Source organism: Scyliorhinus torazame, chromosome 2, assembly GCF_047496885.1.
Source record: "Scyliorhinus torazame isolate Kashiwa2021f chromosome 2, sScyTor2.1, whole genome shotgun sequence".
NCBI lineage: Eukaryota > Metazoa > Chordata > Chondrichthyes > Carcharhiniformes > Scyliorhinidae > Scyliorhinus > Scyliorhinus torazame.
Genome location: NC_092708.1, coordinates 264,138,522 through 264,210,610, shown reverse-complemented (window position 1 = coordinate 264,210,610; position 72,089 = coordinate 264,138,522). Strand labels below are relative to the sequence as shown.

The window sequence follows — 72,089 nt, the reverse complement described above, 5'->3', positions numbered from 1 at the left end:
ACCAGGGGAAAGACGGCACCTCTCTCCTCACAACCTGCAGATACCTAAACCCATTCCCCGTAGGTGGATTTTCTATTCCTGAGACTAAGTGTTGATGCTGGGGCAGGATTCATGGACTTCTCGACAGCAAAACTGGCACTGCACCTGGACAGATTCAATGACAATTAAGGGGCTAGCAGCAGCGCCATGTGGAACGCAATTGATTCCCATGGGAAATGGTGTGGGATTAGCCAGATTTCATGATTAACACACAGGAGGCATATAGGGTGGCACGGCAGCACAGTGGTTATCACTGTTGCTTCACAGTGCCAGGGTCCCAGTTTCGATTCGCGGCTTGGGTCACTGTATGTGCGGAGTATGCACGTTCTTCTCGTGTCTGTGTGGGTTTCCTCCGGGTGCTCCGGTTTCCTCCCACAAGTCCCGAAAGATGTACTTGTTTGATGAATTGGACATTCTAAGTTCTCCCTCAGTGTACCCGAACAGGCGCTGGAGTGTGGCAACTTGGGGATTTTCACATCATTGCAGCGTTAAAATAAGCCTACTTGTGACATGAATACAGATTACTATTAGATTATTATTAGAAGGTAAAATAAGAATACCCACAGTGGGGACGGGGATGTGGGCTGAGGCATTGCGGGGGTGAATGTGTCCTCATCACGTGCGAGGTTAAGCCTCATCCAGTTTAAAGTGATGTGTAGGGCCCAGGTGATAGGGTGAAGATGAGTAGTTTTTTTGAGGGGGTGGAGGATAGATGTGGACAGTGCTCGGGGCCCCCACAAATCAAGTGCACATGTCCAAGATTGGGCATGTCCAAGATTGGGGGGGGGGTTCTGGTAGTGGTTCATCACATTGAGGGAAGAGATGAGCCCGAAAACGAGGCAAAACAGTTACGCATAAAAAACATTTGCACATAGTTTGTGATATCATTGTCTCTGTCTGCGGTCTGTCCTCCACTCTCTGTTTCTTTCTTTTTTCCGCCCCTGCAGCTTTCGTCGTTGCCGCGATTGCTCGTCCTTCAAGTTCATTTTGACAAACTCATCAGCCTCCGCCGGGGTGTTAAAGTACAGTTCTGTGCCCTTGAATGTCACCCAGAGTGTGGCTGGGAATAGCATTCCAAATCATGTTTTGGGTCTGCCCCAAACGTGTTAGATTCTGGACAGCTTTCTCCGAGGCAATGTCCAAGGTTGTGGGGGTGAGGGTGAAGCCATGCCCAAATGTGGCAATCTTTAGGGTATCGGAGCAGCCAGAGCTACACATGGGGAAGGGGGTAAACGCCCTTGCTTTTGCTTCCCTAATCGCATGCTGGAGAATCCTGCTCGGCTGGCGATCAGCAGCACCACCCACAGCTGCAGACTGGCTCGCTGACCTTTCGGAATTTCTCCACCTGGAGAAGATTAAGTATGCTATCCGAGGGTCGGAGGAAGGCTTCCTGGATACTTGGGGGCAGTTTGTCGGCCTGTTCCAAAACCTGGTCAGGGCGAGCAACGAGGAGTAAGATAATACAACGGGAAAGAGAGGAAGAAACAGAGGGAAGATAGGGAAAAAAACAAGCTAGATGGGGAATCAAAGGAATGCGCAACCCGGGGGGATGGAGGGAGGGGGCGAGGAGAAGAAACAGGAAAGGTGGGAACGCCACAAAACAGAAGTCAACGGGGGGCGGGGGGAGAGAAAAGGAAGGGGACAGGGATAGGGGGAGGACGCAAGGGAGGGGGCGGAAGCGGGGGGGATGGAATGGGCCATAGGCCGAGCCAGAGGGTGGCGAAATGTGCATAAAGTTAATTAAAGGAAGGACAGGGTAAACCTTTCTGTACAATAAAGTAAATTAACGCGATTAAGAAAAATGTATATAATTGTTTATAAATATGGAAAATGCCAATAAAAATATTTTTTAAAAATAGGCTGAAATGAAGAATAATGGAAGACTAAACCAGGATCTTGATTAGTGCAGTCACAGATACTGAATCAACTTCAAAATCTGTCCACAAACCTTATCGATTCCAGTTGGTAATTGAGCACCGGCGGCTGGGTAGAGCTATGGATCCAATTATAATCTATTAATGTGCCTTAATCCAGAACGCCAATCTTCCCCTCACAACCCACACTCCCATACAGGGGAAGTTAGGCTTTAACTACAGTCTCACAAATATCCATTTTATTTTGCAATCGGTGGATAAAAATGAGTGAATTCCATCTTCTCCTTTATCTCGCATATGTTAAGATTACATTTTTTTCATTAGAAATCAGATTTGATAATTGATACACCGCAGTGAATGATATGTATATTGTTTGATGGAAGGCGATTCTCAGTGATGATAATAATAGAAATTCTAATAAGAATAAAAATATTTTCTAATTTTTACACCACAAATAATATATCATGATACGAACAAGAATTTTACACTCATTTCTATCGTAATATTTTATATGCACGGGACAACATAAAACAATAAACAGCATTTTACTTCCGTTTTCTACACTGCAAAAAAATATTCAATTCTGTTGCTGTGCTACAAATAATTCTATTTGGGAATGTGTTATTCCACCGAGTTTCGGTACTCGCGGGTATCCAGATCCCACTTACACAGTAATCACGGCACAAAAGCGACGCCGAATGAGCATCGGGGACTAGATCAGCGTAAGAGAGAAAAGCGAAACAGCGGATCATTCTAAATTAAACATTCATAAAGAAGACGGAGAACTCACTTCAAGGTGTCTCACTGTTCCCTCAGTGATCTCTAACTCTTTGCTTCCAGCCGCATACCTCTGAGCAGAAATGTTCCGTAACAGTAAACATGCGCCCCAGTTTTAACATGTCAAAATCTCGCCAGAACTATAGGCGACCAGCTTGGTATCGCAAGGGGACAACTGGTGACCAATGAGAGTAAAAAAGTGAACTGGAATTGCTGACAGAACAGTAATTATTTTGGGGAAGGACGTGGTGATGGACTCAATTTAATTTTCTCAACTCAATACCTGGAAATGAGACCAGAACAGTAAATCCGGTCAAGCCTCTCCCAGTGAGAAATTGAGTTATTCTGATTCCTAACTTTCTTTCCACTATTTGAAAAATATCCCAAGTTCCCGTGGTCATTATAGGGAATTCTATCTGATTTTCACCAGTCTGTAATAACGTCAAAATATTTTAATTGCAAAAACTGGCCTAGTATTTTTCTCGCCCTGATCGCTTTCATATTGAAATAATTCCTGATGTCATCAGTCCCCTGATTAGATAATGGAATAATGTACAAGGAAACAGAAATATCTCCTCAAGTTTTAAAATCGGCTTAGTTCAGTTCGTGTAATATACAGTTATCTCATGATGTGGAGATGCAGGCGTTGGACTGGGGTGGGGCAGTAAGAAGTCTTACAACACCAGGTTAAAGTCCAACAGGTTTTGTTTCGAATCACAAGCTTTCGGAGCACAGCTCCTTCCTCGGGTGAATGAAGAGGTGGGTTCCAGAGACACGTTTCTAGACAAAGTCAATGATGCAAGATGATACTTTGAATGCGCATGTGTTTCTGGAACCTACCTCTTCATTCACCTGAGGAAGGAGCTGTGCTCCGAAATCTAGTGATTCGAAACAAACTTGTTGGACTTTAACCTGGTGTTGTAAGACTTCTTACAGTTATCTCAAGTCTGGGGTTTTGATGGAGATAATTTTCAGACACAATCATTTACCTGGTTCCTGTAAGTGGTCTAAGCAGCTTGCGAATTAATATCTAGCTAGTTCTATGTATTTCAATACACACACCCTTGAGATGCTGATTACACATAATTACATATTATATTTCCAATATACATTTACATTTCTTGTCAAATAATCTCTGGAGCATACACCCCGCACAGATGTTTTTTTCTTCAAAATACACATTGTTCTGAATAGTTTGCAAAGGTATATTACAACGTAGTTCACATTTGACATTATATAAAGCTCAGTGCAGTTCAATTTCCTTCACTACAGTACGTGGTGCTCCGATATGCCTCACTACTCATGATTGTAGGGAGTACTTGCAACACAGACAGGCCTACGTATATAACATACATGTTCCAGTGCGTAAGACTGGGTTGTGGAAGCACTTTTCAATGGAAGACCATCAGGTTTCTGGCAGACCAAAGAGTGTCTTTAAACGAGCTGATGGACCTCAGCAGCAATTGAAGCCTGTCTCGGTGGGCCCCCTTCGGGACAGCCGGTAAAGCACATAATGCGGAACTGCTCAGGGTGAACCACGAGAAAAAAAAGGCATTGCACCTCTTTCCAGACATTATTTGCAGAGATACATTCCAGAAGGGGATGGAGGAAGGTATTTTCCCAGCTGGGCAATCTGACCTGGCTGTTACACTCTTTCACACCCAGGCTTCTTCAGCTATGGGCCAAATTCGCTTGTTCAGGCCAGCGGTGCAAATCCTGCCACTTCTTTCATTCACCCTGAGTGAAGACAAGTTAAAATTAGCTTTGTTTGTCAGCTCAAACTATCATTGTATGTCATTTTCTATCGAAAATCAAAATAACTTCTTTATTAAAATAAATTTAGATTACCCAATTCATTTTTTTCCAATTTAAGGGACAATTTAGCCTGGCCAATCCACCCAACCTGCACATCTTCTAGTTGTGAGGGCGAAACCCACGCAAACACGGGGAGAATGTGCAAACTCCAGATGGACAGTGACCCAGAGCCGGGATCAAACCTGGGACCTCGGCGCCGTGAGGCAGCAGTGCTAACCACTGTGCCACCGTGCTGCCCCTTCAAAATAACTTCTAACTACTCTCTGAACTACAAATTACCCTGCAGTTCTTGCTTGACTTGCGCTGAAGGTCAACGCCCACTGTAGCTCCTACGGGGGCACCGGAAGGGGTCCGTGGAGTATGCCGCTGGCATGGGCAGTGGCAGCTGATGGTATCCCTGGCAGCAGGGACCTGCACCAGGGCCAGATGCTCACACAATGCCGGGCTACAACGGGGCCAGGGGTGCAGAAATGGGGGGGGGGGGGGGGGAAATGCAGGGGCAGAGTCCGCAGTGCAAACTGGGGGCACCATGTAGCCTGTTCGATCTGGTTGGGTCGGGGTTAGGCACCATTCTAAATGGCGGCCTTTCACACCATGTGGACAATGAATATTGGAATTGAACCAGCAATGGTGGCCTTCCTGCTAGTCTCCATTTCCCTGGGAAAGGCCCTGAGGCTGGAGCAGCTCGAGGAGTAGGAAGCTGCAGCAGCGGAGTGTGCCGCATCGGAGCGTGCCTCAGAGGGACAGGATGCTGCTGCCCAGGATGGAGAGCCGGCCTCCCAAAAGCCTGAGGTGCAAAGGTGGCGCTGCATGAGGCCTCATGAGTATTGGCAGAATCTGTCATTTAAGGATCTCACTGGGCAGAATCTCAGCTACATTCTGTGAGGTAAGAGTTGTTTTTTTATATTGGCAGAATCACCAATTTTAGAGGGTTGACTTGAGAGAGTAGGAGCAGAATATATTTTTTCAAGGGCCTAACGGGTGTTTAATCTTTAATTTTTGTTTTCTTTTAAATCTCTTTGGGAATTCAGTTCAGAGGGGATGGAAGCTAGAGCAGATGCATGCTCCTCCTGGAGGATGTGGGTGGGAAGAATTACCACTGGTGTCCCCACTGACTACACCTGCGGGAAGTGCACCCAACTCCAGCTCCTCGGACACCGCATTAGGGAGCTGGAGCTGGATGAACTTTGGATCATCTGGGAGGCAGAGGGGTGATAGTGAGAAGTTATAGTGAGGTAGCCACACCCAAGGTGCAGGACAAGAGTAACTGGGTTACAGTCAATGGAAGGAAAGGGAAACAGCAGACAGTGCAGGGATCCCCGGTGGCTGTTTCCCTTTAAAACAAGTAAACCATTTTGGATACTGTTAGGGAGGACGACCTACCAGGGGCAGGCCATAGCTGCTAGGTCTCTGGCACTGAGCCTCGCTCTGTGGCTCAGAAGGGAAGGGGGGAGAATCGAAAAGCAATAGTGACAGGATACTTAATGGTTAGGGGAACGGATAGGAGATTCTGTGGTCGCGAACCAGACTCCCGGAAGGTATGTTGCCTCCCGGGTGCCAGGGTCAGGGATGTCTCGGATTGAGTCTACAGGATTCTTAAGGGGGGGGCGGGGGGGGGGGGGGGGGAGAGCAACCAGATGTGATGGTACACATAGGCACCAACGACATAGCTAAGAAAAGGGGTGAGGATCTAAAAAGTGATTTTTGGGAGTTTGGTTGGAAGCTATTGGGCAGGACAAGCAGAGTAGTGATCTCAGGATTGCTACCGGTGCCATGTGCTAGAGAGGCAAGGAATAGAGAGCGATTGGAGTTGAACACATGGCTACAGAGCTGGTGCAGGAGGGAAGGCTTTAAAAAAGTAGATCATTGGGATACTTTCTGGGGAAGGTGGGACCTGGACATGAAGGACGTGTTGCACCTAAACTGGAGGGTCACCAACATCCTGGGCGGGAGGTTTGCTAGAGCTCTTCGAGAGGGTTAAATTAGTTTGGCAGGGAGATTGGAACCATGGCTACGGGTCAGAGGATAAGGTAGCTGTTGAACAGGCAGAAATAGTACGCAGCTAGTCTGTGAGGAAGGTTAGACAGTTGATAGGGCACTCAGTGGAATGGGTTAAAGTGTGTCTGTTTCAATGCAAGGAGTGTCAGTAATAAGGGAGATGAACTTAGAGCATAGATCAGTACTTGGAACTACGATGTTGTGGCCATTGCGAGAGGCAGCCATATCCTAGCCCTCAGCCACCACCTGCACAGATTGCCCCAGGCCTTGGACATGCTGATCCATAGCTAAAGTCCACATCCCCAAGGCCAACAACCTCCACCATGGATGTCACCCATGTGTTGTTGGCCTGGGTAGCACATGCATGGTCGGCATCACCTCCTGCTCTGGCATATGCTTGGACCCCTCCACCTGCGCCTGTAGGTGCTAGATGCTTGCCAACATCTAACTGCGACTGCATCTCCACTATAGATGTGAGTGTCCACTCCAGAAGCCCAAAACCCATCTAGAAGGCAGTTAGTCCCTGGGGACGGCCCGTCCTCCAACTGTCCGCCCCGGCCACCACCTGAAGTAGCAGAGTATGTGTGTGGTGTGCACTAGAGGGTGCCCCCGGAGCCTCTTCAGTATAGTGGCCAAACGAGGTTAATGTCTCTGGAATGGTGAAGGACGTTGGAGATAGCTGTGATGGGAAATTGGCATCAATACCAGAAATGAGCTCCAGGCTGTCCCGGGTTTTAGACACATTTGCCAATTCCATGTCGTTATCGTCATCACTGTTTGGCACACGGGAGGGTTCTGGTTGTGGCTGGGGTTGGGGACACCAGATGGACCCGCCCCAACACCAGCAGCTCTGCAAGACACGAGGCAAGGTGCATGATTAGATCGTGGGCCAGGGCGGATTGGTGCTGGTGGGGGTGAGAGTGGTGTAGGGGTGAGGCTGGTGTGGGGGTAAGGGTGGTGTGAGGGTGGTGTGCAGGTGGTATGAGGGTGGTGTGAGGATGGTGTAAGGGTGGTTGAGAGGGTGGTGTGGGGGCAGTAGGGATGGTGTTGGGGAGGGTTGCCACGCGTGACATGGGGAACCAAACTAAGCAGGGTCTCACTTCTTCACCTGCGGCCGATCTCTACCCTGGCAACATCCCTTTCCTCACGCCCACAAACCACATCCAGGGGGGAACAGAAAACACACTGCGTTAGATGGCTGATGGATGCAGCCCAGGGAATGGGTGGCTGGTGGCTTCAGTGGTCAGGGCACCCGGCTATATTGATCAATATGGATGCCAGCATGTGGTGCAGGTTGGGGATTCAGCCACCTTCCGGGTGGGTGGTGGTGGTGGTGGAAGAGGTTTAACGAGTGTGTGGTACAGGTGTTGGTAGCGGGGCAGAGTGCTGCCTACTCACTGTGACCGCCCTCAGGAGATTGTGCAGTTTCTTCCTGTACTGCAGGCCAGTCAGGATGGTGTTGCTCATGGTTCTCACTGTCCACCTGCACAGGCAGGGCAAACTGTGGCAGCCTCCTACCTGGGCCGGGGTAGAGGGTGGCCTGCCTCTCCTTCACGACAGCCAGGAGGGTCTCAAGCTTGGCATCTTGCTGCCGTTTTGTTGACTGGGACAGTGTGTGTGGGGAGTGCTATGTGTATATGTGGCTGCAGCTTGTCAGCCTCCTGAGTGTCAACCGCGAACCTCGTGAATACTGCACCATTTCTCATTGGAGTCAATTGTGTTCCATGTAGCGCCAGTGCTAGCTACTTAACAATCGCTGAATCGGTCCAGGTGCAGCGCCAACTCCATGACTCCTTCCCCGGCATCAGCACTTAGTTTCAGGAACGGAGAAATTGTCTGAGGAATGAATAAACCCACCCACAGACTCTAGATAACTGGGAAAGGGACCAGGATAGAAATGAGGCAATCTGGAATGCTGTGCTTGAAGCAAATTCAATCGTAACTTTCAATGGAAACTCGAGACATATTTTGAAAGAAAATGAGTGAAGGGCAGCGATGAAAGAGCAGGGGGTGGGACCCAGAGATCGCTCTTTCAAAGAGCTAGCATAAACATGATGGGCCGAATGATCGCCCTCGCTACATAATTATTTGATTTCTACCCGACAGAGGTAGTAAGTAGGCATAACACAATCAATGCTCCCCACCAAGATTTTCGGAAGGTCTTTAACACCGTCCCTCATCAAGGGGTATGGAGAGAAGGTGGGAGTACAATACTGAATTTGCATGATCAGCCATGATCATATTAAATGGTGGTGCAGGCTCGAACGGCCGAATGGCCTACTCCTGCACCTATTTTCTATGTTTCTCATAATAGGTCAATGGAATTATCAATTAATTGCTATGGATTACAATGCATTAATATTGATTTTAACTGTTTGTAGCTAGTGGCATGTCAGTGTTGGTCCTGCTGTAGGTTATGACTTTTTATAAATTATTAAATTAGTAATTGTGTCCAAATATCTCTAAATTGAGAGAGAATACTAGACTGGGAGCAACAGCAAATGTGGCCTTTCAATGTAAATATATTAAGCATGAATTTTCACAAACTCGAACAATGGGGTGAGAAATGGCATCTCCAATTGGATACTTGTGTACGTGAGATTATAAGATTTGGCATACGGAGAGTAAATGGTAATGCATTTCTGATATTGGAGTAGGTGTAAACCATGCTTTGATTTTGTAGTGTCTGTTACCACATGACTTTTGTTGTAACTTGTGCAGATCCAATTCGATACTGACAAGTGGTTACACCACGGATTTATTTTAATATAGTGAAAGTTCCTTTGTATAAAAAACCCCCCAAAGCAATTAAAAAACAATTATATAATACAATAAACAGGCAACAATATAATAAAGTCACCAACATTCTAGCTCTACAAAAGAGACGCACCAAATCACAGAACAATGTCATGAAACAAAAAACCAAGCAACAGTGCAATGACAGTACCAGCATGCAAGTCGACCCGCTGCTCCCTCCTTCCCTAGCAGCTTCCGACAGCAGACTCGCATCAGTGGAAAACCACTGGGTCGCTTTGTTAATGCACCGGAAAGTCACACTGGTGAGGAGAACAGCGGAAGAGCGAGGGATTGCCCCCCTCTGAGGGCGAAGACGCAGATAAAGGGGCTGCAGCTGATAAGCACATAACCTACAAATAGCAACACTTGACAATTAACAAGATAATGAGGATTCCTGCATTTAAATCAACCCGCCATCAGATGCAAGAGATCAGCAGCAGACAAGCCCACAGCTTCTGGGCAGTAAACAAAAGCAGTGCAATAACAAACACACAACTTCCAAGCACGAAATATAAACAGGCCTGATGCGGAGGTGCAGCCGTCGGACTGGGGTGGGCACAGTAAGAAGTCTTACAACACCAGGTTGAAGTCCAACAGGTTTTTTTTGGAATCACGAGCTTTCAGAGTGTAGCTCCTTCGTCAGGCGAGTCATCTGATGACGGAGCTACGCTTTGAAAGCTCGTGGTTCCAAATAAACCTGTTGGACTTTAACCTGGAGTTGTAAGACTTCTTACTATAAACAGGCAACAATACAAAAAGCACCAGCATTTTACACAGCTTCCAAATCAGGAGCAGTAAGTAATCAGCACAATAGAGTCCCCTTTAGCCCACAAGGTATCTCGACACAGCCTTCAATTTGTTCAGTGGAATCGAACCTCCACCCCACCTCTCCTGGAGTACCAGCGTCTGATCACGTGAAACCACCCAGTCCAATATGAAATATGAAACAGTCAAAAGTCAATAAACAGTCAATGTTGCAGCAAAAGTACCAGCAAACTGCAGAAGTGGATCCTCCCCCGTGTTCAGCCCGGTACCAGGCCGGCCTTCCTTTTGTTTCACTCCAGGTCAAAGAAGCAAAAGGGGCAGCAAGAAGCAAACACATGGTCCCAGTTAGTTGCAGTCACACTCCCCCTATCTCGACCCCTCTGGCAGTTCCAGGAGCAGACTCTCAAGGCAGAAACAATCATTACCTGAAGCCACACAAACACAGAGCATAGCAGAAGGGGCGAGGGAGACGTTCTCCACCAGCTTCAGTTCCGGAACAGGCAAGCCGAAACCTCCCTTTGCCTCAATCCAGGTCAAAGCAGCAGTAGGGGCAACAGCAAGCAGACCCACAGCTTCCAGGATGCTGCAGTATTATTCGAGACACGACTCCTCTCTTTCTTCTTCTGGCACCGTAAAAGCACCCTTCTCCAGCCAATACCTCCCCATTGCCCAGCCTCACTCCAGATCAAAGAAGCAGAAGGGGCAGCGAACAGAAAAAAAGAAACTAAGTCTGTAAGACGTTTGCTGCTAAAAGCAGGAGCACACAGAAAACACAGTCACCTGGACAATGGGGAAAGTGAGCTTCCCCACCCCTGCCCCCGCGCCATTAGAGGGCGGGATAATCGTTACCTTTTCTGTTGTGCAAACAGAGCCGGCCAGTTTGGTACGGGCCAGACAAAAGACCAATAGCGAACGACTGGTGCTGCGTAAATTAGTTTCGTTTGATTAACGCTCTTGTTGGACTCTTCGTGGCCCTCACAAAAAACGTGACTTCCTTTGCTGAATGAAAACAGAAATGCAATGTATACCCGGTGTAGGAACCCCAAGCTACATACCGTTTACACCTTCTGGCTGTTGCCTTAGAATTCAAATTCTGTCGTCCAGAACAGGCAGCACACCGGAGCATTTTCACCTCCACACTCCCAACACAGCGAATTTGTTCTGCTTTCAGCTGCAATCGACAGCAGTGCATTTCCAAAACATCCTCGCTGAGGATTTCGCAGGATTGCCACAAGATCGGCATAAAATCCGGACGCACATGTGATCGATTTCCCCCCAATCTTCTGCCACAGTTGCGGAGCCAATTGGGAGAACCTCTGGAAGAATATGACATCAGCATTTTTTGTTTCCCACTTGGATTATTTGCGAGATTGTATTTTTAACCATAACGCGCCTGGCAGAAAATTAACAGGATTGCAGCGGGCCTCCATTTGACACCATCCCCCTTTATCCAAACCACTGAAGTAAACCATCCTGTAAGCTTCTTGCTGGGTGGCGTCGGTTATTATCACCTCAGTGAAAATTTAGCCTGAAAGCAAAACGCTGTGGGTGCAGGATTTCTGGAATAGAAACAGTGAATCATCATAGAATCACTACAATGCAGAAGGCGGGCATTCAGCCCATGAAATCTGCACTGACTCTCCGAAATGCGGGAAAAACTCAGCAAGTCCAGCACCTGTGGAGGGAGAAACTGAGTCCAATGTGATTCTTCTTCGGACCAATTTGAACCCACCCATCAGTTTGGGTCCGGTGCTCATTTTACTCCCTGGCTGATTTTACATTCCATTGAAGTCAGTGGGCACGAATTCAATAATTTGTATAATTAAAATTTTATCTTCAACCTCCCTATTCCCGCTGGGGTCGAAATCCAGGCATCCAAAGGGAAATTTGAGTTTACTGACAAGGGAAATAGAGGAGACCGCAAAGAATGAGTGCTCAACCTTCCATTTTGCTTCCCTGTTGTTGTTGGATTAATCCCCCATCTGCTGCCTCACTGGTCAACAAATACTGTGTCAGGCGAAAGCCGCCAACTTTGCAATTGATTGGACATGCTCGCACTTGAAAAGGAGAAGATTGAAGAAGGATAGGATTGTCATTTTAATGAGTCTAAATGGTCAAGATCATTCTCACTTTGTGCAGAAGGATAGAATCAGAGGATATGGCCTGCGCTTAAAGAGAGCGGGAAGTTCAAAACTAATGTGTGGAAACAATGGCCCAAGTATTAATCCAGAAATGGAAATGGAGTGTGCTAGATCAGTAATGGCCGACATGTGGAATAATTTAACAATAATAATTTTGTTTTATTGTCACAAGTAGGCTTACAATAACATTGCAATGAAGTTACTGTGGCCCCTAGTCCCACATTCCGGCGCCTGTTCGGGCACACAGAGGGAGAATTCAGAATGTCCAATTCACCTAACAGTACGTCTTCTTGAACTTATGGGAGGAAACCGGAGCACCCGGAGGAAACCCACACAGACACAGGGAGAACATGCAGACTCCACACAGACAGTGATCCAAGCCTGGAATCGAACATGGGACCCTGGCGCTGTGACGCAACAGTGCTAAACTCTGTGCTACCATGCCGCCTAATGCTTCTAAGCTTTGATCCAGACTCAGCCTCCACTGCTGGAGAAAAGGGAATTCAAAAGACCTAAGATTCTCTGAGAGAACAAATCCCTCCTCATCTCCGTCTTGATAAGCGAGGCATTGTTTTGAAACTGTTTGAAAAACAATTAACCAACAATTCCTATAAAGTTTTTGAGATCCTTGGCCCTGGACTGCTCCAATTACTGACAGCCACCAGTTTTGCAAGTAAACCCCAAAAAACTGTATTTATAACAAGAAAAGTGATAAACATGGAGGCTAATTGAACAACGGTCTGATAATGTAATTGGCCCCCTACACCTTCCCACCCTCTATCCACAGACACACAAGAATGAAACCGACAGGTTGGATTCGATCTTCACGTATGTGCCTTCAATCAGAACTCACAGGCTGTGGAGAGTCACTGACACTTTTAGTAATCCGGGCCTTTACACTGACGATTCCCCTTTAGGTCTGTTTAATCCTGACTGGCCCCCATCATATTGACTCTCAGTCTCAAGAGGTAACATTCGAATTCTCTCCTGAGAATTTAAAAGAAGGTATTCCGACCACGCCGCTTATACACCACTGACCTGGATCTTTCAAGTAAAAAATGTTTTCAAAGAATCCATACTGTTTGCAGCCTTTTGATCAGAAGTCAAACTCTCACAGTCTGGCTATAGAGAGAGGCCTAATCATGAGCCATTAGATGAGAGAGAGAGATCACACCTAACTCCCCAACCTTCCTATTAGAAGTGAGCCTAAAACTGTGTGGAATGGAGCTTGCGTGTGTCTCCCCAGAACATTCAGGAACCAGTGGCCATTCAGGATCGAGAGCCAGTCAAGTCCCGAGAAATGAGAGTAGCCGATTGGCAGCCAGCCAAACCATCAAAATGCATCATCAGTGGACCAAACCAAATAGCACATTCTACTGGAGCTGTTCTTGATCAAAACATAAAGGTTGATGAGCCATTTTAGAAGCCAGGGTAACAGAAAATAAAGGAATTGCACAGAGAGAGCAAGGTTTACATTTGAGATTCCTTGCAATGGATTAAGGACTGGTTAAAGGGGAATAAAGTAGAATTTAATGGGGCAGTTGATTGCAGGCTGCAACGAACAGTGTATCAAACGTTTCAGCGATTGGGCGTCAGCTTTCTGACGCCCGCTGGCTTTGTTGAAAGACCTGAGTGCAATGTGTCTAAATTTGCGAGGCATGCAAAGTTAACTGGAAAAGTAAGGTGTGAGGCGGATACAAAGGCCGCAAAAGAATAGAAACAGCTTATGCGAACGGATAAGATTATGAAAAATGGCATAAAATATGAGCAAATGCGGAGCTCTCCATCTCGGTAGGAAGAATAGAATCGCAACACATTTAAACACTAAGACACTGGGAAACTTTGGAACTTAGAAGGACCTGATGTTCTTATGTTCAAGTGTGCGGGACAAAGTCTGCTTAATGATATCATCAGGAAATGGTTGTGCCCTCAGAGCAGTCCGTTGTGACATCACAGTGATCTGTTGTGACATTTGTCCCATTCTTTTCTCCTTTAAAGTGTTTGTTCTCTGTTTCCTACACGGAACATGGCAAACAGGAGCAGGAGTAGGCCATTCAGCCCCTCGAGCCTACTCAACTAGATCCTAGCTGATCATCTGCCTCAATCCATTTTCCTGCATTATTCCCATATCTTTGATATTTTTAATATCTAGAAATCCATCAATCTCAGTGATGAGCCATCACGGCCATCAGTGAAAAAGAAAGATTCACTGCCGTCTAAGTGAAGAAATTCCACCTCATCGCCTCATTAAACCACCCCAGGTTTCTCATCCAAACGTTTTCAGGTTTCTTCATTTATTCTCTCACACTCGGTCATTTCAATTCCCATCACAATTCCTCTTATTCTTTCTCATCTGAGTTTTCTGTACTACTGTTGCCCCTCGAACACTCTTACCCTTCAAGGTCACCCCTCTACTTTGCATTCTCTCCTACAATCGCTATTTCTCAAATCTCAAACGGTGAGAATTCCAACTTGGAGCAATTCTGTGCATCACCCGTAGCCCTTCAACACTTTCTCAGTAATTGTCATCTGCATTCACCCCTACAAGAAACTCTCTATTACAGACTGTAATGCCACCACCTGCCAGTGGCCTTCCAAGCTACACCATCCTGACTTGGCATTATATCGCTATTTGTTCACTATTGCTGGGTCAAAATTCTGGAACTGCCTTCCAAACAACACTGTGGGGGATATGCACACAATATGGACGACAGTGGGTATAGTTGGCTGCTCGTCACCACCTTCTCAAGGGCAATTGGAGATGGGCAACAAATGCTGTCCTAGCTAGCGACACCACGTCCCATGAAAGAATTAAAACAAAATACGTGGAGTAGAAGGAGGCCATTTGACACCTCCAGTTTGCTTCGCCACTTTGTTAGATCGTGACTGATTTATACCTCAGCTCCATTTAGCCACCTATTCTCCATATGCCTTCATACCCTCCATCAGCAACGCACATCCACTAACTCAGCCTTGACTTCTCCAATTTTCCTAAATTCCTGATATTTTATGATTGAGAGTCCACATTGGTGGCAGTCTTCCTTTCGTGCCTCACCAATCTGGAATTATGGTCTGGGTTGAGATGTTACCCAGCATTTGCTCACCACGACCTTTCAGCCCCTCTGGAAAACTGGCACCGTTTTGTGTGTGAATTGTGTTTTTAAAAAAAATATGTTTATGGGATGTGGATGTCGCTGCCTGGGCCAACATTTATTGTCCATCCCTGAGGGCATTCAAAAGGCAACCATGGTGCTGTGGGTCTGGAGTCACACGCCGGCCAATCAGTGTAGGGGCACCAAATGTCCTTCCTGAAAGGGCATTAATAAACGAGATGGGTTTTTACAACATTCAACAATGGTGTCATGGTCATCATTAGACTTGCATTTCCAGATTTTATTGAAAAAAACTTTCACCATCTGCCATCGTGGGATTCGAACCAACGTCCCCAGAGCATTACCCTGGGTATCAGCATGACTAGTCCAACGACAATACCACTCCGCCACTCCCTCCGCTGTTTTGAGCTAGATCATGAGGCAGAAAGCGAAAGAAATAACTACCCCCCCCCTCCCCCCCCGCCCACCGCCAGCATGCGCGATCTCACACTGATCCTAAATAATAGTCGTCCTCAAGTTATTTAATGTTGTCAGTTTTATCAACAAATGAAGGACTTATCTGGAAACGAGACGGAGCCGCGTATTGCATATTGACACATTGATGACTTATTTGTATCATTGTCATTTTGTGAATGACGCAGAGACATTGAGCAAAGATTCACATTGAGGTCACTGAGGACTGTTCTCTGGGTAGATGTGGTGTTCTTTCAGCACTTATTGTTCCAGCTTCTAAAGTTTCCAAAATGAATGGGTTCAATTTGTTTTTGGACAGTGAAGTTGTAGCTATTGACTTACCAACTCTTGAGCAACACTTACGCCCCCCTCTCCCAAAAGTAAGGCAACATCTGCAATTACTTTGCTCGTTGCAACCGCATATGCCAGTCAACAAGAATGGCTGCGATGTCCATTACATTATTCTGAAATGTTCTTCTCTGACCACATCTTTTGTCACCTTAACAATTGGAATGAAGTTATCGATAATAAGCGGCTAAACAGAAATGTTCATCCAGAGGGAGGTTTGTGAATATTAGTCCATAGAAAATACAGCACAGAACAGGCCCTTCGGCCCATGATGTTGTGCCGAACCTTTGTCCTAGATTAAGAACAAATCAATCTACACCCCAGCATTCATGCCAGAAGTTAATTCATTGTAGCGTGTCTGGAATTGATGCTGGACAGTTTTGTTCACGCTGGCAATCCATGAAGAAAATTAAAAAATAATTTGGTTGCGTCCAATGTAATTTGGTCGTCAATTTGATGCCATACTTTTGCCCAGGTTGCACCAGGATTCTTGTCTGCTTGTGCTTAGGGCCTTGGAATTAGTTAGAATCCTTCCTTAGCCAATTTAATTGGATAGTCAGAGGCTTTTCCCCAGGGTAGAGGGGTCAATTACTAGGGGGCATAGGTTTAAGATGAGAGGGGCAAGGTTTAGAGTAGATGTACGAGGCAAGTTTTTTACGCAGAGGGTAGTGGGTACCTGGAACTCGCTACCGGAGGAGGTAGTGGAAGCAGGGACGATAGGGACATTTAAGGGGCATCTTGACAAATATATGAATAGGATGGGAATAGAAGGATACGGACCCAGGAAGTGTAGAAGATTGTAGTTTAGTCGGGCAGTATGGTCGGCACGGGCTTGGAGGGCCGAAGGGCCTGTTCCTGTGCTGTACATTTCTTTGTTCTTTGTTCTCTTTGTTAACTCATTTATTGTTTTTAACGGTCGTTAAAAAATATTACAAACGGGAAATGAACTTGAGTGTTCTCAACCAGAAGCGCCAAACAAAGCAGCGTTGGAACTCCCCCAGGTCAGGCAGACACAGCATTTACTTTAGGCCTTCGTGTAATGTACGTCGGACAATAGTGCATGGACTTTGTTCTAAACGCGTCACAGAGTTTCCGCAGAACAGACGGGAACACCGCATTCCCAAACTTTGAGCGAACACAATTCCTGAAAGCTCCCTCACACCCACACCTTTTCTCGATCAGGCATTATTGCCTTTGAAGAGATGCTCAATTCATTAAATTCAAAAAGATTGAAGGCCTTCCACTATTGCTGCTCTGATGCTTGTGGCCATCTCTCACAGCCTACGTTTCCGCGACGATTCATTAGAAAATTTAGGGAAATTCACTTCCTATTGTTCATCGAACCAGTCGCTTTCTGATGTTCAATGCCCCTCCAAATGACTCAACGTAAGATCTGTCTGTCCTCATGTGGTGTGTGTGTGTGGGGGGGGGGGGGGGGGGGTGGCTGTAACAGTTCTTGCAGTGATTCCTGCCAGAAATAAGTGTAAATTATATATTTTTTCAATGACAGAGAGACAGAATAGAACTGAGGCAGAATGAATGCGGCATCAGGAGTTCCTGACTACAAACGCCACGGGCAGAAAGAGGGATGTAGCCCTGCAGTCAGAATTTAGGGAACGAAGAAATAAATTATCAAGCCGGATCTCAAAGGTAACAATTTCCTGATTATAGAAATAGAATGAATCCCGAGACATTGGGACTGACACTGGGGTGATAGGACCTGCAGGGCCAGACGGGTTTCACCTAAATAGAGCAGGCACCGTGTTCCTATCAATCTGCTTCTGCGGTTTGAGTCGCATTAAATTAACATGGCAGGGGTTGGGAACCTGGAGGTACCGGCAGCAAGGTACGCAGAATACTGGGAATGTTAGATAGCTCCAGAGGTGGAAACAGTAATTTGTCAGGTACGTTCCGAGTAAGGGAAAAAGATGATGAAATCTAAATACAGGGTTACTGCGGTGTGTCACGATTGGTGAGCTAAAGACATGCAATAATAATAATAGAATATCGGCAGCTAATATATTACTCCCCTCTTTTTTATTACCATCCCACCCTCTACAAGACAGGCACCTTCAGATGTTTCGTCATTTGGAACTTATAAGTCGGTAACTGAAATCCATAATATTCGCAAAAGACTTACTTACAATGAATGAAAGCTAAAAATGTCAGAATAACCACTTTATCATCGCCTAATTTTGCAACAGCTTCTGCCCTGCGCATTTCTTCACCAGGAAACGTTCGTTCTGGATTACACATAGTTGCGTTTTGGATCAAACCTGGAGATGGAGATGGTGGTATAAAACAGGGAAGGCATATTTGGCGCGTCCAGATTGGGATTTCATTCAGAGAAAAGCAAAATTCTGTGGATGCTGGAAATCTGAGTTTAAAGGAGAAAATGATCAGAAATGCTCAGATGTCTGGCACATCGGTAGAGAAACAAAATTAATGCTTAATTAAATTAACTTTCATCAGCACCCTTCCTTTGTTGTTTCACTGATAAACATTGTGTCGAATAGATTAATTGAAAATTTGTCACGAAGTACACAGATGGTATCTGCGAGGGTATCCCAACGTGAAACACTGGTTCGTGGGGGTGCCTAGTGCTCTTTTGTTTTGGAATTGTGTGAGGTGTCAAGTGAAGCACCAGTGGGAAACCCCGCCCAATTGTCTTGTAACAATTAATAAAGACTATCTATTAAATTAAAGAAAAGACAACTAGACATGACCAGGACTACTCTAAGACAATTAAGAAAATTAATCACTAACACACACACGGTTGATGTAGAACGTACGCTTGTCCAAAATCTATCTATGATCCATGAACTCCTCAAGACTTCCGGTTTCCCAAACAGCATCTAAATTTAAGTAAATCTCTAAGTCAAATCCAGTTAATAATTACCACAAAATACAGCATGGATATCAAGTTTGGGAAACGTCTTTTCCTGGTTTCGCAAATATATTTAAACTGTATTTCTAAAGGTTTTTGCACGACCTTAGCTCTAAGACTTAGATGCTAGTCTAGGCTCCTGGCTGTTAGATTTCAAACTCGTCTCTCTGGCTGTTAGGAACAAACTGCCTCTTTGCTTCTGAGGGTGCTGGCAACTACATATCATTTGTGCAGACAGCTGGATCTGCTTACTTTTAATATTGCATCTCATTATGCCGTTTGAATGTTAGCTACTGCTGTTGCTAGGGAGATTTCTATCTATTGCTGGGCAAACCCATGAAAGTATCTTTTTAAAATTCATTTACAGGATGTGGGCGTCGCTGGATAGGCCATTCTTCGGAAGGTGGTGATGAGTTGCCTTCTTGAACCACTGCAGTCCGTGAGGTGTAGGTTCGCCCAGTGTGTTGTTAGCGAGGGTGCTCCAGGACTTTTACCCAGTGACAGTGAAGAAACGACGATAAGTTTCCAAATCGGGGTGCTGAATGACTTGGAGGGGAATCTCCAGGTTATGATTCCCAGGTATCTGCTGTTCTAACCTTTATAGATGGCAGTGGTCGTGGGTTTGGAAGCTACTGGCTAAGAGGCCGTGGTGAGTTCTTGAAGTACATCTTGTAGACAATAGATACGGCTGCCACTGTTCATCAGTGGTGTAGAGATTGAATATTTGTAGCTGGGTTAGCAATCAAGTGGGCTGCCTTGTCCTGGATAGTGTCGAGCTTCTTGAGTGTTGTTGGAGCTGCATTCATTCAGACAACTGGGGGTATTCCATTAGACAACTGACTTGTGCCTTGTAGATGGTGAACAGGCTTTGAGGATGCAGGAGGTAAGTTGCTCGCCAACGGATTCCTAGCCTTTGACCTGTTTTGATAGCCACAGTATTAATATGGCAATTCCAGTTCAGTTTCTGATCAATGGTAACCACAGGATATTGACTGTGGGGGAGTTGGCGATGATGATGCCATTGAATGTCAAGGGGCGATGTTAGATCCACTCATAGATTATCATAGAATTTACAGTGCACAAGGAGGCCATTCGGCCCATCGAGTCTGCACCGTCTCTTGGAAAGAGCACCCTACCCAAGGTCAACACCTCCACCCTATCCCCATAACCCAGTAACCTCACCCAACACTAAGGGCAATTTTGGACACTAAGGGCAATTTATCATGGCCAATTCACCTAAACTGTACATCTTTGGACTGTGGGAGGAAACCGGAGCACCCGGAGGAAACCCACACACACACGGGGAGGATGCACAGACTCCGCACAGACAGTGACCCAAGCCGGAATCGAACCTGGTACCCTGGAGCTGTGAAGCAATTGTGCTATCCACAATGCTACCATGCTGCCCTCTCTGGAATGAGATGGTCATCACTGGCATTAGTGCAATGCGAATGTAACTTGTCACTTGTCAGCCTACGCCTAGATATTGTCAAGTTCTTGCTGCATTTGGACATGGACTGCTTCACTATCTGAGGAGTTGGCATGGTGCTGAACAAGGTGCAGTCACCTGCGAACATCCTCACTTCTAACTTTATGGTGGAAAGGGGAGGGGGGGTCATTAATGCAGCAACAGAAAACGATTGGACCTAAGACACTACCCGAAGGAACTCCTGCAGTGATGTAAGGCAGCTAGGATGATTGACCACCAACCACCATCTTCCTTTGTGCCAGTACGGTTCCAACCAGTGGAGAATTTCCCCACAATTCTCGTTGACTCCAGTTTTGCGAGGGCTTCTTGGTCCAACCATCGATCAAATGCTACCTTGATGTCAAGGGCAGTCGCTCTCACCTCACCTCTGGCATTCAGCTCTTTTGTCCATGTTTGTACCAAGGCTGTAATGAGGTCAGGAGCTGTGTGACCCTGGCGGCACATGAACTGAGCATCCATGAGCAGGTTATTACTCCAAGGAGACATACTTGAAAAAGGCTATTTTGCTCAGATGCCCAGCTGTATTATTACTGGTTTGGTTAAATGGCCCTCTTGCAAAGAACATTGACTCACTTACTCTAGCCATGAACGTTCGTTTGGTGGTATGCATAAAATTTGACACTACGTTTGAAAACAAGGTTGAAAAAATTTGGTCAGATGTAGGTTTTAAGCAGAGGGTAAAAAAAAACAGAGAAGTGAAATGTTTACAGAGAAAATGCAGAGCTTTAGTACCTTTGAAGCTAAATATATACTCCCCAAAGGCAGGGCAATTAAAATCAGAATTGCACAATAAGACAGAATTGTAATAATAAAGTCAATGAGCACCAAGGGCAGATGAATGAATGGAACCAATGCAAATTGGAACATGGGGCAGCGGAACTTTGGATGAGCTTGGACCCATGGAAGGTGGGTGGGTTGCCTGGATGGGCACTGGAAACATTTAACAACAAAACAAAAATCAAAATTGGTGGGTTGAATTGTATTCTAAACTAGTGACTCACAAAGGCATGGCTTCGTGATATTTATTGTCCCTATTTAAAAAGCCAGTTATTCCGTTCGCTTCTTCAACTGTTTTGGCATCTTGCCCAGACACCTTCAAAGAGTTGTGGACTATGCACACCCGAATACTTCAGCACTCGCAACTCCCTCCAAAATTTACCATTTAAGATTATACTGCCTCCACATGTTCTTGTTCCCATAGGATTCCTCGCCTTTGACCTGCTCTGGTAGCCACAGTATTAATATGGCTACTCCAGATCAGTTTCTGATGATTGGTAACCATAGGATGTGATTTGTGGGGGATTCAGCAATCGTAATGCCATTGACTTTCAAGGGGCGATGCTTAGATCGTCTCCTGTAGGAGATGGTCATTGCCTGGCACTTCTGTGGTGCGAATGTAACTTGCAACCCATCAATCCAAGCCTGAGTATTGTCCAGGTCTTGCTGCATTTGGACATGGAATGCTTCATTATCTGAGGAGTCGTGAATGGTGCTGAACATTGTAATATTGTGCAATAATCTGCAAACATGCCCATTTCTGGCCTTATGATGGAAAGGTTATTGATGAAGCAGCTGAAGATGGTTGCGCCTAGGACATTACCTTGAGGATCTCCTGCAGTGATGTCTGGACCTGAGATGGTTGACCTCCAGCCAACATAACCTCTTCCTTTGTGCCAGGGAAGACCCCAACAAGCAGAGAGTTATACCCCTTATTCACATTGACTCCTGTTTTGCTCGTGCTCCTTGATGCCATACTTGATCAAATGCTGCCTTGATGTCAAGCGCAGTCACTCTCACCTCACCTCTGGCATTCAGCTCTTTTGCACATGTTTGAACCGAAGCTGTAAATCAGGTCAAGAGGTTTATGACTCAGGCGGAAACCAAACTGAGCATCCGTGAACAGGTTATTGCTGAGTCAGTGCCACTTGACAGCACTGTTGATAATTCCCTCCAACCTTTTCTGATGGCGGAGAGTACACTGATAATGAATTGGCTGGTTTCGATTTGTCCTGTTCCTTGTATTCAGGACAAAACTGGGCAATTTTCCACATTGCCAGGTAGATGCCAGTGTTGTAGCTGTACTGGAACAGCTCAACTACAGGTGCGGCAAGTTCTGGAGCACAGGTCTTCAGTACTATCGCAGGAATATTGTGAGCACCAATAGCCTGTACAATATCCAGTGCCTTGAGCCATTTCTTGATATGACTTGGAGTGAATGGTATTTGCTGAAGACTGACATCTGTCATGCTGGCGTCCTCCAGAAGAGACACAGGTGACTTATCCACTTGTTGCGAATGCTTCAACCTTTTTTTGCACAGATGTGCGGGCTCCTCCACCATTGAGGATGGGATATTTGTGGAGCATCCGCCTCCAGTGAGTTGTTTAGTTGTCCACCACCATTCATGGTTGGATATGGCGGGACTTCAGAGCTTAGATCGGCAGTGTTTGTTGTGGAGTCACTTAGCTCTGTCTATTACTTGCTACATATGCTGTTTGGCACACAAGCCCTCCGTTGTAGCGTAACCAAGTTGACATGTCATTTTAGGTCTTGCTGGTGTTACTTCTGGCATGCTCTCCTGGACTCTTCATTGAACCAGTGTTGATCCCCTGGCTTGGTGGTAATGGTAGAGTGGGGGATATACCGGGCCATGAGGTTGCAGACTGTGGTTGAATACAATTCTGCTACTGCTGGGCTGCAGATCCTCGTGGATGCCCAGTCTTGAGTTGCTAGATCTGTGCAAAGTATATCCCATTTAGCGCAGTGGTGGTGCTACACAACACAATGGAGGGTATGTTCAATATGAAGATGGGACTTTGTATCCACAAGGTCTGTGCATTGGTCACTTCTATAGATACTCTCATGTATAGATGCATCTGCAACAGACAGGTTGTTGAGGATGAGGTCAAGTATGTTTTTCCCTCTTGCTGGTTCCCTCACCACCTTCTGCAGTCCCATTACAAATATAAACGCAACGCATGCTAAAATGTAACGCGCATTCTTCCTGTATTGGTTGTTAATATTGGTGTTAAGTAAATGAAACCACGCAGCACTTCCGTCCTATGTACAGCAGTGTGTTACACACTAACTGATGCGGGACAGTTTGTTGCACACGGCGAAGATAGAGCCAGTCACATTCAAATTAAATAAGCTGCTCAGCACTGCTGCTAGTGTTGCATCCATGTTTACAGTAGCAAGCATCTGTTGTGGATTCACAGTGGCTAGTTATTCGGTTAGACAATATCATCCCGATGTATTATGTCTTAGTGTACTTCATTTTACATTAACATTTACCAGTAAACAATATATATCTTTTTCTCCCTACCCTGTTTTTCGAGGACAGAGAGCTCGCCTACAACAAGGATTTCAATAAGTTCGATTTTTATTATTGCTGTGTTCAGCAGGAAAGTTTACATTCTGGGTAAACCGGGGTCGTAACTCAGGTTAACAATCCGCACAGTCCATCACAGAAATCGTTCTGTTCTTTGTTTTGTTAAAGAGCCACTGTGGATTAAATGCAAATTGGCGCAGAGACTGCCCCATATTCTTTATTCCCTACAATGGGGTTTAGGATGGGTGGGATTATATACACATACGTACGAATTATAATGATAATATTAATCTTTATTATTGTCACAAGTAGGCTTACATTAAAACTGCAATGAACTTACTCTGAAAAACCCCTAGTCGCCACATTCTGGCGCCTATTCGAGTACACTGAGGGAGAATTCATAATGACCAAATTACCTAACAAGCACTTCTTTCGGGACTTGTGGGAGGAAACCGGAGCGCCCGGAGGAAACCCACGCAGACAAGGGAAGAAGGTGCTGACTCCGCACAAACAGTGACCCAAGCCAGGAATCGAACATGGGACCCTGGAGTTGTGAAGCAACTGTGCTATCCCGACAGGAGTAGGCCTTTCGGCCGTCAACTCTGCTTCACCATTCAATTGGACCATGGCCGATCTGATTGTCGTCTCACCTCAACTCCACATTCCTGCCTAACCCTGACAACCTTCCAACAACCCCACCCTCGTCAAACAAGAATCTACCGAGCTCTGCTTTAAAATATTCAAGGACTCTGCTTGCTCCGTAATCTCTGAGATGCAAAAGAAACATTAGCCTCCCTTTTCGAATAACGATGTGGTCTGCTGGCCACTGTTGTCTGATCCAAGCGCTGATGATGCGAGTTTGTAGCAATAAAGTTGCACTTTATTCCGCCCATTATGAGCTGGCGGATCATTTATGTCAGGACCATTGTGACGTCGACTGACACGCTTTATTGCATAACAATAGACAGTGGATAAGATTGGCCTTGAGGAGCCCTTGGTACACCCCGAGGGCGGGCGTGGCACTTTATAAATGCAAGTTGATGTTCCAGGCCCCGTGTCACGGTCCGACTGCAAATCAGCGAGTGTACTCCAACAGGGGAAGTCCGGAGTACATTGGACATGATGCGGCCAGCGCTCTCTCCTCAGCACGCAAGCAAAGATGTCCCAAAGGAGGACAGCTCAAGCTCCTACATCACCCACAGCTACTTCCAGTTCTGTGGATATCAGTTGAAGATCGCACAGATTCTGGGCGCCAACCTGGGCGTATCTGCATATGTCTGGGACGCCGTAAGTTCGCTGCGTTCGTCGGTCGGAGCAAAGTCAGCGTCTTGCCTCTTATATACGTATTTGACAAATTATAATTTATTTCTCTATTCTTATTGACATTACGTTTGTAATTGTCGTCCTTTGCTGGGCAAATGAGCTTTCCAAATAGATTAGCCATGTGGCACATCTGGTCCACAGCCTGTCATATGGCTGGCACATTTGAAACTGACCCATGTGGTTTTCACTCGGACCCAATGCGAGTTCGAAGTTCTGTGAACTGATTACATCAACCACTCTGTTGCGGGTGGAGCGTTTTCTATTTCTATTTTCCAATTTCCCTCGGCTCCAGGAGTTGCTGACCTGTGCTGTCCCCCATAATCATCCTCTGCTTTTTCAGCCAAGTTGGTATTGTCGCAGCGTGTGGTGTCAGGCGGAGCGTTTATGGAGAGGCTGGACGTGACCTCACAGTTTAGTAATCTTTAGACAGTTTAGGGAAATGTCTCTGAATAGTGACGACGAGGGTGACTGGAACATTCCAAGGTTTTCTTTTCTCAGACTCGGTACAACGCCGAATGCTGCAGTTTCACTGAGTCATTGATGCCGCTTTGACTGCGAGTCGAGTAGCTGGACGAGGGACTTAATGTGACTCCGGCTGATCATGAACGCGGAGTAGCGGCGCGGCAGCAAGTTCGAACGCAAAGTATTGCAGGTGTTTCAAATCTGAAATAAAGGGAAAGCGCTTGAAACATTCAGCAGGACAGGCAGCACCTGCCGAGAGAAAAGCAGAAAAACGTTGGTACCCTTTCATCAGAATTGGGTAAATGTTAGAAAAATATAAAAATTTGAACAAGTGAATGGAGGAAGGTTTTCTAATATTCATTCGTGGGCTGTGAGCGTCGCCGGCTGCGGCAGCATTTATCTCCAATTGCCCTTGGACCGAATGGCCGTTTCAGAAGGCAGTTATGAGTCAACCACATTGCTGTGGATCTGGAATGACATGTAGGTCAGACCAGGTAAAGATGGCAGATTTCCTTCCCTAGGAGACATTAGCGAACCAGATGTGTTTTTACAACAATAGTTTCATGGTCATCATTACTCTTTTAATTCCAGCTTTTATTGGATTCGAATTTGAAGCCGGGTCCCTTGGATTTCTGGATTACTATTCCAGTGACAATGCCACTAGGCCACCGCCCGAGATATTGAACCAAAATGGAGGCCTGTGAGGTGCAGTTAGTGTAAATTAAAAAGAGTTGATAGTGCGAGGCCTGAAATAATCTCGGCCCCATTTTGTCCTCTTTGTCTTCGTAGATTTTGGTTTTACTCACGTATTTTCTATTGGTTTTGCTTTCAGACCGCAAATGTTTAACACTGTCATTCCCACCTCCTCTAGGCACACCTTTTATTTATTGAATAGTCCCTTTGCCCTTGCAAGATCGGCTAAAAGCCAGATACCCTGACTAACCAGAAATATTCCACCCAGAATACACAACATGTGATTAGACCAATCAGTGCCAATCTGGTCCCTTGGGCGGTCTGTATCTGACTGACAATAGTTCCATGGAGCCTTCCTTTAATTTGTAATGTATTGTTTGAATGCAGATATCTCCACTTTTGAAATTAGATGTCAGGTCCCTTTTTTATTCATTCAATAGATATGGGCTTCGCTGGCTAGGTCAGCATTTATTGTCCATTCCTAATTTCCCCAGGGAAGATGGAAGTGAGCTGTATTCTTGAGCCTCTGCAGGCATTGTAGTCTTGGATCACCAAAAGTAATGTGAGGGAGGGAGTTCCATAACTTTGACCCAACCACAGTGAAGGAACGGTGACATAGCTCCAAGACAAGATGGTGAGGGGATCAGATTGGAACTTCCAGGTGGTGGTGTTCCCATGCATGTGCTGCCCTTGTCCTCCTAATTGTGAGTGACCGTGGAAATGGAAGGTTTGGCCTAAAACGCCTTGGTCAGTTCCTGCAGTGTATCTTGTAGACGTTACACACTGTTGTTCTTGCGCGGTTAGGGGAGAGATTGATTGTTTGTGGATTGGGTGACAATGAAGAAGGATGTTTTTTACTGGATTGTCTCAAGCCTCCTTAGTGTTGTTAGAGCTGCACTCATCCAGGCAAGGCGAGAGTATTTCATCAGGCTCTTGGCTTGTGCCTTTTAGATTGTGCACAAGCTTTGGGTGGTCAGAAGGTCAGTTACTACCACAGGGCTGCTAGACTCTGACCTGCTCTTGTAGCCACAACATTCATATGGGTAGCCCAATTTAGATTCTGGTCAATGGTAAATCATCAGGATGTTGATAATGGATGCTTACGCGATGCTAATGGCTTTAAATGTCAAGGGGAGATGGTTCGATCCTCTCCTGATATCCTAAACTGTTTGTTATCCCTCATTCCAGGGGGTTGCTCTTTGTCAGTATTTTGAGAAGGCAAACGTCATCTTTAACGGGAAGAGAGTCATTGAACTGGGATCGGGCACTGGAATCGTGGGCATTTTAGCAACACTACTTGGTAAGTGTAAAGGTCGGAATTTTGGTCCTCTATTTTGTTTACACCAGAAGGTATACAGACAACAAGGGCAATGCATATATGAATGGAAGAATTCGTAATACCAGCCCGTGATTTGAAGAAGCGCCTTGACTTTGCTAAGCATTTATTAGAAGCAATTCGGTCATCTTACAGCAAAGTGTTAGTTCAGATATCATGTTCACAGAGAAAATAAACAAGGTCAAAAAATGTTCAAAGGCGATGTCACTGATATAGTTCACCTGTTCGTCTGGTTGAATGAACGCTAGAACAAAAAAGTAGAACTGCTCCTGAATTCCTGACCAGCATTTATCCTTCAACGTTACCAAAAAACGCATCATCTAGTCATTCAACCCATGCATGTGCACGGGCAATGCTGTCAACAAATGTGGCAGGATATAGACTACTGCCCTATCGCTCGTTCCAAATGTGGAACTCCCTCCCCAACAGCGCTACCGGTCTGCAAAATATCTTATGGACTGCTGCAGTTCAATAAAGCAGTTCATCACCACCCTTTCAAGGCAATTCGGGTCGGGGGGGAAAATACTGTCCTTGCCAACGATATCCACCTGATGTCAATGAATATTGAATGAATGAGGAGCGGCCCGTGACACAGTGGTTAGCATTGATGCCTCACAGCCCCAGGGACACGGGTCAATTCTCACCTTGGGTGACTGTCTGTGTGGAGTTTACACTTTCTCCCCGTGTCAGTGTGGGTTTCCTCCGGGTGCTCCAGTTTCCTCCCACAGTCCAAAAATATGCAATTTAGGTGGATTGGTCATGCTAAATTACCCCTTATTGTACAAACAAGTGTAGTTTAGTTGGGATTATGCCAATAGGGAGGAGGAGGGGGCCTAGGGAGGGTGCTCTTTAAGAGGGTCGGTGCAGACTCAATGGGCTGAATAGCTTCCTTCTGCACTGTCGGACTTCTATGGTTCTACGGAATACGTTAAAAGCTAATTGGTTCCCTGTCAGAAGGCAGAATGCAAGTTGCAATAAGCACTGAGTACATTGCTGCAGAAGAGAACGTCGGATTCAGACATAAGTGATGTCATCGTGTCTTGGATTCTTTGACTCTGGAAGGGCTCGTTGGTCTAGGGGTATGATTCTCGCTTCGGGTGTTTAGGTTCCGAAATTTTGGGCAGCACGGTAGCATGGTGGTTAGCACAATTGGTTCACAGCTCTAGGGTCCCAGGTTCGATTCCCGGCTTGGTTCACTGTCTGTGCGGAGTCTGCACGTTCTCCCCGTGTGTGCGTGAGTTTACTTCGGGTGCTCTGGTTTCCTCCCATAGTCCAAAGATGTGCAGGTTAGGTGGATTGGCCATGATAAATTGTCCTTAGTGTCCAAAATTGCCCTTTGTGTTGGGTGAGGTTACTGGGTTGTGGGGATAGGGTGGAGGTGTGGGCTTGGGTAGGGTGCTCTTTCCAAGAGCCGGTGCAGACTCGATAGGCCGAATAGCTTCCTTCTGCACTGTAAATTCTATGATATTCTATGACTCTAACGGTGACTTTATGACAATTTGACACAAGAATGTAAACCGCAACAACTTGCATTTATATTGAACATTTAAATGTAAAATGTCCCAGAAAGCTTTACAGGGAGAAATCAGACAAAATACTAACTCTGACTCAAAGAGGGATACGAGGACAGGCGAGGAAAATGTTGGCCACAGAAACGTTAAAAGGTAGAGAGAGAGAGAGAGGCGATGGAGAGGTTTGGGGGAGAATCGAATATTGCGATATATTCGGCTAAAGACACGGTCGCCAGTACGATAGTGGGGAAATGAGTTACCAACAGACCATAGCAGAAAGAATGAGAATACCCGGACAGTTATGGGAACGGAGAAGGCCACAGGTGTAATAAAAGGCCAGAAGTGATCAGAACAATATGATGGAAGTTGCAAACTGAGCTATTGTTGGATTGCTTGACTTCATGATAATAAACAACTTTCAGCAGCAGTTTGTAAACATCCCACGGTCTGAAACATACACACAGCGTTCCGCTTAACGCTATTGGCGAGAATATTGGACTCCGATAGGCATGATCTGGGAGCGATGGGTTGCTTCTGCACTGATTTCCCGTTGTGTGACTTTTTAAAGAATGACTGACGATATCTCGGCTGTACCAACCGCCCATGGGCAAGGACACAAACACACGTTTACCCGATTTTGTTAGATCTAATTCTTGAGAAACGAAGTCAATTGTGTGAGTAATGCATTATTGCAAACAGGAAGAAATATGCAGACTGCTTTCTGAAACCGAATCATTTATAGAATTTGCGGAGCTGAATGTTTACTTCACGTCCGCGGCAGCATCAGTGCGCCGAGGAAATTGACCTAAAAATACATCTCTGTTGTCAGCCGAAAGGCGACAAACGAGTGGCCGGACCCATGTGTTCTGAAAGGGCTACAGCCATCGCCATCCGGCGACGCCTGTAACATAACATGGCTCAATTCTACCCGGTACCGTGTGGGACCATACTTGTGAGAGTTCTCCTCCAGGGGCATTACTTTTTGATTATGTGATCAGAATGTGGATCAGTTGTAAAGGACAAAACAAAAATGATATGTGTTCCCCTCCTCCTTTCGTTAGGTGGAGATGTAACATTGACGGATCAACCGAACGTCTTGAAGCAAATCGAGAAAAATGTAATCGTCAACGTCCCCGCTGCCTGCAGACACCGTTTACAAATCCGTCCTTTGATATGGGGTGAAAACCACACTGACTTTCCTGCCGCTTACGACTTCATCCTAGGTTCGGATATTGTATACAGCTCAGTGACCTACCCGGCCCTCGTGGAAACATTGTGCTATCTTGCCAACAAAGGGTCTACAATCTACCTCTCTTCAGAATTACGGAAGAGGAATGGATCCCCTTCTTTCCATGAGGAGAATCTGCCTCAGTATTTTAACTGTCAGGTTATTGACAGGTTGGAGAACAAAGATATCACCCTCTACAAAATGACCAAAATTGATACAAGCCCAAGTACCGATAGAAATCAAGTGTTCGCTGAACCTGGCACTGAGATTAAACCAGCATCCCCATCATCGCCTCACTAAGAAATATTCAATATTCCTTCAGTATTTGAGATTTAAGCTTCAAACCTGTTTGCCGCTGTCTAACAACTGACATCATTTAACAGGGATCGATTGCTTTCTAATAGCTGTGCCAAAGGTCGATTTGCCCTGTATGAAGACACGCTGACTTTTCCCTGGTAAAGTCGTAATGATCCCATGTTAACCGCACGTAAGTCTTAGGCCATGATGCGGAATAGCAAATTGTGGAATTCATTTCAATAATCTGATACTTTGCGAGCTGGAACCAGTAAAATGGCCAGGGAGGTTGCGATTTGCGGTTAAATCTCCAATAACATTGCAAACGACTCCAGCTCCAAACGATATGATTGACTTTTATTGTTATCCTCCCACCAATTGCACTCGTCCAAGGGACTCGTGACCAGGCGTCATGGGCATCGCAAAAGCAAATAAGTATATATCGTGGCAGCGACCGTCTAAATTACAGCAACTCGGCCTCCCCAATCAGCTGTAAATCAGATTAGACGAACTACATATTCGTTGTTCGAAAGCTGCACAGCGTGCTCTTATACTGGGAGGACAAGAAATGACCGCATGCCAGCTGGTTCAGTATACGACCCGCATCAAGCTAATTAAGAATTGAGATGTGGCGAGTTGCGTCCCTGATCAATGTAACGGTAATGCACATCGCCATTGACACGTGATCCAATCCTCACATCCGCTCGCGGGCCCAAGTGAAATGAAAATCGCTTATTGTCACAAGTAGGCTTCAATGAAGTTACTGTGAAAAGCCCCTAGTCACCACATTCCGGCGCCTGTTCAGGGAGGCTGGTACAGGAATTGAATCGTGCTGCTGGCCTGCCTTGGTCTGCTTTAAAAGCCAGCGATTTAGCCCAGTGAGCTAAACCAGCCCGTGAACTTCATCCTTATTGTGCTGTTTTGATGAATAACCAGATGAAGAGCAGGGTGAAAATGTTCTTTCATAGTTGAAATGCGTTGCTCTGTCAGTCATTAAAAAGTGTTGCATGGTTGTTAAATAAATATAATAAATTTAAACATGAATATATGTCCTGAAGCCGGTTATAATGACCATACTACGCGTGCCTTAAATGGTTTCACACATCTACCTTGCATGATTTCTGTTGGAAAATATTGTGTAAACGGTCATTATGTTGCCAAAGTTTGTATACAAATGTATTTGCTTCCTCGTCAACGATCTCCAATGGACTTCTACGAATGACATCCAAGTTAAATACTCAATGCTCCATAATTTTACGTATCACTGCAAAAGTTAATATTGCAACCACTTCCGAGATTGAAACCAACCGCTCCGGCGCCGATGTAGTGATGTACAACGTCTAATACTCGAACCTTGTCGGTGCAGTGTTACTTACAATGTTGAAATTAACTTGTACGATGAGCCCAATTAATACCCTGCCATTGTGGTTCTGAAAATACAAATGGAATTCAGTAGCATAACTGGATAAAACAGAGTAAAGTGAGTCTTATCAGTTAGGTTTTCCCTTTATGTTGCTCAAACAACTAATAACTGTCGAATAACGTCATTGAAAGTCCACAATTTACCCACACAGTTACCTGAGCAACTGATTGATATTTTGAGCTGAGTCGCTTTATGTCAGGAACAAATTAAACATTGTTTGTTTTTTAAAATCCTGTATTAGATTTTTTAAAGTCGTTCTTGATTAACCAGAATCAGTTAAAGAATATCTCAGATGCAAGCAGACAGTAGGCACATATTTCTGCTATTGGTATCAATTTGACTTTTCAAATTTTGAATTTGAATTTTCAAATTATTTTACTGAGATAAAGCCATGAGCAAACATGGTTCACATAAAGAATCTACACAACTTGACATTATTTCTCCTATAGGAGTCTAATACACAACAGTTTGCACGTTCCCTAAATTGCACGTTCCTTAAATTGCGACTCCATTTCCCCATTACTTTGTAAATTGTCATAAAGAAAGTCAAAATGATGCCAGTATTCGATTATCCAGCAGTTTGCTTCTGAGAGCTGATGGCAGATAGAGGCACATTCCAAAATGTTCACAACACATACATTCGTTCTCAATAAAAAACCAAAAGTCAGTTTGAATAGAGAAGTTAAGTGATGCATTTTAATAAAGAGAATCAAGAGTAGGAATATCAACCAACTGGTACATAATGGGGTGCAGAAACAGATAAGCACGGGTTGAACGTAAACGCGTCTTTAAAGGTGAAAAAACGAAAAAAACAACATTTGGGATGATTGGTTTTATAAAGAGAGGTGCTAAACTAATGGAATTATGCTGATCCTTTGTTGGTCACTGGTTAGATAGCCGCTGGATTGTTGAGTGAAGTTCTCCCATGCAATCACTAAGGACATGAACACCTTCGAATCATAGAATGGATACAACACAGAGGGGCACCATTCTCCCTTCGTTACATACCGAATCATCTGCAAGAGCAAAATACGACCTATAAACAAGGAACATGAGTAGACCATTCAGCCCATCGATCATGCTCCACCATTTAATGAGATCAGACTCGATCTGTTAGTAACCTCAAATCTGCAGCACTCCTACCCTCCCATTTCCTATCACCCCTTGCTTACTAATATTCTCTCCACCTCTCTCTCAAAAATATTCAAAGATTTTCACCGCCTTTTCTGGAAAATGACTCATGACCCCCTCTTGAAATAAAATTGCTTCATCTCTTTTTTAATAACCTCTATTAGTGTCACAAATCGGCTTACATTAACACTGCAATGGAATTACTGTGAAAATCCCCTAGTCGCCACACTCCATCGCCTGTTCGGGTACACAGAGGGAGAATTCAGAATATCCAAATTACCTAACAATCACGTCTTTCGGGACCTGTGGGAGGAAACCGGAGCACCCGGAGGAAACCCACGCAGTCACAGGGAGAACGTGCAGACTCGGGACAGTCACCCAAGCTGGGAATCGAACCCAGGCCCCTGGCACTGTGAAGCAACAGTACTAACCACTGTACTACTGTGTCGTGGGGACATCTTCATTTTAAACAATGGCTTTAGCTCTAGATTCTTTCACACAAGAGGAAACATGCTCTCCACATCCACCCTGTTAATACCCCTCAGGATCTTATATGTTTCAATCAAGTCGCTGCTTACTCTTTTGTGCTCCAGCGGATACAAGCCGAGCCTGTGTAACCTTTCCTCATATGAATACCGCCTATTCCAGTTATTAGTCTATTAACTCATCTCTGAACTGCTTCCAACTTATTTACATCGTTCCTTAAATAAGGTGGCCAATACTGTACACAGTACTCTAGATGTGGTCTCGCTCTGTCTTGTACAACCAAAGCATAACCTTCCTACTTTTGTATTCAATTCCTCTCGCAATAAAGCATCACATGCTATTACCTTTCCTAATTACTTGCTGTGCCTGCAGACTCATCGTTTGTGTTTCATGTGCGAGGAAACCCAGATCCATCTGCACCTCAGAGTTCTGGAGTCCTTAACCATTCACTTAACATGCTTCTGTTTTATTCTTCTGAAACAGACAGCTTTTCACATTTTCCCACATCATACTCAATTTTCCAGATATTTGCCCACTCACTTCACCTATTTGTATCTTTTGTCGTCTCCTTATGCCCTCTCCACAGTTTACTTTCCTACCTACTTTTGTGTGACCAGCACATTTATAACCAACCCTTCAATCCCTTCATTCAAGTCATTTAAATAAATTGTAAAGATCCCTGTGGCACTTTACTCATTTTATTTTGTCAACCTGAAAAGGACACATTTCCGCCTACTGCCTGCTTCCTGTTAGCTAGCCAATCTTCCACGCATGCCAATATGTTACGCCCTGTAACAGGAGCTTTTATTTCTCACACCATCCTTTGATGTGACACTTCATCAAGCGGCTTCTGGAAATCTATGTACAACACATCCACTGGTTCCACTTTATCCATGACATAGGCTACTTATTCAAAGATCTCCAATAAGTTGATTAAACATAGTTTCCCTTTGACAAAACCATGTTCATTCTGGTTGATTATGTTTTATTGTTCAATCCCTGTTATAATTTATTTAATAATAGCTTACACCATTTTCCCTCAGTTAACCAGGCTCTCCGGCCTGTTTACTGCATCCCTTCACATTTTCTCTCTGAGGATAATTATCAAATAGCCTTGTGAACTCCATGATTGGGTCTGCCTCCAACAAACTCACAACAATGCACCCCAGATACTAATCATTCTTTGTGCAAAAGATTTTTCGTCATGTCTCCTTTGGTTCTTTTCCCATTCACATTAAATGGATGTCCTCTGTTTCATGGAATTTTTTTGCGCATCAGTTATGTGGCGTGCAAATGTTACCTAATACGGATCAACCACGCTGGGCAATGCTGTACTCATTGAATGATCTGCAACTGAGAATGAACATTGCAATCATCAGGGGACATCTCCACCTCTGACCTTCTGTTGTAGTGTGATCATTGATGATGCAGCTGAAGGTGGGTTAGCCTAGAACAAACCCTGACGCAGTTGTGCTGAGTTATCCTGCATTTGAAATAATTGGCCTCCACAAAATACAACTGTGCGTTAGATATGATTACAAGCAGTGGAGAATCTCCCACTGACGGCCTGTAGCCACCTGGGTTGGCCAACTCCCAACGTAAAATGGAGAACAGCAAAGGCTGCAGGGAAATTCAGCCAACAGAGGCAGAAACTAGCAGGTGCAAGTTTACTGTGTATTAAACTCTGGAAAAGCCCAGACAGCATCGATACAAGCAGCCAGCTGCATAATAATGTAGCAGCCACTTACATACTAATGAGCGATCCCCAGGTACAATCGAAACATTTGGGATAAATAAAGCCTAGCCAGACTCCCCGGCGCCAGCAGGAGCCAACACAAAAGAGTTTAACGGACACCTCAAGACCGCCCATCGATCAGGAAACCACTCCAGTATTGGAGAAATCGAATCACTTGGAACCAGGTACAGGGTTCGCCCCAAAAGGTGGGAAGCCCCTGGGGACTATAAAGTTAAGCCCCCAAGTTCAAATCGTTCTTCTTGACCGGGTCACTCAGCAACGTGAACCAACCCTTGACAATGACCGGTGCAGCTGCCGCCGATATCCAGTAAGTCTTAAGTCAACGCTCGCTACGTGATCAGCGCTCCTAGCTACCAATCCGTACCAACTTCGAACCTGCAGACTCAGAACCCGAACGAAAGGCCATTTGTTCCCCTGACCTGGTGGGCCAGTCCGAAGCTAAGTATAGGCCTGTTAGTTGTAGAAGTAGCTTAGAAGTAGAATTTATGCATGAGTAGCGATTAACTGTGTATAATAAATGTGCTTTGATTTGAATCTTACTAATTGGTGTATTGAGTTATTGATCATTACTCGAACTTGAACTTCGTGGCGGTATCATAAAGATACCTGGCGACTCGAGAGCAAAGGTTATAAAACTGAGCCAAGTGAACCAACCAAAAGTTAGCAACTGGCCACTGACTTCAGTTTTCGTCCACAGCATCAGGTCTTCATATTATTAAATGTTACTCTATTGGCTTAAACCACTTGCATTGCATCATGGCATTGTTTATGGCTGACTGGTAAGCATGGTGCAGGGTAGGGGGAGGTGGGTGGGTGTAAGATTGGAAGTAACAAGAGCTTTAGGATGAAAAGAGGTTTGAGTAGAGACAAAGGACTCACACCAAGAATTACCTATCGGTCCAATGTTATTCCAGAGGATTAGTTCACAGTAGTTAACCAGGATGTGAAACTATCCGAGTGTGCATACACCACTGTCCACTCACCAATACCCAGTAACAATGACCAATCCCATTAATCACGCACTTTGTGCGTATTCCTCTGCTCTTGCCCTTGCATTAACAACCCAGTCCACATCATCACAGCATCAAAACCCCATTGTCCACGCATCAATGTATATGGCCACTGTCCACATTTGAATCTCCATGTGCATCAGTGCTTGCAGCAAGGTCCAAATCTCACCATCTTCTCTTCTTCTCCACACCCAACTATCCACTCTCCACTGTTCACATCTAGTGTCCACTTTTCAATGACCATGCATTTTCCGTGGCACATTGGTTAGCAGTGCTGCCTCACAGCGGCAGGCACCCGGATTCAATTCCGGCCATAGGTCACTGTCTGTGTGGAGTCTGCACATTTTCCCCGTGTCTGCATGGATTTCCTCTGGGTGCTCCGGTTTCCTCCCACCTTCCAAAGATGTGCAAGTTAGGTGGATTGGCAATGCTCAATTGCCCCTTTGTTTCCAGGGATGCGTAGGTTAGGTGGGGTTTCCAGGATGCGGTCTATGCAGGGTGCTCTTTCAGAGGGTCGGTGCAGACTTGATGGGCCGAATGACCTCCTTCTGCACTGTAGGGGTTCTATGGTTCCACACGCACTGGTACACCGTCCCTACTTTGCAATCATCTCTCTATACACAAACTGTCCTCTTTCCACTTTTGCCACCACACTGTCTAAACTCACTGACCACACCCATTGTCTACAACTGTCCACTTGCTTCCGGTCATGCAACAAAGTTAACGTTGCACTGTTCACCCTAACATTCTGTTCCCACTGTTTAAACCACATTTCAAACGGTACTGTCACCATTCCACAATCCACGATCAAACCTCCACAGAAATAGACCACACAGCAATAACTGTAGCCACTCTCCATGCCTTATTTTCTTCATCCCATTGATCAGACCCAATTGTCCACTCCCAAAGGTCTACACACTATTGCCCACAACTGTTTTCCCCACATTCCTTACTCTGGACACACAGTACTTTCCACAAAATACTCTCAATGCCACACTGTCCACGCCCCACTGTTCGGAACTCGCTTTCCACATCTCAGTGCCTATTCCTCGCTATCCACATTTCACAACCCATTGTGCATACATCTCCGTTTTCTCTGCACTGTTCACAAGCCACTGGCAGCCCTTCCCTGTCAACATCCTGCTGTCCATGTCATTCTGCACACTATCCGTTCCAAACCAGGATGTCCACTCCACACATTAACCACCCATAGTCACCCCACGAGCACAATAACGTACAGAGTCAGGAACAGCTGTCCTCAACCGGTTAATCGGCTCAAGGCGGAATTTCCGCCACTCGGGAACTGGAAGTTCCGTCTTAGAGAGCTGTCGTTCCAAACACAGCACGGGCATCCCTTTTCTGGCGGGAAGGAGTTGGTGCGCATATACTGGATATACCGTCGGGAGGCACAAAGGGCGGGGGAGGGAGGCGATGTGCCCACTTCATTCCTGCCTTTTACCCAGTTGTGTTTGAAAAACGGACTTCTAACTCTCGCCGATCCCTCCTCGTAAACTCGACTGTGCCATGGGCAGCAAGATATTTGGACCGACTGGCTTGTTACCAAGCTCAATTACCAGGCTGGCAATTTCGATACTGCCCATCTACCGGTGTATAGGGACTGGATCGAGGGGGGGGGGCGGGGGGGGAGGTTGTGGGTTGGCCTCCTATCGTGTCTTACATGGCCTCCCACAGAAAACACACCCGGCCCTGGACTGTAAAATCCAACCTCCTAAATGTTTATGGATGGTGGGAGAGTCACGGCGGAGGGGGGGGGGGGGGGGGGGCGCTTTGAAAGTTTTATTGGGGGGGGAGGGTAACCTGGAGGGTCGGCGTTAAATATTGGGGAAGCCCCCTATTGGCTCAGGGAACTAGTTATGGGCGGATCCACGTGCCCACGACTAGCAGATGCAGGAAACCTGCCAGGCTGACCGCTTGGTTTAGCTACCGGGGCTGTTTAGCACAGGGCTAAATCGCTGGCTTTGAAAGCAGACCATGGCAGGCCAGCAGCACAATTCGATTCCCGTAACAGCCTCCCCGAACAGGCGCTGGAATGTGGCGACTAGGGGCTTTTCACAGTAACTTCATTTGAAGCCTATTTGTGACAATAAGCGATGTTCATTTTTTCATTTTTCATGGTTCTGACTTCTCCAACCACCCGTTGAACACAGGGGACAACAGGATGCGAGCCCACCTACTCAGCGCCTCCTCCACCATTTGTTTAATCACAGTGGGGGTGGTGGCTATTGGCAAGAGACATGGCAAGGAGCCTTCATTTCCGGGTTCACTCGTCTTCTTTACCGCCCGTGGCATGCCGGTATAATTCAATGTGCTGATTCTGACAGGTTTCTACATATTAGCGGCCGGCTGACCACCTGGGAGATGCCAAACGCCCAATAAAAATGACTGTTGACACATTGCGTAGAAAGAGAACACGGGGAAATCCCAGTCCTTGCCCCAAAGTCGATCAAAACGAATCCAAGGAGATTACATTCGCCAAAATACAACTTGCCTTTTGAAGGTAACATATCAGTATCCTGAACAAATACATCCAGATTCCCTTTGATAGTTTGCAACCAACCTACATTCACTGCATGAACCAACGACTTCGTCTGTGAATCTCTGGGTAAATAACAATTTCCTGACATTTAATCGAGTTTTATGCGGATATTATAACTGCATGGCCCATCTTCCTCGCAAAACTATCGTATTAAAATAATCGACCAACGGGCTCGGTGTAATACCCTTCATCATTTCCGTAATGTGATCATTTCACCCTGAAAGTTGTACGCTGCTGCACCAGAAAAGCCGAGTTCATCACATTTATTATGGTAACAGATGGAGTTTATCCTGTTCTGGAATTCTGTTAATTCCACTGTGTGTGGTTTACAACAGGATGCATTGCTAAGGGCGGGAACCCAAAATGATTTTGTCCAAAGCCACTATGCTGATGTTTGTTTTGTATCGTAAGTGGCCAGCTATAAACGAAAAACATTCAGTGCAGCAGTATGGAAAAGGAATTCCGATTATCAATGTAGCTAAAAGGTAAAGTACATTTCCTTTGCAATAAATTTAGGAGAGCTATGACATTAAATACTTACGCAGCAAATTATATCAGCGACTAAGCCAATGACTATCAGTTGTATCCGAACAATGCAAAGAGGGAGGTGATGTTTACACATAAAAAATATCATGGGTTCAAGGACATTCACTTTATCAAACCAAATATTACTATGCACACAATTTATTGAAACATCGTGGCAGCTTAATGTAGGAGTCTGCTAAAAGGCTGCGAACCATTGTCAGAATGTAATTAATGACCGCACTTTCTGAACAGTTGGATACAGTTGCTGCCCGTTTCCCTGTCAGCAGCAACTCTCCGGGTCCTTGCAGTGGGGGCCTATTTGCCCATCACAACCTATAATTTGCAGATAACCAATTCATTAAATTGGTCGATAAAAAAGTGCTCACTGATGTTCTTAATATGGATTTCCAGAAGGCATTTGACTTTGGTCCACAAAAAAGACAGAAAAGAAAACTGGGATTGAAGGCAATTTTTCACATGGTGCGGGGGGGGCGGGGGGGGGGGGGGGAGGTTCTGAGATAGGGGATAGAGAGTAAGGGTAATGGTAAAACATTACAGCCTTAGCTTTTCATTATAAATATCGATGACTTAGATGAAGGATTACAGAGCCGAGTTTTGTAAAGGCACTAAATTAGGTGATATTGTAATTGTACAAATGGAAGCGGGGTGTAGAAAGGAGAGAGTCATAGATTGTGAGCGGATAAATCTGGCAGATGAAGTCAAACTTTGAGGAAGGTGATCGATTTTGGAGAAAGGAAAATGAAGCATAACATTTTCCACGTGGTGACAAGCTGGGACCTGGCGATGTGCAGAAATTAAGATACTTAAAACACTAAACAGAATATTAGTTAGCAGATGACAAATAATAATAATTTAAAAGCCTACTGGAACATTAACCTTCATTGGGCTGGACTAGGAGCGGAGGTTTAGTTGCAGTTGCATATACGGCTTTGGTTGGATTGGTTCTGTATTCTGTTCCGGGCAGCAAAGATGCACTGGCATTGCAGCGGCTGCAATACAAATTGACCAGATTTCTTCTGGGACTAAAAGGTTTAAATTATGAAGACAGACTTCGCGATTAGGTTTGTGTTCCGGCGAGTATCGAAGGTTAGTACGCGAGAATTCGGGTATTTAAAATGGTCAAAGAATTAGACCGGGAAGATATAGAAAATAAGGTTTGTTAATAATACCCAGTTGTACCTTTATGTTGTAATTTTAAACACGTTTCGTCCCAGTGCAGCACCTTTGAAAATGCCGCCTCTCGTGGAGTCTTAGTTTCGTGGACGCAATGATTGGAAAATAAGTCTTTATTGAAAGCACATATTCAGCCACTTACATTTCATTGGAAGCCAATTAGTTACATTAATTGGTTTGCTTGCTAGCATCTTGGCAGCCAGAGATCATAACCTTTCAGTCTGAAATATATTGAAAAGCAAGCCAGCAAAATCTACGTCACCATAATCTGCTGCAGTCGACATTAATGGACAATATTGTCTGGCTGAAGATAGTTGACAATATATCAGATTTGTCTTTTACACTCGATGCTGAGTTCAACTATGGGTGGACAACGGAAATACTCATGGACACTTCTCCTTAGTGGTGAACTGTTCCTTTTACCCCAGAGCGAGATCAGACATTAAGACCCTTCGCACGTATGTTCTGCCACTGATTTTAGATCTTAGCCAGTCTGTACATTAACTCCATTTACCTGCCTTGGTCTCATGTCGCTTAGTATTCTTGTCCAACAAAAACATGTAAATCTCAATTTCGAATATTTCACTTGAACAACCCTCGACAACTTTTTGATGAAGAGAATTCCACATTCCCACCAGCATTTGTCTGACCCTGTGCTTACTGGCATCAATCTTGCATGGCACAGTTAGATTGTAAGGTTATATAATTTCATCAGGTTAAATAATTTCTCACTCTACTTTATCACATCTTCGAATCATCTTAAGCAGATCTAAGGCCCTTTAAGGCTACACTTGCGGAAATACAAGCCCTCTTAGCCCCACTATAATTCTAGCCAAGTTGTCCTGCACTGACTACAGGGCCAGTACATTCTTCCGGGACTAGAACTGAATGCAATGGTCCAGAAGTGATCCAACCCGAATTTTGTCATTCCCACCTCTTTGTATTTCCGACCCAGTGAGACGAAGGTTAATGTCTCATTAGTCTTATTAAAGCATTTTAATGCTTATCCACAGGTTTAAGTGGTTTCTGTACCTGGAGATCCTCAATCTCACTACTCCACCAAAGGTCTGATCCTCTAAGCGAGTAGGAAACAGATCTGATCTATCTTTCTTAAGACCATAGTGGATGAGCTCGCACTTCTCTACAAGGACCTTAATCTGCCATCAATCTGCCCGCTCATTCTGCATCGTGATACATAGTTTCATATCTGAAGTCGAATTGTTTTTAAGTATTATCACATGATACACTATGTGAATCTATGAATCGTTCGGCACCATGGACATGTAAACATATTTCACACCATTCGATGCCAAGCTGTAAGCTGATAAATTTAATATATTACTTTGAATATTGTTATTCATTACTTTTATTGAGTGGTACTATTTGTAATGACATGGTTTTGGGAGAGAGAAAAGCAAAGGAGTCATTGTTTATTCTGCAGGACCTGTTCCATTCAGGCATTGGAACAACGTCAAGCTTTACTGCTGTTTTAGTGTATCTAGTGCAAAGTAATTGACATTTACAGATGATATGGATATACACCAGACCAGAATATTCTGGTACTCCCAACAATTGATGCACTATAGAGTTCAACTATGTTATGGTCCAATTGTTTGCACTGTCCAGACATGATCTATATTTGTGTTATGATTTAATCCTCGCAATGCAAAGGACAATGCTCCAGTGGTTTGGAAATATATATTTTGGAACTAGTGATAGCAAATAAAAAACAGCATCCCGCAAAACATTAATTTTAACAAAGAACAATGCAGCACAGGAACAGGCCCTTCGGCCCTCCAAGCCTGTACCGGCCATGATACCAACCTTTGCCAAAACCCTCAGCACTTCCTTGTGCCGTATCCCTCTACACCCATCCTACCCATGTGCTTGTCATTGAACACCGTTAATGTATCTGCTTACACAACCTCCCCTGGCAATGCATTCCAGGCACACACCGCCCTCTGTCTAAAACACCTGCCTTGCACATCTCCTCTAAATTCTGCCCCACGGACCTTAAACCTATGCCCCCTGGTGACTGACACCTCCACCTTAGGAAAGAGTGCCTGCCCATCCACTCTATCCATGCCCCTCATAATCTTGTAGACCTGTATCAGGTCACTCCTCAACCTCCGTCTTTCTAATGAAAACAGTCCCAGTCTATTCAGCCTCTCTACATTGCTAAGACCCTCCAGACCAGACAACATCCTGGTAAACCTCCTCTGCACCCTCTCCAAAGTCTCTACGTCCTTCTGGTAGTGCGGTGACCAGAATTGTGTGCAATATTCCAAGTGCGGCCTTTCCAAGGTTCTATACAACTGTAGCATGACATGTCAGTTTTCATACTCGATGCCACGTCCAATGAAGGCAAGCATTCCATACGCTTTCTTGACTACCTTGTCCACTTGCGTCGCCACCTTCAAAGATCTGTGGACATGCAAGCCCATATCTCTCTGACTTTCTATGGTCCTAAGAGTTTTGCCCTTTATGGTATATTTGCCCTCTATGTTAGACCTACCAACATGCATTACCTCACATTTGTCTGGATTAAACTCCATTTGCCATTTCTCTGCCCAAGTCTCCAACCTATCGATGTCCTGCTGTATCTTCTGACAATCCTCAACACTATCTGCCACTCCACCAACCTTGGTGTCATCCATGAACTTACTAATCAGACTGGCTACATTTTACTCCAAACCGTTTATGTACACTACAAACAACAGAGGCCCAAGCACAGATCCCTGTTCAACACCACTATTCACAACCCTCGACTCAGAAGAACACCCTTCTATTGCTACCCTTTGCTCTCTGTGACCAAGCCAGTTCTGTATCCATCTTACTACCTCACCTCTGATCCCGTGTGACTTCACCTTTTGTACCAGTGTGTCATGGGGCACCTCGCCAGCATCGGATCAAATTCCATCTTCCCTAAAAGGCAAAAGATCCATCTTTCTAGATTTTATCAGTTATGTTAAGTCGAGTTGGGCTGAGGCAGTGGGACGATAAGGAACCGGGCTCTTGCTGACTAAGGTTATACGGGTTTCAGTTTGTCAGATGCGCCGTGCCCATATTAATTCGGGAAGCCTTATTACAGTCATCCAATTGGCTTTTTGGTTATACATTCAATCATGACATTCAAATTCCAATAAATGCAAGCGGGTAAAATAGTAAATTTTAACTTGTAGGTTATAGTTCAGAGTAATCATCAGTATTCCATGTTCCAGCCCACAGAGGTGGAATTCAAACCTAAAGGCTGCTGGGCTACTTGAGAGAATTGCCGCATCTTGCAATAGATTTCGCAATGAAGGAAATTAGAGCCTTTATGGTGAAAGGGAAGAATAAAGATGGAGGTTGGTGGAGCCATCCAAGATTAGGGAGGATAACTGTTAATTACATTCTCAAAGTTTGAATGCAATTGATATAAGGCGATTAGAAATTTTGAAACAATCTTGTTCAGTGAATGGTCCAGAACTGAATAAATAAAAGTTGCTCCCCGTGTGATTTCTCGTATTTAAGAAAAAGTTTTTGTATTTTATTTTAAACAGTTAAGCTTTTGTTAAATCCGGGAGCAAATGTTTTTCATATCAATGTCACCGCATGTTCATCGGTAATAGTGAACACATTAATTACTGTCATTGTAACTCAACAATGTTAAAATTGCAACGATGCACGTGTTCGTGGATGATGTATTCTATATCTGGAACAGCAATTCTTCAGACTCAATCCCTTTATGAGCTTTCCCACTTACAAAACCCGTAGGTAAATCATTGATTAATGATCTCCACTCAGGAAAAGTATATACGTTTAGTATTAGAAAGTATTGTGTCAGTATCTATCACCGATGTTTGGGAGATCCAGGATGGAAGTTGAAAAAGGAAGAAAGTAAAGTACAGGATTTATTTTGAAACTGACTGCAGAAAAGTTATTAATCCTTGTCTATTCCCCTGTACTGCGATAAGCAGAAAATGGATCGTTGTCTCTTCCCGTTCTTGCATCAGAAACTAGTTCTCACTGCCTGGAACCTTTTTGGTTACTTTGAAAATTCTGTTGGTGCCGCTTTTATGGATGAGCTCGCTATTAAACTGCTCTGGCACTATCTCGTCGTGAAATTTAACAGAACCTTCTCTATATTTCACATCAGAACACAGGTAAATTGTCGTCTTCTCCCGGCAGAAATGGTGCAGTGTCTTCAAAAGGTTTGGAAATTGCGTTGGGCAGTAAACAATGTCCGTTCCCAGAACGACATCAACGTCGGCTGGAAATTTATCCTGATCGATGCCCCAGGCCAGGGCACGGGTTTGTACGCGGTGCCTGGAGTTGGATGGGACGTTAGCAACGATGTTGTATTCAATCTGCTTCACAACGTTTGGTCTGTCCGTCATAATGACATCTCCACCTGGTAAATATAATAAACGAAGACCATAATTATCCTGCTGTGTCCCCACAGCGCCAGTTGCAACATCCGTTCTGGTCACAGGGAGAGAGAGGTACATAATTATGTAAAATAACGGTTACCTGGGCTATCCAGTGAGTATGAGTGAGCCAGACAATAGCAGAATGGCACATAGATTAGGAAACACGTGGCCTGAATAGGATTATGTAGATTGAAATTAATTTTCTTCCCAAAACACCGTAGGAGATTTACAGTAAAGCAAATTGTCTGGTGCATTTAAGAAAAGCAGATGGGCATTTTTTTAAAAGTGCAATACCTGATCTTTGCCTAATCGAATCGTGGTCAGCCAAAACGAATATACTGGATAGCGAGATATTCAGCAACTCTCTTGTTTTCCCAGTAGCATTTGTTTCTTTCATCCTTTAAAAGGTGCATTAAGTACTATTGAATGTTTTGCGGGCGGGGGTCATTGAAAAGTAACTGATCAATGTTTGGAATATGAGGTCAGTGTTTTAAGGAGGTTTAGTGCATAACTATTTATATCTCTCTTTTGGAGACCATGAATTGGGTTCAATTTGAAGTTGAATTGCTTTTTGGAGCAAGCAATGACATTGATTAAGGACTTACCCTGTTCACTCAGTGCATTGGTTTTGCAACTTTAGAATATGAGAGCAATGCAGCTATTAGTGAAAATGTTATTAACATCTCATTCCACCCTATTAGCAGAAGGCCGCTTGGATCTAATATTCAGTTAGATGCAATAATTCGATTTTACTCTTTCATAAAATGCTTCTCCCCTCAATCCAACATCGTGTCTTGGCGTCGTTGCTCTTGTTGCCGTGGCAACACGAGTTTTATTTCTTTCCGACCAATTGCAGTGCAGATCAGTTTCATTCCTACTGCTGGATGCGGAGATCCACTCGGTTGCACACAGGTCCCACAAGATGAGAAGTTTTTATTTTCTATAGATATTTCCTGTCCTGCAAACATTGACTCTAGCATCGCTTGGATGTGGATCCGAGTAGGGTTTATCACATGACCTAAGCAGCCAATATTCACCTGGGTATTTGTGGTCTCCCATATGGAGCAAAGGTCACCGAATAATATCAAAGCGATCTCTGCCACATTTCTCATTTAAGACTATTAAGTACAAGGGAAACCATGTGGATAACTAGAGTTATAATATAAATCAGCCATAGTCTAACTGAACAGAGGTGCAGACTCGAATAGTTGAATGACCTAGTCCTGATCTTAGATTCCATTTGAAATGAAATTAAAATCGCTTATTGTCACAAGTAGGCTTCAATGAAGTTACTGTGAAAAGCCCCATTCCGGCGCTTGTTTGGGGAGGCCGGTACGGGAATTGAACACGCGCGCCTGGCTTTGTTCGGTATTACAAGCCAGCTGTTTAGCCCACTGTGCTGAACCAGCCCCTATATAACGGTAATGGTGTATAATGGTAAACACCTTGAAGTGGCAGTAGTACAAACAAGAATTAAGAGCGGGTTTGGCCTTTTGGCCTCTCGAACCTGCTTCTGACCTCGATAATCTGGTGACTGACCTGATTGTGGCCTCAACTCCACCTACCAGCCTGCACCCCCCCCCCCCCCCCACACACACACAGCCCGTAACACATGATTCCCATGCCGTACAAAAGTTCATCTAACTCAGCCCTGAATATAATCCCACACCCCACTGCTCAATAAGGAAGGCAATTCAAAGGCCTAACGAACGGCCGATCGAAGATAAAATACATTGATACATAGAACATACAGTACAGAAGGAGGCCATTCGGCCCATTGATTCTGCACCGACCCAATTAATCCCTCACTTCCACCTTAGCCCCATAACCCAATAACCCCACCTAACCTTTTTGGACACTAAAGGCAATTTATAATGGCCAATCCACCTAACCTGCACGTCTTTGGACTGTGGGAACACCCGGAGGAACCCCATGCAGACATGGGGAGAACGTGCAGACTCCCCACAGCCAATGACCCAGCAGGAAATCGAACCTGGGACCCTGGCGCTGTGAAGTCACAGTACTAGCCACGTGTGCTACCGTGCTGCCCCTGTGCTACCGTGCTGCCCCTCATCTTCTCATCTCAGTCTTAAATGCGAGACGCCTAAATTAAAACCGCCTCCCCCAGTTGGGTACTCACCCACAAAAGAACCGTCCTCTCAGCGGCCTCCCTGTCAAGTGCCCTCAGGGTCCTGTATGTTTTAAGAATATAATGTATCATTCTTCTAAACTCCTATGGCTAAAGACCCAACCTTGGCAACCCGTTTATCCCAAGAATGAGCCGAATTAACATCTTGAAGGCAATTATATCCTTCCTTAATTGATGACACTAAAACTGCACACAGTGCGCCAGTTGTGGTCTCACCAAGCCCATGGACAGCTGTAGCAACAGGCCCCAGTTTTATGCTGGATTCTGCCATAAACATTCCATTTTTCCCCCTAATCACGTGCTGTGCCTGCTTACTAACAGGTTGCGATTGGTGTAGAAGCTCACTCCTGCATCTCTGTACCACAGAGCTCGGCAATTTCAACAGTATACTGCGTTTATCGTCCTCGTCCCAAAATGGACAGGTTCACATTGTCCCACAGTATATTCTAAGTGCCAAACATTTGCCCACTCAATCTACCTAAATCTCTTTGTACACTCTTCATGTCCTCTTGGAGATGAATTGTTTTCATCGGCGGAAGAGTCCAGAACTAAAGGTCGCCGATTTAAGATAATTGGGAAAGAACGAATGGCGGGATTGGAAAAACAAAACAGTTCTGTTCAGCCCGTGTTTAGAACTCAGTGTTCACTACCTTAAAGTCTGGAGGAGGAAGATTCGCTTGTGGTTCGTTTAAGGAAGTTAGATAATTATCTGAATGGGAGTACAAAATTGCAGGACTATCGGGAAAGGGAGGGGGAGTGAGACTCGTGAAGCAGCCGATGGAGAGAGCTGGCAGGAAGGGCCGAGCTGAAACCATTCTATGATCTAATTATACTAACTATGTGGATATGTGTTTCAATTAGTGACGAAAAGGATGGAACCCGAAATGTCAACCGTAGAATGAAATTACCCAGCAGCGCCACTAAAATCCCCACAATTCCGGTTCCAGATCCGAGCTCAATCACCTTCTTCCCAGTAAAATCAAACTTCTCAGCCTCGAAGTACCGGCAAAGGACCATCCCCTGAAAAAAGACATATTCATATCAACATAATTATTTGCAAGGTGCGTAAAGCTATAGGGCAGAGTGGTAAAATGGAGGAAGGTGGGAAATTGTTAAAAGATCACCTAGGAAGGTTAGCGCAATCGAAAGAATCTTCCCAGCCTCCTGGCTTTAGGATGGAAGGGACTAAGGAGAATAACCCACCTCCCCACGAAACTGAAAATAGAAATTATGATGGTCATGGATTATTTGCGATTATTTTTAATCATTTATGAGATGGGGGCATTGCTGGCAAGATCAGCGTTTGTTGTCTATCCCGCGTTTTCCTTGAGGAGATGATGTTGAGCTGCTTTGTTGAACAGCTGCAGTCCCTAAGGTGTATGTCCGTTCACAGTGCAGATAGGGAGGGAGTTCCAGGATGTTGACCCAACGACCTGGACCCCTCATGATCTTGAGTGCCTCTATCAAATCTCTTTTCAGCTCTCGTTCTGGGGAAAACAGCCCAGCTTCTCTGACATATGCGCGTAACTGAAGTCCCTCATCCCTGGAACCATTCTCGGAAACCTCTTCTGCACCGTCTCCAATGTTTTCGCATTCTTCCGAAGAAACATTCGGGTCACAAAAGCCTGGATATCGTATTGGATATTGCTGCATTTGGACATGTAATGTTTCAGTATCTGCCAACGATACTGAACATTGTTCAATCACCTGCGAACATTTCCACTTCTCACCTCATAATGGAAGGGAGATCATTGCTGAAACAGCTGAAGATGCTCTATTCCAGCTGCTCTGCAACAGTTTGGCTAAGGGCAAGTTCTGGAGACTTCAGTTCAATTGCTGGAATGTTGTCAGGGTGCAATTAGCTGTTAGATCTGTTCAAAGTCTATCCTATTGAGCACGGTGGTAGGGCCACATAACAAGGTGAGAGGTGCCTTCAATGTGAAGATAAGACTTTGTCTCCACAAGGAATGTGCAGTGGTCACCTCTGCTGATATTATCATGGATAGATACATCTCCAGCAATCAGGCGGGAAAGAACATAAGAACATAAGAACTAGGAGCAGGAGTAGGCCATCTGGCCCCTCGAGCCTGCTCCACCATTCAATGAGATCATGGCTGATCTTTTATGGACTCAGCTCCACTTTCCGGCCCGAACACCATAACCCTTAATCCCTTTATTCTTCAAAAAACTATCTATCTTTATCTTAAAAACATTTAATGAAGGAGCCTCTACTGCTTCACTGGGCAAAGGATGAGGTCAAGTATGTTTTTCCCTCCTGTTGTTTCCTTCATCACCTGCCGCAGGCACAGTTTAGCAATTATGAGGCGGGATTCCCCGTTTGTCGATGCCAAAATCATGAAACTCAATTGGTTCCGGCACCAAATTCGCGGTGGGCGCCATTTTGATGCCAAATAGCAATTCTCCATCACCTCAATAGCAGCATGAATGCATGTACAGTAAACACCGTTTGCATATCATTAGCTGGCCTAACCAGATTTTCTCCAAGGCCTCCGCGATTCTGCTCCTTTGATGGGCCAAGTTCCCGATTGCGCTGCTCACTTGTATTTTTAAAAATCATGGGCTGGATTCTCCGCACTGCAATGCCAAAGTCACATTCAGTGACGGGGTGAGAATCCGTTTTCACACGCAAAATTGGGACCAGTGCTGGTTTCGCAATTCTCCGCCCCCCCAAAAAAATTGTCGTACTCATGGAGTATGCCGCTCCGAGTACCCACCACCTCAGGCGATTGCTTGAGGCCCGCCCCGCGATTCTCCGTCCCTGACCTGCCGAATTACCGACGGCGTGACTCTAACATGGTCCTGCCTTTCGTGGTGGCTGCGGACTCAGTCCGGGGTAGGCACAGTCGGGGGAGAGCCGATCGGAGGGCAGGGGGACTTCATTTGGGACTAGGGGCTATGTTTGCGGGTGGTCCGGGCGGGCGAGCGGCCGATGCGGGGCACTATTCCGGTGGTCCAGTACAGCGGGCTGAATCCACCATGGAGCATGGCGCGGCCTCTGACCTGGAAGTGCGTGGGGCCGCATCAGCAGTTAGAGCTGCGAGCGCCATGAGAGCTGTCTGCTAGCCCCCTGCAAGATGGTGAACCTGTGGCCTTTTGATGTCAGTTTCCTGTCGTAAAAGACCATCGTTTTGACGATGGTGTGGGGACATAGTCCCAAAAATGGAAACTGCAGCCGCCGGAAAGTGGCAGCATAGCTGATGGGGGAGAGAGAGGAGTTAAAACATAGAGAGGAGGCACTGTGGGTTGCCGGGCCCGACAATGACCGGCTGGCTGGGGTTTGGGGGAGCCCTGCCTGGGCCTTGGGAAAGGAAGTTGTATGGGGGAACAGGCCGAGCAGCCGGGCTGACCCCCCACAGGACTGCGGCGTTGTACATTTACGGGCCACCATTATTGTGGCCATTTTGCTGTGCACCCACTGACCACCCAACTTGGCCCCTGGTTCTGCAGAGTGACAGGTTGACAGAAAGGCAGCATGCCCCCCCTCCCCTCTAGCCCCGCATTCAACCCTCACCCACCCGCACCCACCACGATCCCGGCAGCCACCCACCAGTATCCCACCAAGGGCAACACCCACAGTAACCCCTACAAGGGCCACAGTGCATACACCTGGCGAGGGCAGTGCCAGCCAATGACAGCCCAGGCATCAGGGACAGGCGCCAGGACCTGAGGCCCTCACGATGCTGGCCACTGATGTGGTGTGGGGCTAGAGGTGGGATATGCGGGGCAGAGTCAGCAATGCCAACCGGGGCCACCGTGTAGCCGGTTGGAGCCGGTTGGGTATGGGGTTATGCACCATGCTTACATGTCGGCCTTTCACCCCCTGCAGGATATTTGAATTTAACCAGCAATCGTGGCCTTCCTGCTCCTTGCCACCGTCCTGGGGGATGCCCTGCAACTGTATGAGAGGGTGCTTCTTGAAGAGGAGGAGGAAACTGCAGTAGCAGAGTCTGCAGCAGCGGAGCATGCTGCAGAGGGACAGGTGGCAGCCACGCAGGATGGAGAAATGGCCGCTCAGCAGACCGAGGAGGGGGAGGTGCCAAGAAGAATGTGCCGCATGAGGCCTCATGTGTACCGGCAGTGCCTGTTATTTGAGGACCTGCTGGATTGGGCATGCTGTTGAAGACTCTGGCTGAGCAGAAAGACAGTGCGACATATCTGCCGGGTGATGGCACACCTGCCACCTGGGGGAGGACAACCACTCCTGGTAGCAGTCCAGGTGACAGTCGCCCTTAACGGTTATGCCATGGGGTCCTTCCAGGCACCGAGTGGGGACCCATCTGGGACCTCATACATCTCGGTGCACTGGCACATTCGTGCCATCACGGTGGCCCTATATGCACAGGTGGCTCAATATCTCCACTTCAATGTGGGCTGAGCCCACCAGGATGCCCGGGCAGCAGGGTTCGCCACCATCACTGGGATTTTCCAGATCCCGGGGTGGTGGACAGGATGCCCATCCCCCTATGGCTACCTGCAGATAACAGGCTGTTCTACACAAGCGAAACGGGTTCGACTCGATGAACGTGCAGCTGGTGTGTGACCATCAGCTGTGCATCATACACATCTGTGCCTGATACCTGGGCAGTGTGCACGACACCATCATCCTGGCACACACAACGATCCCTGACCCACCCAGCTGAGGGGTTGGCTCCTCGATGACAGGGGCTATACACTGCTGTCATGGCTTATGGCACCTATCCGGAGGCCACAAACCGACTCAGAAACCCGCTGCAAAGACGCCCATGCAGTGACCAGGGTTGCGATCGAGCGGTGCTTTGGTCTCCTGAAGATGCGGTTTAAGTGCCTGGACCGCTCTGGAGGGCCCTCCAGTATTATGTTGAGAGGATTGTGGCGGCCTGTTACATCCTCCACACCATCAGGCAGCAGAGGAGCGATGTTCTGGAGGAGGAGGAATGCCACGCCTCGGCCGATGAGGAAGATGTAACAGAGGTTGAGGGTGGACAGGACATGGAGCCCAAGCAGGCACGGGAGGCCATACAACAATGTGCACGGGCCGTTCTGATCAGCATCAGGTTCACCGACTAGGAGAGGGGTAGAGGGGGACAGGCCAATGGGGATGATCACTGCATCCCAACCCCAGACCCCCTCACTTCCCACCCGGCCACCCCCAAGTGCAACCCCCTCCATGCCGCACTACGGGGTTGGGGTCCTGGGTTGGCAGTAACAGCCGGTTTGGTCCGTGGGATGGAGGATGATTACAGCCAGCTCTGTGATGAGCTCTGGTGCTCTACATCATTAGGCAATGTCTGACTCCTGCCCACGATACCACTTTCTACCGTCCACCTGCATGTGAGCTGGACATTTCATCACACAGTGCCATCAAATCCCTGGGGTAGCGGTGGTAGGGATGGTCGGAGGCGGGGGCAGGGTGTGGAGCATGGGCCACCGATAGGGTCTGGACCATTCCCCCCCCCCCCAACGTCGACCCATTTCCCACCCCCTACCTAGCCAGCCCAGACTAGCCCACCTCTCACACCCATCAGACAGAGCGCACAGGTGTTTATTGTGAACAAATATATTCAGGATTGTGCCCTAGCCCATAGAACTAAACTGTGCCCTGCATCGATGCCAACTTAACTGGTGTCTACTTTTCTGGCCTTAACGGCCCTAACGCTACACTTAGGTGGTTCCCCAGATGGTACAGCAGGGTGTGGAGGCAGCCTGCTGTGATTCCTACTCTGCGACCTGGGTCACAGTTGGCGGACGTCTTCTGGGGTGTCTAGCCCTGAATGGGTCCTGCCGCTGCTCGGGTGTCCCAGGTGCGGTGGTGCCAACCCTGTTCTGCTCGCTGCCCCCAAATGTGCCAGAGACAGGAGGAGGGAGTCCGAGGAGCTGCGGTGCTCTGGCACCTCCGCTGCAGGAGTCACAGGCCCCATCACCTCCTCCTCCCTTGGGAAGTCCGAAGGCCACCGGACTACTCCATGGGATGGGGGTGCGAGCGGAGACTTCCTCTGAGCCCCCCTCTCCCCACGCCACCTGATGCTGCCAGTACTAGTGGCCTGCTCTGGTCTCGACCAGGGTCTGCACACTCGCAGCCATGGAGCATAGGGAGCGGACCATCTCTGTCTGGGACTGCACCACATCACGGTGTGACTGTGCCACACCAGCCAGTGACTGGGCGAACTCCCTCTGGGACTGGGCCACCATGCCCACTGTCTGTGCAATGCCAGCCAGCACCTGGGCATTGCCGCCGACGTTCTCAGCAATGGCCTGCTGTGACTGGGCCATGCTGAGGAGCGCCACTGCAATGTCCAGGTGGCTCTGGCACATGGCTCCTGGTGAGAATGCAGCCCTGTCCTGAGCCTCGGCCACCGCCTTCACAGAATGCCCCAGGCCTTGAACAGGCTAATCCACAGACAAAACCATCACCCTCAATGCCTCCACCGCAGTTACTACCCCTGCGGTGTTGGCCTGGGTGGCATGCATGACCGGCACCATTCCCTGCTCCTGCACGTGGATGGACCTCTCCATCTGTGCCTGCAGGTGCTGGATGCCCGCCGTCATCACCTCTTATGGTCACTGGGTCTCTGACAGCATCTGCACTGTGGGACTGGATGTTCCAGAAGCCCGTGACCCATTTGGATGGCAGCGGGTTCATGGGACCGGCCTGCCTCCGACCGTCCAGCCCCTCAGTGACCCTCAGTGCCGTGAGTCAGCTGTGATAACCACTGCGCCACCATGCCACCCATCCAGTGGTGGCGCTGGGTCTGAATCAGTGGTGTTCTATGACAGCAAAATTGGTGCCATTCCCAGACTAGTCCAGTGATTGTTAATTGGCTAGTACCGGCGCCACGTGGAACACAACCGATTCCAATGAAGAAAGATGTCTGATTTCCTGGGGATGGAATTGCCTCGCAAGAGGCTGACAAGCTGCAGCACATTTATACACTCCATGCCCCACACACCCCATGCCAACAAGAGCACAAGGGGAGTGGCACCCCGTTTCAGGGACTGAGCTGGAGACCCTACTTGACGCAGTGGAGGAGAGGCACACCATCATGTACCTCGAGATGGAGAGGAGAATACCTCCCTCTGCCGTGCACTGGTCCTGGCCGCAGGTTTGAGCAGTCATGAGCGCCATGGGGAACACCATCAGGACTGGCCAGCAGTGCATGGAGAAGCTGCACGACTTGGTCAGGGCGGCCAGGGGAAGTAGGCAGCACTATGCCCCTGGCACTAACCCTCGTCCCACACAGCCATAACCTCGATCTCCACTTGCAATCGGATAGCGACGGAACTATGCCCCTGGCACTACTTGTCAGAACCCAGTCAGGTGCCCTGGCTATGAAGGTCACCATCTACACAGCCTCTGCTCCCTGTGCTGAGTGCATTCGACTGTCTAACACTGTAGATTTCCTGTAGCCCTCCCCGGCCACCCGGAAAAGTTGGTTCACAACCGCCATGAGAGGCACTGGAGGGGGGGGCGCTGGACCTGCGGCCTCTCACCACAGCTGAGCAGTGGGCACTGGAACTAATCGGTGGACTCAGGATATGGTGGTCACCAAGGCAGAGTTCGGCATCAGGCAAGGAAGTGAGACCCCTCTGAGTTGTAGTTCCCCCTGCAACGTGTGACACCACCCTCACACCCACCACCCCCAACACTCCCCCCACCTGGTCCCTTCCACCATGACCACTGCCACACCCCCAACACTGCCCCTTCCACCCCCACCTGCCACCCCAACCTGCAGCCTGACCATGCATCTTGATTTGTGTCTTGCAGTCTGGCGATGAGGCGGGCCACTCTGGTGCCACCTAGATCAACCACAACCCCAACCCAGGAGGAGAGCATTGTGGAGATGGACGACACTGATCCAAATGGGGGAACAACAGTCTCCGTTAAGGAGCTCGCACTATGTGCCTGGGAATCAGACCCGGACCTGACTGTGGAATACACCCACCAAAATCAGCTTCTAAACAGAGAGAGTACAACCCAAATTGTAGAGATATTGCAATAAGCCAGGAAACTAAAACAAAACATTTGTAACAGGCTGCTGGACTTACAGGTGCCCAGACATAAGAAGCGACGCCCAGAGAAGCTCCTTTAAACATTGTGATCTTTATATTGTGTCCATTAAATTGAAAGTTCTTTTCCTCAAAATGCGTGGGGAGCTTGCTTTCCACGCTCATCCTCGCTGATTCCAAAAGGACGCTTGCCGGTCTTCAAACTGATGCCTTTCAGTCCAAGTGGCAGATTTCTATCAGATTCACCTTCACAGAGCCACTGCCAGCTTGTGATCTAGAAATAAGGACAGCATTTAAAGAAAGTAGGAGGCAACGTATCTTTTAATTGTTCTTTCAATCCTCGAATATCACTGTGAGACCCAAACCAGACACATAATCTTTTATTGTCACAAGTAGGCTTCAATGAAGTTATTGTGAAAAGCGCCTCGTCGCCACATTTCGGCGCCTGTTCGGGGAGGCCGGTAGGGGAATTGAACACGCGCTGCTAGCATTGTTCTGCGTTGCAAGCCAGCTGTTTAGCCCGCTGTGCTAAACCAGCAACCAAATATTCATCACATTGGCGGTGGTAGCGGATTGGTGGGGAATTGTGGAGTTACGGACGGGAAACCAGGAAGTCTGGCTTTCTCAGGTGACTCACATATATTTAATGCAGGCTGTTGTATCATTCTTTGGCAGCTTTCCTGTGGAGGGAAATTGACGTTTAATGATTAGTTTAGGTTTAGTTTGTACACAATCGAAATATGTCAACCCAATATGGTTTATGCTAAATTCCGGGACAGAAGCTCATCACGCGATTTGGCCATAGCACCACACTGAGACAAGGAATATGTGGCCTTATGGTGAACATGTGAGGCGTCAAGTTTGAACCATTGCCGCTACGACCGATCCAAATCCATCGCAATTAAAATGACAAACTTTTTTCTCTAAATTCAAAGTCCGATTGTACGACGTACAATCCTGTAACTTCCTGGAGGATTCGACTCTAAGTCGCTGGTGCGTGTGACGACCCCGACGTTGAGGCATGCGCGCTAGAATAGCGTGGCATTTCACCCCCGGCCGGTTTGTTTTTGTCTGCCTGAGCTCTGCACTGCTAACGTGGGCCACTTACACGGAGATTTGGTGAGTTTTTACACCTTTATATTTACACGGAAATCTTTCAGGCTGGAGGCAGGAGACACGGGAGACTTTTTTTTGGTAGGTTGGAGTTTTATCTCACTGTTGTTTCGCGTTTATAATTTTGCTTAAATGCAAATAAAATGAAAGGAAGATCTATTTTTATTTCTTTTAAACTATGGTTTGTCATGAGCCTGTTATTTTCAGTAAAAGGGTACTTTTCTATATAAAGTGAGTTTGAAGTCAAAGAAGGAGAAATCATTTTTTAAAAAACTTTGGTTTGTCATGAGGATGTAAATTCCATTACAGGAACTATGATGGCCATGATGCACTGATCACTCGCAACAGGTATGATTGTCCACCTCAGATACTCAGTGTTGCTGGCCACGGGTTCAGTGGGGCCATGCGTTGTTGATGAGCCCGATCCTAGAGCTGCACCTCCAATCACTCACTTGGCAGGAGTTTCCAGAAGGTGACATCCATTCTTGGATGCTAGGTCGCAGGTATTCCTTTCTCATGCTCTTTTTCCGGGCCTATTCGTGCCGCCGGGTGTTCTCAAAGAATTGTGGCCCTTCAATCAGGTTGTTCCTCCAAGTAGGTCTCTTCTGTGCTAAGGCCTCCCAGGCATTGATGTCTATGTTCCATTTCCTGAGGTAAGTCTTAAAAGGTGTCTTTGAAGAGCTTCCTTTATCCTCCTCTTGTTCTTGATCCTGCCTTGACCTGGGTAAGAAGATTTACAGACTCTCGGTGGTTGTGGCAAGGCCTAATGGGCTACAAAGCGAAGCCGAGCGGTATCTCCAGCAGCAGCGCACCCCTCCCCGATGAACTCAATGCATTCTGTGCTCGGTTCGAGCAGGAAACCAATGATCTGCTGTTGAATGCCCCAACAGCCACTAACACATCCATACCCACCATCACAGCTTCCGAAGTCAGATCGGCCTTCCTGAAAGTGAACCCTCGGAAGGCGACGGGTCCGGACGGGATCCCTGGTCATGCACTCAGATCCTGCATGGGCCAGCTGGCAGATGTGTTTTCGGACGTCTTTAACCTGTCCCTACTCCACTCCGAGGTCCCTACCTGCATCAAGAAGACCACCATCACACCGGTGCCAAGAAAGAACCAGGCAACATGCCTCAATGACTACCATCCGGTGGCCCTGACTTCAGTCATAATGAGAGATTGGGCATGAAGCACATCACCTCAATACTCCCAGAACGCTTTGATCCACTGCAATTCGTATACTGCCGCAACCGGTCCACAATAGATACCATCTCCCTGGCCCTACACCCATCCCTATAGCATCTAGAGAACAAGGACTCCTACATCAGGCTCCTATTTATTGACTACAGCTCCGCCTTCAATACCATAATCCCAGCCAACTGATATCAAAGCTCCAAAACCTAGGACTTGGGTCCTCACTCTGCAACTGGATCCTCAATCTTCTGACCCACATACCACAATCAGTAAGAATAAACAACAACACCTCCTCCACAATAGTCCTCAATACTGGGGCCCCACAAGGCTGCATATGTAGCCCTCTATTATACTCCTTGTACACAACTGCATAGCAAAATTTGGTTCCTCCTCCATCTACAAGCTTGCTGATGATATGACCATAGTGGGCTGGATCTCGAATAACGACGAGTCAGAATACAGGAGGGAGATAGAGAACCTAGTGGAGTGGTGCAGCAACAACAATTTATCCCTCAGTGACTGCAAAACTAAAAGCTAGTCATTGACTTCAGGAAGCAAAGTACTGTACACATCCCTGTCAGCATTAACGGGGTCGAGGTGGAGATGATTAGCAGTTTCAAATTTCTAGGGATATACATCTCCAAAAATCTGCCCTGCTCAGACCATGTCGATGCTACAACCAAGAAAGCACAACTGCACCTATACTTCCTCAGGAATCTAAGGAAATTCGGCATGTCCACATTAACTCTTACCAACTTTTACAGATGCACCATAGAAAGCATCCTATCTGGCTGCATCACAGCCTGTTATGGCAACAGCTCGGCCCAGGACCGCAAAAAACTTCAGAGAGTCGTGAACACTACCCAGTCCATCACACAATCCTGCCTCCCATCCATTGACTTCATCCATACCTCCCGCTGCCTGAGGAAAGCGGGCAGCATAATCAAAGACCCCTCAGCTTTCTCACTCTTCCAACTTCTTCCATCGGGCAGAAGATACAAAAGTCTGAGAACACGTATGAACAAACTCAAAAACAGCTTTTTCCCCGCTGTTACCAGACTCCTAAACGACCCGCTTATGGGCTGACCTCATTAACACTACCCCCTGTATCCTTCACCTGATGCCGGTGTTTATGTAGTTACATTGTGTACCTTCTGTTGCCCGATTATGTATTTATTTTATTTTATTTTCATGTATTTAATGATCTGTTGAGCTGCTCACAGAAAAATACTTTTCACTGTACCTCGCTACACATAACAATAAACAAAATCCAAATCCAATGCAAGATTTGTTTTGCCAGTCAGGACTCTGACTCAAGACTCTAAGCATATGGGCGGCCACTGGAGTTGGTTTCGGATTATCATGGCTTCATTACTGGTGCGATTAACTCCTTCTGTGAGCACGCCTGATCTCTCAACTAAGTCAGAGCTAAAGTACATTTGGATATTGCCATGTATTTTATGCGGTGTTGTTTAAGAGTCTCCGTGACGAAACGTACATCCTTAAAAGCCTCAGTGATTATCTCAATGGCTTTAACATTAATGCCTTAGTTGACGGATGCAAGCCTCCTGTAAGCTAATGTGCACTATCCGTCTGACAGGTATTGCAGAATCCAGTGCAGCTTCAAAATCTGTAGTCATGCTTCTTCTTTGCTGGGGCATCACACTCATAGCTTTGCTTCATAAAGTCCTTGAATTTCTTTTGAGGCACTGCCATCTGCAGAGGGATTGTGAGAGAAGAGTAAGGCATCTTCTCCACCTGGTGAGGAAGCGACCCAATTAACCACCCCTAAGAGTTTACAAACAAAGGATATCATGTGAAATTATGCCAGAAGAGTGCACTTCAACAAGGAAGCAATGGGACACCTTTGAGAAATGTTGAAGGAAGATCTGAAGCAGAAGCCTGACTGCCACACTGCCTTAACAGGAAAACAAAACTTATGACAGCGCTGAATTTCCTTTTGGGTTTGGGTCCTTCCAACATGGCATTAGCAACATTTGTAATATTTTGTGGAGTGCTGCAAGAACTTGCATTCACCAAGTAATGCATGCAATTTTTTGTAAGCGTTTGGAGCTTATTATCTTTGACAAATCAGGCCAGCATGGTGGTGCAGTGGTTAGCACTACTGCCTCATGGTGCCGACTACCTGGGTTCGATCCCAGTCTCAGGTCACTGTCCATGTGGAGTTTGCATGTTCTCCAAGTGCCCAAAGATGTCCAGGGTAGGTGAATTGGCCACGCGAAATTGCCCATTCATTGGAAAAAAAGAATTAGGTACTCGAAATTTATTTTAAAAATCTTTGACAAATGACCTGTGAAGATGAAGGAAAGGTTCATCGCATTCTACAGGATTGGTGGTTTCCCAAAAGGAATGGCGTCTATTGATCGAACACATTGCATTCAAGGCACCAAGAAATTACACTGTTTCCTTCATCAAAAGGCAGGGGTTGCATTTTTAAAAATGTGATGATAGTGTGTGATGCACAAATGTGGATTCTCAGTGTAAATGCAAACAACCGGGGAAGTGTTCATGACTCATTTGTCATCGAAAGATCATAGATCATAGAATAGATCACAGATCATAGAATTTACAGTGCAAAAGTAGGCCATTCAGTCCACTGAGACTGCACCTGCCCTGAGAAAGAGCACCCCACCTAAGCCCATAGTTCCACCCTATCCCCGCACCTCAATCCTATCCCCATTACCCCACCTAACCTTTTTTGGACACTAAGGGCAGTTTAGCATAGCCAATCCACCTAATGTGCACATCTTTGAACTGTGGGAGGAAACCGGAGCACCTGGAGGAAACCCACGCAGACACGGGAAGAACGTGCAGCTTCTGCACAGACAGTGACCCCAGCCGGGAATCAAACCTAGGACCCTGGAACTGTGAAGCAACTGTGCCACTATATTGTCCTGTTAATGTTACACCAAACTCACCGTTACACCAGTCCATGACAACACCACCAGGAATTCAAAGATAGTTACTGGGTGATTCGAGATACCCATTGAAAACATGACTTATGACACCATTCCGGAGGAACAACAATGAAGCACAGGAACTATACAACCATGAACATCTAGCAACACGTCAGGTAGTGGAGAGGACAGTTGGTGTTTTGAAATCACGCTTTCGCTGTCGGGACGGGTCAGGGGCCAGTTACTCTATGCTCAAGAGATAGTCTCCAAGATTGTTATGGTGCATTGTGCATTGCACAACTTTGCCATTGAGAATGGAGAGGGCATTCATCCGGTAGCTGTCTTGCCACCAGAAATGGACATGCTGGAGGAAGGTGATTTGGCGCCTGTTGCATGCATACCTCCTGGTGCAGATGTGCAAGCCCAGCCTTCAGTGGTGCAAGGGCCAGTCGAGAACGTCTGGCAGATGCTGCTTTCGGACATTAAGCTTACAAAATGAACAATTGATAGATCACACCCCTCCCTTCCCCATTCTCCCCCCTTGACCGCTCTTCCGTCCCCTTCCCTTTACAAATAGATAGAACCATTGTGTTTATGTATAAACATATATGTTATTGATCGTTGTGTTTAAGTGAGAAGACATTTCATTGCAAGGAAGGTTGAGGTAGGTTTATGTCATTGTTCAGCTGAAAATGTTAAACATTAAGTGAAATGCGAACTGGTTTCAAAGTTTTATATTTATAAAATTATTTTTGTTAATAAATGTTTTCCATTGAAATTTACAAGCTTCTTCAAATGTCTTAATGAAACATCAGAACGCAACATTTAATTAAGATAATTACGAATGAATAAGATAATTGAAGTAAACAAGGTGCAAACATATTTAGCACAGGTAACATGATGGCACACTAGCTAGCACTGCTGCCTCACAACACCAGAGATCCGGCTTCAATTCAGACCTTGGGTGACTGGTGTTTGTACATTCTCCCGATGTCTGCATGGATTTCCTAGCACCATGGAATAGAACCATAGAATTCCTACAGCGCAGAAAGAGGCCATTCAGCCCATCAAGTCTACATTGCCCCTTTGAATGAGTACCCGGCCTGAGTCCACTTCCCCGTCCTAACCCTGAAACGAAACCTGTACATCCCTGGACTCTAAGGGCAACTTAGCGTGGCCATTCCACCTGACCTGCACTCTTTGGACTGTGAACAAAGAACAAAGAACAAAGAAATGTACAGCACAGGAACAGGCCCTTCGGCCCTCCAAGCCCGTGCAGACCATGCTGCCCGACTGAACTACAATCTTCTCCACTTCCTGGGTCCATATACCTCTATTCCCATCCTATTCATGTATTTGTCAAGATGCCCCTTAAATGTCACTATCGTCCCTGCTTCCACCACCTCCTCTGGCAGCGAGTTTAAGGCATCCACTACCCTCTGTGTAAAAAACTTGCCTTGTACATCTACTCTAAACCTTGCCCCTCGCACCTTAAACCTATGCCCCTAGTAATTGACCCATCTACCCTGGGGAAAAGCCTCTGACTATCCACTCTGTCTATGCCCCAAATAATTTTGTAGACCTCTATCAGGTTGCCCCTCAACCTCCGTCATTCCAGAGAGAACAAACAGAGTTTATTCAACCGCTCCTCATAGCTAATGCCCTCCATACCCGGCAACATCCTGGTAAATCTCTTCTGCATCCTCTCTAAAGCCTCCACATCCTTCTGGTAGAGTGGCAACCAGAATTGAACAAGTGTGGCCTAAGTAAGGTTCTATACAGCTGCAACATGACTTGCCAATTCTTATACTCAATGCCCCGGCCAATGAAGGCCAGCATGCCGTATGCCTTCTTGACTACCTTCTCCATCTGTGTTGCCCCTTTCAGTGACCTGTGGACCTGTACACCTAGATCTCTCTGACTTTCAATACTCTTGAGGGTTCTACCATTCACTGTATATTCCCTACCTGAATTAGACCTTCCAAAATGCATTAGCTCACATTTGTCCGGATTAAACTCCATCTGCCATCTCTCCGCCCAAATCTCCAAACAATCTAAATCCTGCTGTATCCTCTGACAGTCCTCATCGCTATCCACAACTCCACCAACCTTTGTGTCGTCTGCAAACTTACTAATCAGACCAGTTACATTTCCCTCCAAATCATTTATATATACTACGAACAGCAAAAGTACCAGCACTGATCCCACTAGTCACAGCCCACCAATTAGAAAAACACCCTTCCATTGCTACTCTCTGCCTCCTATGACCTAGCCAGTTCTATATCCACCTTGCCAGCTCACAACTGATCCCGTGTGACTTCACCTTTTGCACCAGTCTACCATGAGGGACCTTGTCAAAGGCCTTACTGAAGTCCATATAGACAACATCCACTGCCCTACCTGCATCAGTCATCTTTGTGACCTCTTCAAAAAACTCTATCAAGTTAGTGAGACACAACCTCCCCTTCATAAAACCATGCTGCCTCTCACTAATACACCCATTTACTTCCAAATGGGAGTAGATCCTGTCTCGAAGAATTCTCTCCAGTAATTTCCCTACCACTGAAGTAAGGCTCACCGGCCTGTAGTTCCCTGGATTATCCTTGCTACCCTTCTTAAACAAAGGAACAACATTGGCTATTCTCCAGTCCTCCGGGACATCACCTAAAGTCTGTGAGGATCCAACGATTTCTGTCACGATCTTAGCAATTTCCTCTCCAGCCTCCTTCAGTATTCTGGGGTAGATGTCATCAGACCCTGGGGACTTATCTACCTTAATATTTTTCAATACGCCCAACACCTCGTCTTTTTGGATCTGAATGTGACCCAGGCTATCTACACACTCTTCTCCAGACTCAACATCCACCAATTTCTTCTGTTTGGTGAATACTGATGCAAAGTAATCATTTAGTACCTCGCCCATTTCCTCTGGCTCCACACATAGATTCCCTTGCCTACCCTTCAGTGGGCCAACCCTTTCCCTGGCTACTCTCTTGCTTTTTATGTACATGTAAAAAGCCTTGGGATTTTCCCTAACCCTATTTGCCAATGACTTTTCTTGACCCCTTCTAGTCCTCCTGATTCCTTGCTTAAGTTCCTTCCTACTTTCCTTACATTCCACACAGGCTTCGTCTGTTCGCAGCCTTCTCGCCCTGACAAATGCCTCCTTTTTCTTTTTGACGAGGCCTACAATATCTCTCGTTATCTAAGGTTCCCGAAATTTGCCGTATTTATCCTTCTTCCTCACAGGAACATGCCGGTCCTGAATTCCTTTCAACTGACACTTGAAAGCCTCCCACATGTCAGATGTTGATTTACCCTCAAACATCCGCCCCCAATCTAGGTTCTTCAGTTCCTGCCTACTATTGTTATAATTAGCCTTCCCCCAATTTAGCACATTCACCCTAGGACCATTCTTATCCTTGTCCACCAGCACTTTAAAACTTACTGAATTGTGGTCACTGTTCCCGAAATGCTCCCCTACTGAAACCTCTACCTCCCTCATTCCCCAATACCAGGTCCAGTACAGCCCCTTCCCGAGTTGGACTGTCTACATATTGTTTCAACAAGCCCTCCTGGATGCTCCTTACAAACTCTGTCCCGTCTAAGCCCCTGGCACTAAGTGAGTCCCAGTCAATGTTGGGGAAGTTGAAGTCTCCCATCACAACAACCCTGTTGTTTTTACTCTTTTCCAAAATCTGTCTACCTATCTGCTCCTCTATCTCCCGCTGGCTTTTGGAAGGCCTGTCGTAAACCCCCAACATTGTGACTGCACCCTTCTTATTCCTGATCTCTACCCATATTGCCTCACTGCCCTCTGAGGTGTCCTCCCGCAGTACAGCTGTGATATTCTCCCTAACCAGTAGCGCAACTCTGCCACCCCTTTTATATCCCCCTCTATCCCGCCTGAAACATCTAAACCCTGGAACGTTTAGCTGCCAATCCTGTCCTTCCCTCAACCAGGTCTCTGTAATGGCAACAATTTCATAGTTCCAAGTACTAGTCCAAGCTCTAAGTTCATCTGCCTTACCCGTAATACTTCTTGCATTAAAACATATGTACTTCAGGCCACCAGACCCGCTGCGTTCAGCAGCTTCGCCCTGTCTGCTCTGACTCAGAGCCATACTGGCCCTATTCCCTAGTTCTCCCTCAATGCTTTCACCTTCTGACCTATTGCTCCGGTGCCCACCCCTCTGCCATACTAGTTTAAGCCCTCCCGTGTGACACGAGCAAACCTCGCGGCCAGGATATTTATGCCTCTCCAGCTTAGATGCAACCCGTCCTTCTTATATAGGTCACACCTGCCCCGGAAGAGCTCCCAGTGGTCCAGATAACCAAAACCCTCCCTCCTACACCAGCTGTTTAGCCACGTGTTTAGCTGCTCTATCTTCCAGTTTCTAGCCTCACTGGCACGTGGCACAGGGAGTAATCCCGAGATTACAACCATAGTGGTCCTGTCTTTTAACTTTCTGTCTATCTCCCTGAACTCCTGCTGCAGGACCTCATGCCCCTTCCTGCCTATGTCGTTAGTACCAACATGTACAACGACCTCTGCCTGTTTGCCCTCCCCCTTCAGTATGCCCACTACCCGTTCGGAGACATCCTGGACCCTGGCACCAGGGAGGCACCATACCATCCTGGAGTCTCTTTCACGTCCACAGAAGCGCCTATCTGTGCCCCTGACTATAGAGTCCCCTATGACTATTGCTCTTCTGCGCTTTGACCCTCCCTTCTGAACATCAGAGCCAGCCGTGGTGCCACTGCTCTGGCTGATGCTGTTTTGCCCCGATAGGCTATCCCCCCTGACATTATTCAAAGGGGTATATCTGTTCGAGAGGGGGACCACCACAGGGGATTCCTGCACTGCCTGCCTGCCCTTTCTGGTGGTCACCCATTTCTCTGCCTGCACCTTGGGTGTGACCACATTTATATAACTGCGAACTATGATGCTTTCCACCACCTGCATGCTCCTAAGTGCATCCAACTGCTGCTCCAACCAAACCATGCGGTCTGTGAGGAGCTCCAGTTGGGTGCACTTTCTGCATATGAAGCCATCCGGGATGCTGGAAGCCTCCCGGACCTGCCACATCTCACAGTCCTCCTGTGGGAGGAAACAGATTAGGTGGGGTTATGGGGCATGGGACGGGGGTGCAAGAGCCTAGATAGCGTACTCTTTCGGAGTGTCAGTGGTTACTTTATGGTCAGAACGGATTCCCTCTGCTCTACAAACACTAATTTGTAAAATCAGATGTCACAAGGACAGTGACAGCAAAAAAGCTCTGGACGCTTTTAAAATCTTTTGACCATAATCTAATTTAAAACATACAAACATGTTTAAGCATGCCACGCGTAAAATTCTCTCTTAATATTGTGCAGATTTAAACCGTTTCACAGATTTAAAACAAATGATCAAACTTATGTTCACTTAAAACTAATCACCTTTAATCATAAAAAATAAAAATTACTTTAAAAGAATCAACACAAATAGCATTGCGTGTTGAAAAGAAAGAGGAAAATCCCTGTTTGAGAAACATCTACATACCTTGAAAATACATTGCCTGTTGTTTTGGTAAATCTCAAAATACTGTTTAAATGTCTGCCCTCAAAGGGAGTTCCCAACCTTACCGCGTCATAAGGGCGTGGGGTTGCACTTCTCCTGCGCCGCGCTGCAACCTCCGCAGACCGGGGAGCTGGCGACCCCAGATTGCCGAAAAGAAAGGAAGGTTGGAGACCCCAGATTGCCGAAAAGAAAGGAAGGTTGAACCCCCATCTGAGCCCAGTTAAGTGTGCAGAATTTGTTTCAAGATCGGTGGCCCGTGGCTTTCAGCCGCAAGCAGGATTTTACGGACCTATAAGTATTAAAACATTCAGCCTCGTTCATTAAATTAGTGCAGTTTCACTTGTGACGATTAAGGCAAGTTACTTTATTCACACTGTATAACCACGTTTGTTTCTGTAAGTTTAGAATTACGTTCTGTAATTAGCTGTTATAACTCAGTAGTTCTTTTGCATTTTAATATCTGTTAGTTGAATGTGCTGCGTTATGTTTTGCTGACCAATCACTTGCAAGCATTAATATGTATTTTAATAGACTTTATATAACTTGTGTAACGTTGTAAGTTTACAAAACTATTCTCTAAGTTTAATTGACTTATACCAAGCATGACTGATACAACAAAAACAGACTACAGCAAAGCAGTTGTCTCAGCAAAAACACATTAATAAGCGCTTGGTTTAATGAAGTTCTAGAGATCAATTATATATCGAATGATATCATGTTCCCAGACATCGCATGCTGTCCTATCTCAAGTAGAAGCAGACGTGAAACCTATTCACGCCTACATGCTATATATAATACTACATACACTCTTGTAAACGTCTTTATAAGGTTTAAGCTTATAAGCTACTTTACCACTCTATTCTTTGTCTTAAAAGTGAAGTAACTTATTCCAGGTAGGCATAGAGAGTGGGAACAGCGACCTTCAAATAACCTGACCAAAAAATTGAGTCACTGATTGGGGTCCGATTTAATACCAATTTTAGAAGATGAGTTCAAGATATCAGTTATGGGAGTACGTTAGCATATTTCCACCATTCTGAACATGTGGCAAGGGAGATATCAATACATGCTTTTGTTTTTGAAAGAAGTTGTATAAATAAACTTTAATGGGAGGGATGGTCTCACAAGTAATTGACACACGAGAGGGCCAGTCAGGGGACAATGGGAAATTACATCAAGAGATGACCATCACCGTGAAGAAACCAATTTGTAGCTGATCATGCGCACGTAGACCAATCACAGATTGAACACGTAGCCCTAAAGGCACTTAAGAATTCGCCTCACCTCATTTTTCGCCTCACCTCGTCTTTTACCTGCTTCGACGTTTCCCAAGGCCCAGGAAATCCAGCTAGAATTACTTAAATATGACCATTAGTAAAATGAAATGAAGGCAAAGTCTCTGTAGCAGCTTTATTTAAGGTCCGTCCCTTGAGTGTGGGTTTAACGCGCGCCTCCATTTAAACCCAACGTTGAACCCAACACGCTTTATACGGCTTCCCCATTTGTTAAATTTTAATTTCTCTCCTGACTCAAACCCACCTGTTTGGGAAGGTTCAAACGATCACATTGGTTCTTGTTGTTCACTGTTTTGTAAATAATTCAAATGTTTTTAAAAAGGGAATCGCCAAATCTTCTGGTTTTGCGGACAGCAGGTTCAAGGGCCGGAATATCTGACAATGTGAATCCGACCTACTTAATGGCACTTTCCATAACCGAGAAATTATGACCATAGCCAATATCTTTGCAAACATATTGCCCAGGAATCAAGTGGGCAGCATGGTAGCATTGTGCCAGGGTCAGGGCACAGCGCCAGGGTCCCAGTTTCGATTCCCAGCTTGGGTCACTGTCTGTGTGGAGTCTGCATGGTCTCCCCGTGTCTGCGTGGGTTTCCTCCCACAAGTCCCAAAAGACGTGCTATTAAGTAATTTGGACATTCTGAATTCTTCCAAAGTGTACCCGAACAGGCGCCGGAATGTGGCGACAAGGTATTTTCACAGTAACTTCATTGCAGTGTTAATGTAAGCCTACTTGTGACAATAAAGATTATTATTATATTAAGTTACAATTACGCCAGATATCGGTGAGGAAATGTAACGATAAATTACATTAAAAGCGGAATAATGAAGGAATTAACCACGATCTCCAGTCCAATACAGGGGAAGTGAGGCCTTCAATACAGTCTCACAAGTTTCCCTTTTACTTTGCAATCGATGGATAAAAAGAAGAGAATTCCATCTTCTGCGTCATTTGCATATCCTAATCTGAATCAAATTTGATCTTTCATACGCCAGCAATGAATGATGTGTATATTGTTTGATGGAAGGCGATTCTCAGTGAAGACAATAATGACAATTCTAAAAAGAATAATTATTTTTCTATTTTTTACACTCCTAATAATATATGCTAATGATGCGAATAACAATTGTGCACTCATTTCTTTAGTAATATTTAAATGCTTGGTATAACATTAACAATAAAGAACATTTTACTTCTTCCCATGTTTTTACACTGCAAATAAAAATAATTCTGCTGCTGTGCTATAAATCATTTTAATTGGGAATGGGTTATTCCACCGAGGTTCTGCACTCGCGGGAATCCAGATCCCCCTCATACAGCAATCATTGCACAAAAACGACGCCGAATGAGTACTCGGGGAGGAGAGAATCGCAATGGAGAATAGCGAAAAAGCGGAAATTAAACATTCATAAGGAAGACATAGAACTCACTTCAAGATGTCTCGCTGTTCCCTCAGTGGTCTCTAACTCTCTTTGCTTCCACTCGCGTACCTCACACTCCGAGCAGAAATGCTCCGGACAAGTAAACTTGCGTCCTTGTTTTCACCCGTCATAATCTCGCCAGAAGTATAGGCGACCAGGTTTGTATCGCAAGAGGACAACTGGCGACCAATGAGAGAAAATAAGCGTGAACAGGAATTGCTGGCAGAACAGTAAATGTGTTGGGAAGGGGCGTGGTGATGGGGTCAACTTAATTTTCTCAACTCAATCCCTAGAAATGAGGCAGTCCGGTCAAGCCTCTCTTCGGCCCCCTAACTTTTATTTACGCCGTTTGAGAAATATCCCAAATTCCCCTGGTCAAAATGGAGAATTCTATCTGATTTTCGTCAGCTTGTAATAACGCCAAAATATTTTAATTGCAATACCTGAAGTTTCAGGCAGTCGTGTACGCGGTTCGTGTAAGTGGTCCATGCACCTTGGGAATTAATGTATAGCTATTTTGGGGGCGGCAAGGTACGCAGTGTTTAGCACTGCAGCCTCTCGGTGCCGAGGGCCCCGATTAGATCTCGGCCCCCCGACACTCTCCCTGTGGAGTTCGCAGATTCTCCCCGTGTCAGCGTGGGTCTCACCCCCACAACCCAAAGATGTGTAGGGTTGGAGGATTGTCGACGCTGAATTGCTCCTTAATTGGAATTTTTTTTTAGCTGTCTTTTCCAACTCATATCTAACTGTAAATATTGTGTAGCAAATAGCACGTATGGCCTGACCAAGATTTCGTCCTTCAAAAATATATATTATTCATAAAAAGTGTTTTTCAAACCTATTATATTATAATTAAATTTTCACATGACATAAGGTGCAATACGTTTCGTTCTCTTTATTTCAATACAGTACGTGCCACTCTTGAGATGTTTATTACACATAATTACATGCTATATTTACAATATACATTTACATTTCTTGTCAAATAATGTCTGGAGCATACATCCCCGCACATAACTTTTTTTCTTCAAAATACGTTTGTTCAGAAAAGTTTGCAAAGGTACCTTACACCACAGTTCACATTTGACATTATATAAACCTCAGCGCAGTTCAATTTCCTTCATTACAGTACGCCTCATATGCTTCACTACTCTTCAGTTTGCAGGGAGCACTTGCAACACACACAGTTCTATCTATATAATAATATACATGTTCCAGTCTGTGACACTGGGACGTGGAAGCTCTTTCCAATAGGAGACCCATCAAGTTTCTGGCAGACCAAAGAGTGTGTTTAAACGAGGTGATGGACCTCAGTAGCAATTGACGTCTATCTCAGTGGGCACCACTCGGGACAGCCGGTACAGCACAGAATGCGGAACTGCTCAGGATGAACCACGAGGGAAAAAAATCTTTGCACCTCTTTCCAGACATTATTTGCAGAGACATATTCCAGAAGGGGATGGAGGAAGGTCTTTTTCCAGTTTAGCAATCTGACCTGGCTGTTACACTCTTTCGCACTCAGGCTTCTTCAGCCATGGACCTTGTTCAGGCTTGCGGTGCAAATTCGCCAGCTCCTTTCATTCACTCTGAAGAGTTCAAAAGTTTAGCACTGAGAATCAGATTTATTTCTCAGATCTACCTGTCTTCGAACCACTCTCCGGATTACGAATTACCCTACAGTTCTTGCTCGACCTGTATATATTCGTAGCATATTCTTTGAATCCTCCTCTCATTATCTCCCTTAACCCTTGGCTGGGCCTGACTGTTCGCACATAATTCCTTAAGCAAAGTAAATAGTTGTCTGTACTTTTGTTACATTTGTTTTGTTTTGTGTTCTCGTGCAAAAGAAGAACTTTCCAACTTAATGAATGCGTTTTTATGGAATGGTGATCAAGGCTGACATATATTTGATGTACAGGAACATCTTGATTCATTTGCAATGTTATTACGTGTGGTCATTTCAAACATGCATGAATGCGCCAAGGTTTAAACCATGACACCTCAAAATAACACTTTCCCCCTATCCTTCCTGTCGAAAAACAACTGAAATATGTAATCCTGCGTCTATATGGAGCTATTGACTGCCTCAATAACCAAAGTATTTTAGAGCAATAACTCGCTTCTGAAATGTAGTTATGTTTTAATAGAAGAAAGAGGATAGCAAGGTCGCACAATAACAATGAAACATATTATGTGATTTTTGGTGTTAGGCCCTGAATGTTTCCCGTCATCCGAGTGCCAATGGATTTTCTTTTTACATTCACTTGGGCTGGAGGGGAGAGGTGACCTTTATTTACCATCTCATTGTAAATCTATTATTAACTCAGAACTGCGCTGGAGTGGTAACCTAGAGGCTGCACTGAAATTCCTTGAACCCACCTCCTGTAACTCTTGGTGGTGAAAATACAACTATTGCGCATGGCTGACAGGTTAAAGTACTGTGGATTGGGACAAGATAATGTCAAGTCATGTTGGGGGGGGGGGGGGGGGGTGCGGTTTATCTCCACAGAGTCTGAGAAAGTCGAAACAATGGGCGGGATTCTCCATAGCCCGAAGCCGAAATCGTGATCGGTGATCAGGCGGAGAATGGAATCCCATGCTGAAATCGGGGCCAGCGCCCGTTGACGCCGGTCCACCATTCTACGCCCCCTCCAAAATGGCGTCATGGTGACCTGCAACTTGCACAGTTGCAGCGCCATCGGCCAGCCGATAGGCTGGGTCACCGACGGCGTAGGACACATGTGGTCCCGACGGTGCAGGAACCCGGTGTGCCAGCTGCGGACAGTGTCCAACGCTGCCACAGTCGGCTGAATTCCATGTCGCTGGCGGGGTGTGGGGGGGGGGGGGGGTGCTTCTGCTAGGGCTGGGTGGACTGGTGGGGGTGGTCAGGGGGTGGACTATGGGTTCGCAGTTGGTGGGTTGGGTTCGTGCACGGCTTGTGCCATGTTGTATGGTGCAACTAGTGCAGGTCCTCAGCCATGTACATGTGTGCCCCAGGGCCCGACCATTCTGTGGCCGCTTTCGGCACAATCTATGGGTCTGTCACTAGGCACCAGTGCTAGCCCGCACCGGTATCGGAATCGGTGAGGGGTTGGCACAGATTTTCCTGTCATGAAGATCCACACACGCTATGCTGGCGTCAGCATTTAGTTTCCAGAACGGAGAATCCAGCCCAATATATTTTGCGCCAGTAGCCAAAGTATCTTGCTTGGAATTATAACTCTGCCCCACACACGCTTTAGATGCACGGGATCAAGACTAGAATTGCA

General features: G+C 46.0%; 2 protein-coding genes across 2 annotated transcripts; one reads left to right on the top strand and one right to left on the bottom strand.

Moving 5' to 3' along the window:
• The first annotated feature begins 24,898 nt into the window (after positions 1–24,898).
• On the top strand, positions 24,899–32,291 carry LOC140398205 (EEF1A lysine methyltransferase 3-like). Its single transcript, XM_072486587.1, has 3 exons — positions 24,899–25,111; positions 27,491–27,602; positions 30,211–32,291. The coding sequence occupies exons 1-3, from the start codon at positions 24,944–24,946 to the stop codon at positions 30,675–30,677; spliced, it is 747 nt and encodes a 248-aa protein (XP_072342688.1). The 5' UTR covers positions 24,899–24,943; the 3' UTR covers positions 30,678–32,291.
• Positions 32,292–40,848: 8,557 nt separating this feature from the next.
• Positions 40,849–68,990, bottom strand: LOC140407874 (EEF1A lysine methyltransferase 3-like). Its single transcript, XM_072495095.1, has 4 exons — positions 68,830–68,990; positions 55,358–55,592; positions 48,223–48,334; positions 40,849–45,146 (listed from the first exon to the last, which is right to left on the bottom strand). Exons 2-4 carry the CDS (start codon positions 55,481–55,483, stop codon positions 44,752–44,754), a joined length of 633 nt encoding a protein of 210 aa, XP_072351196.1. The 5' UTR covers positions 55,484–55,592; positions 68,830–68,990; the 3' UTR covers positions 40,849–44,751.
• Positions 68,991–72,089: the final 3,099 nt, after the last annotated feature.

Coding starts and splice junctions, on each gene's coding strand:
- LOC140398205 (XM_072486587.1), top strand. CDS start 24,944: ATGATGCGGCCAGCGCTCTCTCCTCAGCACGCAAGCAAAGATGTCCCA. Junction 25,112..27,490: donor CTGCATATGTCTGGGACGCC/GTAAGTTCGCTG, acceptor CCCTCATTCCAG/GGGGTTGCTCTTTGTCAGTA. Junction 27,603..30,210: donor CATTTTAGCAACACTACTTG/GTAAGTGTAAAG, acceptor TCCTTTCGTTAG/GTGGAGATGTAACATTGACG.
- LOC140407874 (XM_072495095.1), bottom strand. CDS start 55,483: ATGAGCGTGGAAAGCAAGCTCCCCACGCATTTTGAGGAAAAGAACTTT. Junction 48,335..55,357: donor CTTCTTATGTCTGGGCACCT/GTAAGTCCAGCA, acceptor GTCTTTTTTCAG/GGGATGGTCCTTTGCCGGTA. Junction 45,147..48,222: donor GATTTTAGTGGCGCTGCTGG/GTAATTTCATTC, acceptor TATATTTACCAG/GTGGAGATGTCATTATGACG.